Raw genomic sequence first — 72,089 nt, forward strand, 5'->3', positions numbered from 1 at the left:
AACACAGGCAGTAACTTTTTTGATATCCTATAGCACCTTCTTACTAGATATATCTCCTGAGGTAAGGGAAACAAAAGCAAAAATTTAAACTATTGGAACTGTATCAGTATAAAAAGCTTCTGGACAGCAAAGGAAACAATCAACAAAATTAAAGGCAGCCTATGGAATGGGAGAAGATATTTGCAATGACATATCTGATAAAAGGTTAGTATCCAAAATCTATAAAGAACTTATCAAACTCAACACCCAAAATACAAATAACCCAGTTAAAAAATGGGCAGAAGAAGTGAATAGACATTTTTCCAAAGAAAGCATCCAGAGACTAACAGAGACATGAAAAGATGCTCAACTTCACTCATCATCAGGGAAATACAAGTCAAACCTACAATGAGATATCACCTCATGCCTGTCAGAATGGCTAAAATTAACAACAGGAAACAACAGGTGTTGGTGAGGATGCATAGAGGAATCCTCTTACACTATTGGTGGGAATGTAAACTGGTGCAGCCACTCTGGAGAACAGTATGGAGGTGTCTCACAAAATTAAAACTAGAACTACCCTATGATCCAGCAATTGCCCTACTAGGTATTTACCCAAAGGATACAAGAATACTGATCAAAGGGATACATGCACCCCGATGTTTATAGCAGCATTACCAACAATAGCCAAAATATGGAAAAAGCCCAAATGTCCATCAACTGATGAATGGATAAAGAAGTTTTGATAAAACCTTGGTTTGTGAGCATAATTTGTTCTGGAAACATGCTTGTAATCCAAAACACTTGTATGTCAAGGCAAATTTCCCCATAAAAAAAGAAACTCAGATGATTTATTCCACAACCCAAAAATATTCATATAAAAATGATACCAAAATTGTAATATAATACAAAATAATAAACAAAATACAAAATATAAAGAAAAATAAACAAATTAACCTGCACTTAACTTTGAAAACCTTCATGGCTGGTGTAAGGGAGACAAGAGAGAGGAGGGTTATTGCGTAGGACAATTTTCACTATCACTAACAGATGTTGACTGTAGTACAGTATGAAGAAACTCTTGTCATAGACTGTATTTAATGTAACTGACAGTAAGGCTCCAGAGTAAAGGGTCTGTATCTGCAAGCAGCCTGACCTAGAATGAAGCTAAGCATTCCTAAGTTTACTCTTGTATGGAAAAGCGAAGGACTGTCCATAGGTGCTTTGAACGGACAAAAAATACACTATTGCCAACTGTGTGAACCTTCCAATGTTCTGAAAAATCACTGATTTCTACCAACTCCATGGTCTCAGACTGAGCATCCAAGCATGATGTGCCATTAGCACTGCCATTAGCAATGATGTGGATGGAGGTAGAGAGTATTATGCTAAGTCAAGTAAGTCAGAAAAAAACAAATACCATATGACATATGTGGAATTTAAGAAATAAAACAGATGAACATAGGAGGGGAAAAAAGAGAGGCAAACCAGGAAACAGACTCTTAACTAGAGAAAATTCATGGGTACAGAGGTAGGTAGGAGGGATGGGCTAAACGGGTGATGGGAATTTAGGAGGAAATGTGTTGTGATGAGCACTGGGTGTTATATGTATATGACAAATCTCTAAATTCTGTACCTAAAACTAATATTACACTGTATGTTAGCTAACTGGAATTTAAATAAAAATATGGAGAAAAAAAAATAAACCTTTCAAGTAAAAAAAAAAAGAGAAACTTGTGAAAACTGTGGAAAATGATACAGTAAGACATGCAGAAAGTACCATGGAAATGGAATAGGGCATGATTAATTCTTCCTGGAAAAGCTTCATAGGAGAGATAAATATGAGCTGGGTTTTGAAGAATGATTAGGAGTTTTCCAAGCAGATAAAATGCATTTTTTGGTTATATAAATGAGAACCTTTGAATCTAAAAATTTAGATATTTATTCCATTCATCTATTAGTGGAATATTTATTTATTTTTGGAATCAACCTTTAAAAATTGCTTTCATGCAAAACAAAAACAATAACAACAAACATCAAAATATCAGTTTTATAAAGTTTTGTAAGGTTGCCTTGGAGAACACAGCTTTGACATATAGCTCCAATTATACTTCCTAGCATTTTTATCTTGAATTGAATTGGTTTATGCAAAATAAGGTGGAGGAACTAAGACAACTCAGGGCTTCCCCTCTGCCAACCACAGGGCCATCCTTTATTCTTTTCCAGGGGGCTATTTATTTGTACCAGCACCATTTTTTTAAAAGGCTATTCTTTCCCCATTGAATGATCTTGGCAGTCTTGTTGAAAATCAGTTTATCATAGATGTATGAATTTATATCTGAACTCTAAATGCTATTACATTGATGTATATATCTATTCTTATGCTGGTACCACACTGTCTTGATTACTGTTCCTTTGTAATAAGTTTGGAAATCAGGATGTATAAGTCCTTCAATTTTTCCTTCTTTTTAAAGATTGCATTGTCTATTCCAGGCCCCTTGCATTTGCATATGAACTTTAGGATCAACTTTTCCATTTCTGAAAAGTCAGCTGGGATTTTGATAGGAATTTAATTGAATATGAAGACCTTTTTGGAGTGTCCTACTCTGCTCAGGCTGCCATAACAAAATACCATAGACTGGGTGGCTTAAACTTAAATTTATCCTCACAATTATGGAGACTAAAAGTCCAAGGTCAAAGTACTAGCAAGGTTGGTGTCTGGTGAGAGCTCTTTGAGCCATAGATGGCTGACTTCTCACTATTTCTTCACATGGGAGACAGAGAGAGAGAAAGAGAGAGAGAGAGAGAGAGAGAGAGGGAAAGAGATCTTCTCATAAGGTCACAGTCCTTTATCTGATTAGAGTCCCATCATTATGATGGGTCATAATAGATTAGAGTCAGTTAAGCATCAGACTCTTGACTATGGCTCAGGTCATGATCTCATGGTTCATGAGACTGAGTCTGTCCTGCGTCGGGCTCTGTGCTGACAGTGTGTGGAGTCCACTTTGGATTCTCTCTCTCCCTCTCTCTCTGTCCCTCCCCTGCTTCCTCTCTCTCTCTCTCTCTCTCTCTCAAAATAAATGAATAAATATTTTTAAAAATTACCTCCTAAAGACCCTATTTTCAGAAACAGATACAGCCACATTGGGGGCTAGGGTTTCAACATATGAATTTTAGGGGCACACAATCCAGTCTATAGCAGGGAGTATGACATCTTAACAATATAAAGTCTTCCACCCCATGAACATGGGATATCTTTCCATTTATTTAAGTGTTCTCTAATTTCTTTCAACAATGTTTTATATTTTTCAGTGCATAAGTCTTACTTTTTTTTTTGTTAAACTTTTGTTAAACTTACTAAGTATTTGGGGGGTTTTGGTGCTGTTATAAATGGATTGTTTTTGTATTTCATTTCAGATTCTCATTGCTAGTTTCAATTGATATTTTTATATTGATCCTGTATCTTGTAACCTTGCTGTACTTGCTTATTTGTTCTAATAGTTTTTTGGTAGATTTCTTAGTGTTTTATGTACAAGATCATGTCATTTATGAATAGATGTAGTTTCACTTTTTCCTTTCCAAGCTGTTCCAACAATTTAACTCTTCTGTGTTTTGTTTCTGTTATTCTCTTCCCATCACCTCCATTTGGGTTATTTGGTTATTTTTTTAAAGATTTTTATTTGATTTTACTGTTGAATTAATAGTTATTCTTTTTTTTTTAATTGAGGTATAGTTGGCATGTAACATTATGTGAATTCCAGGTGTACAACATAATGATTCGATATTTGTATGTATTGTGAAATGATTACCACAGTAAGTCTAGTTAACATTCAACCTTATACACAGTAGTTATTCTTTATTAAATTTTTTATAGGGTTTCCCTATGGATTTCAACATGCATTCATAACTATCATGGTATAGTTATAGTTGTAATGTACTGCTTCACTTAAAAAAATAAGAAATCTTGCAAACTTATAAACTCATATTTCACCATCCTTTATGTTTTTATCAGTTGTCTCTTCCTTTCAGCTGCAAGAGCTTTACCATTTATTGTATTGAAGTTTTGAATGTGCATAGCTTTTGTTCTGAAAATATCCATATTTCACCTTCATTACTGAATAATACTTTTGTTGGATATAGGTAGAATTATGGGCAGAGATTTTCTTTCAGCTTTTAAAGATGTTCCACTTAACTGAGGGTTGATGGGGGGTGGGAGGGAGGAGAGGGTGAGTGATGGGTATTGAGGAGGGCACCTTTTGGGATGGGCACTGGGTGTTGTATGGAAACCAATTTGACAATAAATTTCATATATTGAAAAAAAAAGATGTTCCACTCACTTATGATTCACAAGTTTTCTGATAAGAAGTTAGCTATTAATCAGATTGTTGTCCTCCTATATATAGTATGATGTTTTTCTATTGCTGCTTTTAAGATGTCATCTTTATCTTTGATCTTCAATAACTTAAATATGATTTGATTCAGCATGGGCTTTTGTGTTTTTCTGCTTATTGCTTACTGAATAATCTGAATCTGTAAACTTCTGCCTTTTATCAATTAATCTATCTTTGAGTTTGCTTATTCTTCCTTCCATCTTTGTTCAGCTGTTATGTCTATCCCATAATTTTTTCTTTCATAAATTGTAATTTTGGTTCTAGAATTTCCATCCTTAAAAAATCATTTCAATATCTCACTATTTCCCATTTCTACACTGTGATTTCATGCATTGAAGATATGTTTTGTTTTATACTTTACTCAGGTTAATTACTGCTGTTGGTTGAATTGTGTCTCCTTCAAAACTTCTATGTTGAACTCTAACCCAAGTACATAACAATATGATCATATTTGGAAATAGGATCATGGAAGATATAATTAGTTAAGATAAGATCATACTGGAGTAGGGTGGGCCTTTAATCCAATATGACTGGTATCCTTATAAAAAGGAGAAATTTGGACACAGATAAAAACACACAGGGTGCAGCCTATGTGAAGAGTCAGGCAGAGATTGGAATGAAGTTTCTACATGCCAAGGAATGCCAAAGATTTCCAGTGAATCACCAGAAACTAGAAAAGAGGCATGTAACAGATTATCCCTCACTGCCCTCAGAGGAACTAACCTTGCTGACACCTTGATCTTAGACTTCCAGCCTCCAGAACTGTGAGGCAATACACTTCTGTTGTTTAAGCCACCATGATACTTGGCATAGCAGCCCTAACAAACTATTACAATTATAATAGCTACTTTAAAATACTTGTCTACTAATTCTAAGGTTGGTTCATTGTAATATTGGATTTGATTGATTTTTATTTCTCTCGAGAATGTGTTTCATTGAATTGATTCTTCCTATGTCAGGTAATTTTGGACATTATGCATATTAAATAGTAGAGATGATGGGTTATATTCTTTTTCTCTTATGAATATTTCATTTTTTTAGCTGGTGATTTCCTTGGCTGGGATTGAACTTCTTGTGTTGTTCAGAACTTTTGTCTGAGCAGAGTTGCTTTGAGTCTCTTCTATAATGTGCTGTTAAGGAGTCATCCAGCGATATGGGTAGACAGAATTGGGGGATTGCCCTCTTTGGCTCTTCCTGTTTTAGGACTCTGGTAGGTTTTTTTCACATGTGTCTTTGTTGCTGCTGTGTGCATTATTCAGACTGCATTTAGCCCAGGCTAAAAGTGTCAAAAAATAGGAACTTATGGCCATAGCTGTCCATGTCCCTCCTCCATGTGAAGGTGATTTCCCCTTGAGCATGTTTGCTGCTGTTCACTCTGTAGTAACTTCAAGCAGATTTCTTTTCTCCCAGGTTTTATCATCACTTTCTGCTGTGTGCGTGTGTGTGTGTGTGTGTGTGTGTGTGTGTGTGTGTGCGTCTGTCTAGAAGAATCTTAGTCTTTCATGTCTGGAAACCAATCTCACTTCCATTTTTGAAGGCTATTTTAATTAGATGTGAAATTCTTGGTTGATAAAAATTCTTTTTCAGGACGTTAATTGTATTATCCCATTTTCTTCTGGCTTGCATAGTATCTGAGAAATCTGTTGTACTTATTACCTTTGTCCCTCTAGGTCTTTTTTTTTTTTCCTGGCTGGTTTAAAGATTTTACTCTTTATCACTGGTTGCCAGCAATTTGATTGCTGTCTGTGAGTTGGAGGTATGTGTTCTTCTTGCTTAGAGTTTATCAAGGTTCTTAGATCTGTAAGATGGGATTCTCATCAAATTTGGAAAGTGTCCCAGGTGTCAGGAAACACCCTTTAAATTGGGCAGATGGGACTGTGTACCTTTCATGGAACAGACAGTAGAACAGGGAAGGAATGGATGGGGGAATACTGACTGGGGCTCCTGAGAAGCAGTGAAGGGTGAAGAATGAAGAGAGAAGGATGAAGAAAGAGCCAAGGAAAGGGGAGTGTGTGTGTATGTGTGGGGGAAGATTGGGGTGGGGGGGAAGACTGGGGTAGAGCCTGACACAGGGACCAGAGGGGAAAATTAATAGGGATAGAGTAATCCCTATTGGGGTGGGACAAGAAAATGGAGGCATGAGGTCAACAGCACTTGGGAGGAGAAGGCCAACCTGGAGGAAGCCAAGTCAAAGAAAGACAGAAGACATTAAAAGGGGGGCACAAAACATAGAAGGAGGGCAGCCAAAGAGGTTCCAGATACTAAATCTGAGCAGGTAGAAGAAATAGATAATGAACGAAGTGGGGTGAAGGATGAGAGGAGGGTGGAAAACAGAAGGGAGAAAGAACCACGTCTGGATGTTCAGAGCACAGTAGCATCTCCAGTGGCACCACCATATGGAGCCTGACTCATCCACTCCAGGAGTGGGGAGAGGGCGTCCCATCGCAGAAGCCCTAGACTTTAACTGGAGTCCGGGCAGACTCCAGGGGTCCCGGAGTGGCGGAGAAGCTAGGGCGGACCAAGTGGATCATTACTCCCGGCCGCAATCCTTGCTTATGCGTCGGTGCTCAGTGGACGTGCGCCTCGTTGACCGAGGGGTGCACCCAGCAAAGCAGAGAGAAACCGCGAAGGAATGAAGGCCCTGGGGGCGTGGTGCGGGCAGAGGGGACTCTGACGCTGAGAGTAGCGAAGGAGCGCCGAGCCCCGGCGCAGAAGGGCTCACGGGCTCGGGAAGTGCCTGGAAATCAGCCCGGGGTCGGAAGATGGGTGCAGGGTTGGGTGGGACGTAGGGAATGTAGGCACGTAGGGAAGTGTAGGCACGTAGGGAAGTGCAGGGGTTCGAGAGATCCTGGGATGGTCTGAGGATGGAGGTGATGCGTGGCTGCGGAACAGAAGTGTGTTGGGACGGGAGCACGACCCCGGCTAAATCCTCCCTGTGGTTTTCTCTTCTGATTTCCTGGTGTTAGGAGCGGCAGCATCAGAGGGTGATGGGTAAGGAACAGGTCTTCGAAGAGCAATCTAAAGGGGAGGCCAGTGGCAGATGGTGGGGAGGGTGGGCGCACGGGCGGAGGCGCGGACGAGGGCTACTCCCAGGCGGTGTCCGGTGGGGGATCCCTTCGTCCTCGCCTGCTCCCCGGCTGCCTCCCCAAGCGCCAGCCGTGCGAAAAGGGCATGGATGCTGAGCCGAGCCAGGGCTGGCCGCGCCAAGAAGAAAGCAGGATGGAGGGGCGGGGGCCAAAGCCGAAGGGGCGGACGCAGGGTGGCGTCTCGCGCCCCATAAAGGGGCGGTGAGACCTCGCTCTCTTCTGCGTGGGCTGAGGCCACCGGCGGGGAACGCGGTGCGATGCGGGTTCCCTGCCAGCAGAGCCCGGTGCTGGCGGGCAGCGCCGCCCTGGCCGCCCTGGGGGCATTTGTCCTGTACCTGGCGGAGCCCTCCAGCTACGGGAAGTACTCGGAGCGCGCAATGCCCGCCGCTGCTCGCCTGCCAGCCCGCGCAGCCTGGTTCCTGCAGGAGTTGCCATCCTTCGCCGTGCCTGCGGGGATCCTCGCCCGGCAGCCGGGTGCTCTCTTCGGCCCTCCGGCCACCGTGCTTCTGGGCCTCTTCTGCGGACATTACTTCTACAGGTAGCGTTTGCTCGCTGCGGGCGCGGCGTCCAGGAGCGAGCGCCGAGGGAGCGCGGAGCCCGGCTCGAGGGGAGCACCCGGCGGGGCGCGGGCCAGGCGAGGAGCCGTCGCGGGACACTGCCCCGGCCCCGCGAGCCCCTCGGGCTGGCTTGGGGCCCTCCGGCTGCCGCGGGGAGGCAGGTCCGGCGGGAGGGAGGTGGGCTGGCAAGCTCAGGCTGGGCAGAGTTGCGGGCACCCACCGTTCCCTCCGCGCGCGCTCGGTCACCTGTGGCGGCTCACCGCACCCCCCCCCCCACTCCGTTTCAGTCCCCCTTCACTTTTCCTTTGCAGGGTGGGGGGCGGGCTGGTCCTGGGATCGTGAGTGAGTCTACGTATTGGCATCTCCCGGAGGAGGCCGTGCTCGGAGGGACCCATAACTTCACCTTTGTGGGTCTGAGGAGGGAGGTGGGCAGAGCCTGACCCGGACTTCCACTATGGGAGAGAGAACGTGTGGGAACCCCCTGGCCCGAGCGGGAACCCCGCTTCTCAGCCATAAGGGGCTGCGCTCGCCACCAACTCATCTACCTGGTCAGTTACCCTGGGACATAAGCGTGAATGAGTCGAAGTTAATTTAGAGCTCAAATGTTCTTCTAAATTAAGAATCCCAAATTCGGGACAACTTTGCCTTCCGGTCTAAGGAAAGATGGGACCGAAACCAGAGGCTTCGGGGATTCGGACACTGACTGCAGACCCTCAAAAAAGACTCCCTGGGGAGGGAAGGAGCACCTGAGTAAGTTGCCTGTCGCGTCCTGTCATTTAGCATCTGGTGTCTCTTCCAGCCCCATTGTAACCTGGCGAGATCTGTAATTAATTATGTCACTATGCAGACAAAGAAGCCGATGCTGAGTAAAGGTTAAGGGACTCCAGGAAGACGATGCAGCTAATGCCTGGCCAGATTCAAATCTAAGTCAATGCAATTCCACCGTTTCAATGAAACTCTTAAGTCAGTGAAACTCCACCGTTCAAGATATTTTCACCACGTTAAGCAGGCACAAAGTCCATGCAAGATGAAAACAGAGTCCATGGCAGAGAAAAGTTGCCAAACCAAATCAAGAAGTTGAACACAAGCACAGACTAATTTTGAGTAGATCATTTCTGGAGTCAAAAGATGAAGGAAGTTTAGATTAGAATTTAGGATAAAGAATGCCTCTGGAAACTGAAAGGCACAATCCTTTTCCATAAGGACGCCTCATTTTTTGGAGCAGGAGTTTGTAGACAGACAAATGTTAACCTATCTTATCCTTTGGATCTTTTATCATTGGTCAAGATTTAATATTTATACAATTGAAAGTGAATTCTCATTCTTTTAAAAAGATGAGGATTGGCAAGCAACAAGAACTAAGATTTAAAATTTCAGAAATGGGTGTCCCTTGTGCAAATATTTACAAAAAGTCTGTTGTGGTCAAGGTGCAGGTTTAATAAACAACCATGTCATTTTGCCCAGATTTAAATGATTTCATGTGTACTGGAAAAAAACAACAACAACAACAAACGGATAAGAGACGATCTTTTGATTTCACTGTTTTTGGAATTGACATTTGACCAAAAAGTATGCTTCTACAACAATGACTTTTATCTTCAAATTAACAACTGTCTGTTAGCACCATAGACAGTATTTTTTTGAGGTCATTTCATCTTAAAGTAATGATTGGTGTTCTCTAACAGTCCTATTGACATAATTTTTAGACTTGTTTTTAAAATTAAAAGTCACTTTGCACAATAAATGATGACCAGTACATTAAAAAAGAAAAAAAAAACAAGGAAGTAATTACCCATAAAATGAGTATCGATGTACTGTCCATCTTTTTCACGGGAAATCTTTTTTATTTTATTTTATTTTATTTTATTTTATTTTATTTTATTTTATTCATTTTTAATATAATTTATTGTCAAATTGATTTCCATACAACACTCAGTGCTCATCCCAACAGGTGCCCTCCTCAATGCCCATCACCCACTTTACCCTCTCTCCCACCCCCATTCAACCCTCAGTTTGTTTCACAGTATTTAAGTGTCTCTTATGGTTTGCCTCCTTCCCTCTCTGTAACTTTTTCTCCCTCCCCCTCCCCCCTGGTCTTCTGTTGAGTTTCTCAGGATCCACATATGAGTGAAAACATATGGTATCTGTCTTTCTCTGACTGACTTATTTAGCATAATACCTCTAGTTCCATCCATGTTGCTGCAAATAGTCAGTTTTCATTCTTTCCCATTGCCAAGTAGTATTCCATTGTGTATATAAACCACATCTTCTTTATCCATTTGTCAGTTGATGGACATTTAGGCTTTCCATAATTTGGCTCTTGTTGAAAGTGCTGCTATAAACATTGGGGTACATGTGGCCCTATGCATCAGCACTCCTGTATCTCAGGGGAAAATTTTAAAATAAAAGTAAAGGATTTGGAGATGGATTCTGATGGAGGGAAAATTGCCCACTGAAAGCACAGCTCTGAGTTAGTTGTTCTTGAGGCATGAAGATGTGATATTTGCTCACCTTCCCCTTGTGTGAGCTCTTTCTTCGAGGCCACTGGAGTACTGGATCTGCTGTCATTTTGAGTGTGTATGAGGTGTTATACTCTGCTGAACACTCTTTGTGGATTATCTACTAATCCTCATCCAACGTATGTAGATCAGCACTATTTTCACCCCCATTTTGCAAGTGAGAAACTGGGGGAAGAAAAGGTTAAATCATTTGCCCAAGGCCACACAGTAACATGGGAAGCCATGGCTCAGACCCAGAGAGTTTGAATTCAGATGTCAGGTTCTTTGCTACCATGATAAACTCTTCTATGCTTGTTCTTGCTGCCTTGTCTTTACCTTTTAAAGACCTACTTAGACTTACAATTAATATTTTTTTATTCTGAAAATAATAAATGTTCACTAAGGAAAAAACAGAAAATACAAAAAGTAGAAAAACACCCATAATTTCCACACCTAAGTATATCAGTGGTTAATATTTTGGAACATTTCTAGCAAGGCTTTTACTTTTATTAGTAGATTTTTACACAGGCTTGCTATATTGAATATAAATAGGTTTTGTTCTGCTTGATAACCTAACATTTTATAATAAGTGTTTTCCCACATTATCATAGAATCTTTGTAAATATAATCTTAATGGCTGCTTGTGATTTCATCTCATGTAAAACAATAATTTACCTATCTGTTAATTTATAGTTGGACATTCAATTTGCCCCCCTCCTTTTTTTGCAGGGGTTAAATCTATGAATCATGTCTTTGCAACCTACCTTCTTTTCAGAACGTAGGAGTGTTTTGTCAGTCAGGATTCCCAGAGGTGGTTCAAAGGCTATGAACATTTTTGTGCTGAGGCTTTAGGAGTTATGTAGCTTGATAATAAGGGTACATTCAGGAGAAAGCATCAGGCTTCCTTGACTTTACTCTGTTCTGTAAATTGCTGTGACATGGAAACTAGGATGAAGGGACAGGGGCTCAGGAGGAATGCTGGCTCAAGTGTGGCTTAGAATCTTTTGCAAACTGTCCCTTCAGGACTATTCAGAACAGCAATATGTCCAATTGAATAGAAGTTAAAACTCTTCACTTTTCTCCTTACAAAGGGGATATGCTAGAATGTAAGTTCCACAGGGGCAAGGATTTTTGTCTTATTTGTTCATGACTGTGTCCCCAGTGTATAGAAAAGTGCCAGTAGATAGTTGGTACTCACTAAATCTGTTGAATGTGTGAATGGATTCTACCTCTGACATTAGTACAGGCAGTCAGGATTGTAGGAGAGCAAGTGAATACTTAGAAATTACTGCTGAGATTGCATGGCTCAGTCAAATGAGACAGCTCTCCTCCCTTTGGAATCTATTGTTGTGGATGTTTAGATGGTCTAGCCACAGGAAAAGATTGCTGTGTAAGCATGTTGCCTAATTCCACTGCCAAAGTTATTTTGAAGTCAGACTTATCTCTGTTGACCTTGCCTACAGCCCTGGAATGATCCTTTGCTCACACTCTGTTTAATCCTCATGTTTCCAGAGAAGACTTTGTGTCCTGTGCAATGATCATTATGCCACCTATGCCTGTGGTAGTTGATGTCTTTTTCAAGACTTGGATGTGACTTTGGTATTTAGCTGAAAAAGGAAAAGAAGGCTCTTTTCACAAAAAAGGTGACTATGTTGTGAAAAGTTGCTTGCAGTGTGACTTTTCCTGACATGTATCCATCCAGAAGCACAGCATAGTGTGCACTTTAGAGTCTGTTTAAATTTAGATCTTTCCTGGGGTTTAGATGTTGAAACAGATGACATTTCCCAATTAGCCAAATAAAATGATGGCTTCCATAAGATGCATTTTTGCTTCAATGGGTCAGTTCATTCTCCAGAAGCATGAATTCTCCCTTATTCTTCAAAACTCAGATCAGGGATCACTTCCTTCAAGAAGCTTTCTCTGAGTCCCTTCTCTGTAAATCCAGGGGTGATACCATTCCTTGGGCTTTCATAGCAGCCAGTGTGGCCTTCTGTGAGACACTTTACACACTGGATCATGATTATCTTCTCTAAGGAAACTTCATCCAGCATCCTCATTTTACAGAAATAAAGCACCAAGAATTAGGGGCAAAGAGGGGGCTGGGACTCGAATCTCCGGATGTGCCTTGCCAGTGCTTCTCCAATCTCACAAGCAGTGCTGATGTCTCAAATATTCAGAAGTAATCCAACCTCATGCAGGAAACACACTGATGGTTGCCAGAGGGGAGGGGATGAGGAGAATGGGCAAAATGGGTGAAGGGGAATGGAAAATAGAGGCTTTCAGTAATGGAATGAATAAGTCACCGGGATGAAAGGTACACCACAGGGAATACAGTCAATGTTAGTATAATCACATTGTATCGTGACAGATGGTGGCTATTCTTGTGGTGAACATAGAATAATATATAAATTTGTCAAATCACTATGTTGTACACCTGAAACTAATGTAACGCTGTGTATAAATCTATTTCAATTAAAAAAAAAGAAAAATGTGTCCTTACATGTAAAATAAAACAATAAAAACTCAAAAAAAAAAACCCTCTAAAATCCTTATGAAGGAAACGACTCATTGGCTAAGAATCAGTGTTGAGTGATGCCTATGTTGGAAACCATCTAGACAAGCTTCTTCTCTTGCAGATTGAGAAGAAAAGCAGGATGAGCTACATTTTTGTTGTCACTTGATCAGAAGTTAAGGACATTCACGAAGCATAATTTGATCAAGTAAGAGTAACTAAAGGGTTCTTTAGAATCAGGGTTAACGCCAGATAGTAACTCTTTTGGGCTTGGCAGGCATATAGTCTCTGCTGCAACTACTCTACTCTGCAGTTATAGCGTGAAAGCAGCCACAGGTAATATGTGCACAAATGAATGTGGTTGTGTTCCTTCTCTGGCCTGTGGACCATTAATTTTTGCCGGCCTCTCCTTAAGAAAACCATGAATGGCATAGCTTTACAATCAGTAAATTGTATTTCAGGTAATACCATAATAAAATTTTGTTAAATCCTGTAGCAAAGCAATGGGCAGATTCTAGAAAATTTCTGGTGCATTTAAACATGAATTTGGTAGTGACATCATTTACTGAGAATTCCTAGGTTCCAAGTCCTTTATCTGAACCCTGTGGGAAATAGGAGGAGTCTTGGAGTTTACATCTAAATGGGATGACATCATAAGCACATCTGAAAAATATAGAGCTCTGTTTGCCAAAAATGTAAACAAGCTTTAAGAGATCTTGACCATTTCATTTTTGCCACATTGAAGAAAGGACGAACTTCTTGCTCATTTTAAATCTCACGTAATGCTGCTTAAAATGAACAAATAAGATAAGGAAACAATGATCCAAACTGGTGAAGTGATGTGTATGACATCACATGGCCAGGAAGGGGCAGCATGGGGCTTAAACTCGGCCTTCTGATTCTTTGTCAGTGTTCCACATGCTCAGAAGCATGCTAGGTCCCATAGGAGACACAGAGAAGCACCTCCCGGTGCTTGCTCTCCAGGAGGAAGGCAAGAAAGAATCATCATTATGTGTCTATCATTCTTTCTGGTGTGAAAGTTGGGTGGTGGCAATGTCAGTCTGAGAGGTCTAGGGCAGGTGGGAAAATGCAAATTGAGGAAGATACAGACCTAATTGGGGAGGACACAGTCCTGTCACTGAATGTCTTGTCTGTGCCTGAGTGTGCATTAAATAGAGGACACTCCCTCCTCCTACCCAAGTTCAGAACCAACTGAGAGATAAACCTAAGACTTAGGCAACAATCACTACTGTTAGTAGAGTTAATTAAAGTTGATTTGGGGGAACGTGGCTTACATTTTAGATCATGTGAGCTTCCTAACACTATACCTCAAAAATACTCAGCAACACCCATAGCTGAACAACCGTAGGTCTTTCTCTGTGGAGCCTATTTTCAAAAGGCAGCAGAGGGAGAGAAGGGCTGAGCTGTGTACACCTCCTGAGAGGTGCTGTAAGTTTGTACGTTTACCAATCAGGCAATTCACTTCTTCGCTGAGGAGGAATGAGTGAGGAACAGTGGAAGGACCAAGAGTGATACTCTGATGATGGGCTCTCAGCAAGCAGGAGGGAGGACATAAGTGTTTTCTTTTCTACATATATAGAAAAGTTGTCTACCTATTGATTTTTTCCAGAGCCTGGCAACTTGGTTCTGGAGCGTGGAGCACCTCCCCCTCTGCTTTTTGACTCCCTGCCACATATGGCAAAGGGGCCATCCAAATCTGGACTCAGGTTGTTTCAAAAGTCACTGTGCTCAACCCAGAATCCTTTAATAAGAGCTCAGCGTAGGAGCTCTAAATTAAAGAACTTTCTGAAGTGGGGCCAGCAATGTGATTTGCCTTCTATTTGGTTGGGGAAGGGGACAAAGGAAAGGAGAACCCAACATTTATTGAGCTCTGGGGATTCCAGGAATGATGTCACAACATTTACTTTGGTTATCTCATTTTGTCCTTGAGGCAATTGCTGTTATTAATACTATTTCACAAATGACAGCGCTCCATCTGAGTGCAGTGATTGGTGGGACTGAGTGGGAGTAATGGGCGGGCACTTGGTCTGGCCCTCAAAGAATGGTCTATTCCCAAATTTGTGGGTGGGCATGTGATGTTCGGTCAGGAAAAGGGGCCTGATGGCTTATGACTTAAAATTGTCCAGTGCTTTATGTACATTGACTTGGAATGCTTCTCCTCTTTTTAATACCAAATATCCTTCAAATGTATGCCATAATATCCAATCCTACTACCCAAACCTTAATCAGGCTCCAAGCTCTTTTCAAAATTCTATGTTGTCAAGGCTGACCCTAGAAGTTACTGTGAAGAAAATAGGCAATATGCTTTTGACATAGCTGACCATGAAACATCCCAAGATCCTTTTCTGTGTGCAGTGTCTGTCTCTCTCCTGCCCCTATTTGCTCTCTTTGAACAGCAGTACGAGTTCTCACTTCAGTCTCTCCATAAATGTTGTTTACTTGTCCAAAGTCATATATCTGGTAAACAAATCTAAATATTAGAGTACTGGGTCCTTTGTTTTCTTATTATTGAGTTTTGCAAGTTCTTTATATATTCTGGGTACAAATACTTTCCCAGATACATGCTTTGCAAATATTTTCTCCCAGTCTGTGTGGCTTGTATTTTTCATTCTCCTGGCCATGTCTTTTGAAAAATCAGAAGCTTAAAATTTTAATGCCACCCAATTTTTCTATTTGTTTTTGTGCTTTTGGTGTCATCTCTAAGAAATCTTTGTGTAAGCTACGGTCACAAGGATTTTCTCTTTTGTTTCCTTAAAAGATTAAGGAAAAATAAATAAATAAATAAATAAATAAATAAATAAATAAAAGATTTAGAGTTTAGGGTATTACATTTATGCATATGATCCATCTTGGGTTAACGTTTATATAGGCTTAGAAGTGTGAATCAAAGTTCTTTTTTTGGTATGGATATCCATTTGTTTTAGTATCATTCCTGAAAATACTTTTCTTTCTCTAATGAATTGCTCTTGCGTCTCATGATATGAACAGATACTTTGCTAAAGAGAAATAAAGGAAAATAAAAACATGAATAGATGCTCAACATCATTAGTCATTAGGGAAATGTAAATTGAAGCACCCCGTGGGATACCACTATGCATCCACTAGAATGGCTAAAATTAAAGACTGACCATACTAATTTGTATACATTGTTTATGGGAATGTAAATGGCAATCACTTTGGGTAACACTTTGACAGTCTCTTAAAAAGTTAAACAGAAACATACCATATGACCTAGCCATTCCTTTTGCTAGCTCTTTTCCTGATAGAAATAAAAGCACATATTCATACATAGATGTGTATGAAGATGCTCATGGCAGTTTTAGTTTTGATAGCCAAAACCTGGAAACAACCCAAACGTCCATAAATAGGTGAGTAAGCACACAAACTGAGGTGTAATCATATAATAGAATCGTACTCATCAATAAAAATGAATTAATTTTGGGGGCGCCTGGGTGGCTCAGTCAGTTGAGCCTCTGACTTCGGCTCAGGTCATGATCTCGCAGTCTGTGAGTTCGGGCCCCACATCAGGCTCTGTGCTGACAGCTCAGAGCCTGGAGCCTGCTTTGGATTCTCTCTCTCTGCCCCTCCCCCACTCATGCGCTCTCTCTCTCTCTCTCTCTCTCTCTCTCTCTCTCTGTCAAAAATAAATAAACATTAAAAGAAAATTTTAAAAAATGAATTAATTTTTGGGGTGCCTGGGGAGTTCAGACAGTTGGGCTCTCGATTTTGCCTCAGGTCATGATTTATGGTTTGTGGGATTGAGCCCCACTCTGGGTTCTGTGCTGAGCCCAGAGCCTGCTTAGGATTCGCTCTCACCCTCTCTCTCTCTCTGCCTCTCCCCTCCTCATGCTCTCTCTCAAAATATATAAACTTAAAAAAAAAAGAATTAACTATTGATACATGGTACAACATGGGATGAAACTAAAAAATAATTATTCTGGATAAAAGAAACCAGGCAAAAAAGAATACATGCGTTATGATTCCATTTATATGAAATTGAAACCAATCTGTGGTATTTAAAGTATCAGTGGTTTCTTAGGGCACCTGGATGACTTAGTCCATTGGGCATCCAACTTTGGTCCAGGTCATGATCTTGTGGTTCGTGAGTTTGGTCAGGCTCTCTGCTGACAGCTCAGAGCCTGGAGCCTGCTTCAGGTTCTGTGTCTCCCTCTGTCTCTCTATTCCTCCCCCACTCATGCTCTGTCTCTCTCTCTTTCTTTCTCTCTCTCTCTCTCGAAAATAAATAAAGATTAAAAAAAAAAGTATCAGTGGTTTCCTAGGGAAAAAGAGGGATAGAAGGTGGGATTATGAAGGGTATGAGCAAAATTTGTTGGTGATGAATATGTTCATTATTTGATATCACGATAGTAATTTATCAAATTACATACTTAATTACATACTTTAAATATGTGCCCTTGATTCTTAATTATACCTCAATAAGGATGAAAAAAACTGCAGGTAGGCCAGTGAGAAAATTATATGTATGTGTGGCCCTGTGTCACTGAGAATTGTTCTAAGTTTCTATGAATCTAATCTGGCAATGTTTACCAATAGCTGAACAATTGTTCACTTTTTTTTTTTTTGGCCCAGAAATTTCATTTAGGGGAACTACTCAAGGGAAATAATCTAAAATAAATCAATTTATACAAAGTTATGTTATTATTTACAACTGTGAAATACTGGAAGTTACTTAGATGCCCTATAATTGAGTTCTGATTATAATCAATATGATTGAATATCATGTTTACTGAAAAATATTAGTTTTTTGGATTATATGATGAAAATAAGCGTATAAAGTCATTTAGTAAAAAAAAGTAGCCCATAAAGAGTACGCTCTGAAAAATTCACATCAACATGTATGAATTAACATTGATAAGGGTGGGAATATAAAGTGATATAAATAGCTGATACTTTAGGCTTCTGTTTTTTTCTTGTAATATGTTATATGTTTCTTGTAATATGGTTTAACTCTTACTAAACCTAATAGAAGAAATAACACTGATATTAACAAGATTTCAAGAAGTACTTTGCAAACTGACCATGCGATTAAATGCCACAGAGATCAAGACACTCCTACAAGTAGGCACTGCTTTGAGGGATTTGCTTTGAAGGAAGAATCACCATTCATGTGTAAGATTTCTTCTACTAAGCTGCTATGATGTCACTAACTCCTGAAATTGTCACTTTCCATATGGATACTTTGAGTTAGGATGTTAAAGATCCCTTAAAATATAATCATGTTACTTGATAAATATCCTTTTAATACCTGTAGAATCTGTGGGAATGTCACCTCTGTCATTCTAAATAATGGTAATTTATGTCTTCTCACTCTGCCCCAATATGTCTAGTTAGAACTTTATCAATTTTATTAATCTTCTCAAGGAATTGTATTTTGGGTTTATTTAGTTTCTCTATTGGTTTTTCTGTTTCCTATTTATTTGTTTTCTGCTTTGATACTTATATCTATCTTCCTCCTGCTTTGGCTTTAATTTGCTCTCCTTTTTCTACTTTCTTAAGGCAGAAGCTAAGGTTATAGATTGAGACCTTCTCCCTTTTGTAGTATAGGCACGTATTGTTATGAATTTCACACAAATAAACTGCTTATGGCACCTCACAAATTCTTATATGTTGTTTTCATGTTAATTCATTTTCAAATGTCTTATATTTTTTATTCCTTCTCTGATTCATAGATTCTTTGGAAGGGCGCTTTTTAGTTTCCAAATGTTTAGGGATTTTTCAGATATTTTATGTTACTAATTTATAATTTAATTCCATTATGGAATATTGCTGTTTGTTTCTATTTTTCCCTCTGTTATGTGTTCCCATTTCCTCCAGCTTCCATCTTTTGGATTGTTAACTTTTTTCACTTTATATCTTTTTTGGTTTATTAGCTATAACTCTTTTGTTAGTTTGCTTAAAGATTTATTGCACGTATCTTAAATTTATCACAGTCTCCCTTCAAGTAATAGTATACCCCTTCATGTACAGTGTAAGAATAAGAATAAATACTTCCATGTCATCTCTTGAAATTTATGCTATTGTCATTATTTGTTTTACATATATACATGCTATAAAAAGCTCCACCATATTGCTATTATCTTTTTAAACAGTCAGTTATCTTTTAAGGAGATTTAAATCATAAAAACTTACATATTTACCCATATAGTTGCCATTTCTGATGTTCTTCACTTTTGGAGATTGATCCCTATTTATATCTGGTATTATTTTTTATTTTGCCTCAAGAACTTTATTTCTCTTAGATTTTGACTATCTGAAAATGTCTTTGTGTCTCCTTTGTTTTTGGAGATATACATTTCCAGGATATGGCTTTCTGGAATGACAGCTGTTCTCTTTGAGTAATTGACACGTGCTGCTCCATTGTCATCTTGCTTGAATTGTTTATAAAAAGAAGTCTGTTGTCCTTCATATCTTTGTTCCTCGGTACATGTGTCTTTTAACCTCTGACTGCTATTAGTGTTTTCTTCTTATCACTGGTTTTGAGTAATCTATCATATTCTTTGGTGTAGTTTTCATCATGACTTTAATGCTGGGGTTTTTTAAAGTCCTTAGGTCTGCGGATTTAAGGTTTTCATTAAATTTGGTTAATTTTTGTACATTATTCTTCATCTCCCTGCTTCATTCTCCTATTGTTCAGAAACTGCAATTACATATTTGTGAGGCCCATGCATGTGTAAAACCATCCCACAGCTCACTGATGCTTCTTTCTTTCTTTCTTTCTTTCTTTCTCTTCTTTCTTTCTTTCTTTCTTTCTTTCTTTCTTTCTTTCTTTCTTTTTCTCTCTTCTTTCTTTCTTTCTTCCTTTCTTTCTTTCTTCTTTTCTTTTTCTTTCCTTCACTCTCTCTCTCTCCCTCTCTCCTTTCTTTCCTTCCTTCCTTCCTTCCTTCCTTCCTTCCTTCCTTCCTTCCTTCCTTTTTGGATTATTTTTTTTGTGTGTACTTCATTTGAAGTAGTTTCTATTGCTGTGTCTTCAATTCATAGTCTTCTGCAGTGTCTTATGTTTTCAATTCCATCTGGGATATTTTCAACTTAGACATTATAGTTTCAATCACTAGAAGTGGGATTTTGGTCTTTTTGCTATCCTCCACATTGCTACTTAACTTTATGAACATGGATTGCAGTTATAATAGGTGGTTTTTTAAAAATTGAGGTATAATTGACACACAATGTTATATTAGTCTTAGGTGTACAACAGCAATTTGAGCAGTATACATTATGCTATGCTTACCACAAGTGAAGCTACTGTCTGTCACCCTATAATGCTTATATAATACCACTGACTATATTCCCTATGATGTATCTTTTATCCCCATGACTTATTCATTCCATAACTGGAACAGTTATAATAACTTCTTTAATGTCATTGTCTGCTAATTCTAACATCTGTGTCATTTCTGTGTCAGTTTTGATTGATTTTTCCTCTCATGAAGGGGGATGTTTCCCATTTCTTTGTATGGCTGGAAATTTTTGATTGGATGGTCATAGGTAGCTATTTGAATGTTAAATATGTTTGTATTTCTATAAATATTCTTGACTTTTTTCTGGGATGCAGTTGAATTACTTGGAAATACTTTGATCCTTTCAGGACTTGATCTGAGTTTTTAAGTGGTTCTAGAAGAGTGCTGGTGACAGGGATAATTAATCCTCTCCTCTGAGGTAAGCACTTTATGAATACTCTACCCAATGTACCATATTTCTCTGTCTAGCTGGTAGGAAGGGGCTCTATGCCTGGCCATGTGTAAGCACTAGGCACTATTGCCTTTAATCCTTTTGAGTGATCCTTTCCTTACATAAGTGCATTAATTAAGATTCCGCTGAATAATTGAGACGCAGGTCTCTTTGTATATCTCTCATCTTCAGTACTCTCTCCTGAGACTTCTAGATATCTTGATCTGGAATCTCAGTTCTCTTTCTTCAATGCAGCCAATCTGCAAACTTCTGTCTGAGAGAAGGGCATCTTTCCTGGGAAGGAAAACTCTCTCTCGAAGTAAACTAGATGAGTTATAAGCTCACATCATTTGTGTGTGTGTGTGTCTCTCAGGGATCTTTGTCTTTCATTGCCTGATGTTCAATGTTTTATAAATCATTGTTTTGTATAATTTGTCTTGTTTGTATTTTTGTTCAGCCTGGATGATAAATCTAGTCCTTGTTGACTCCATGTTGACTGGAAGCTAAAGTCCCTCCAATGGGTTTTAGCATTTATCTTTGAAAATTTGAACATTTTGCAGGACTTGTTTACTTGTTGATTTTGGTGGCCTCTACTTGTACTCAGTTTTACTATGCTAAGCTCATTGGTTTGTGTTTCTAAACTTTCCACCAATTTGTTCTGAGTGTTTTGATCTTAGTGCAGGTTCATATAATACAACACCATAAGCTGAGTGGATTATCAACAACAGAAATTTATTTTTCACAGTTCCGGAGGCTGGAAGTCTAAGATCATGGTGCTAGCAAGGTTCAGTTTGGTTGATGGCCATTTTCTGGCTTCCAGGTGGCTGACTTTCTGTTGTATCCTCACATAGTGGGAATAGGGTGAGTGAGCTCTCTTGCCTCTTTTTATAAGGGCACTAATCCCATTCACGAAGGCTCAACCTTCATGACTTAATTACCTCCAAAGGCACCATCTCCAAATACCATCACATTGTGGATTAGATTTCAATCTATGAATTTTGGGGGGACATAAACATTCTGTCTGTAATAGTTTCCTTTGTTTCATTGTAACTATTACTTTTTCTGTTCTCAGGTTTAATGTGCAATGGACTTTGGGTCCCATGGTACAAGTTTCTAAACCTGTGGAGAGCTAAGCATGATAGGAGAATGGGGGGTTACTTTTCATGAGTCCCGTGGCTCCATGACTATAAGTTGGGGGATAGAGTGTGGGAGATAGCAGCAGATGCTTATGAATGTCAGGACTGAAACTTTCGCATGGTAAATTCTGCCACAGAGACCTCAGAAAAGGCTTTTCCTTTTTTCATCAGCATGAACAATGGAATGGAGATGTAGGAGGGAGATGCACTGAGGCAGATCCATTTTTGAAAGTGGTGTCCTTTCTTTTTTTTTTTTTTAATTTTTTTTTCAACGTTTATTTATTTTTGGGACAGAGAGAGACAGAGCATGAACGGGGGAGGGGCAGAGAGAGAGGGAGACACAGAATCGGAAACAGGCTCCAGGCTCTGAGCCATCAGCCCAGAGCCCGACGCGGGGCTCGAACTCACGGACCGCGAGATCGTGACCTGGCTGAAGTCGGACGCTTAACTGACTGCGCCACCCAGGCGCCCCAAATATAATTTATTGTCAAGTTGGCTAATGTACTGCATGTACAGTGTGCTCTTGGTTTGGGGGGTAAATTCCCATGATTCATTGCTTACATACGACACCCAGTTCTCATCTCAACAAGTGCCCTCCTCAATGTCCATCACCCATTTTGCCCTTGAAAGTGGTTTCCTTTATAAATGGGTGTTGGGATAAGCACTGGGTATTATGTGTAAGTGATGAATCTTTAAATTCCAATCTTGAAATCATTATTACACTGTATATTAACTAACTTGGATTTAAATAAAATTTAAAAAAATGGTACTCATTGATTGGGGCTACTGAGTGCCAGGACAATATTTAAATCAAGGTAGAAATTTCTCAGAAGTTCTCAGAATGATGGCACTATATAGGCCTCATTGCTACATGGCTATATAGAACAGTTTCCGAACAGCATGAGAAGCCCTATAAGGCTGGGCTACATAAGTGAAATAAGTCAGTCAGAGAAAGACAGATATCATACGTTTTCACTCATATGTGGCATTTGAGAAACTTAATAGAAGACCATGGGGGAAGGGAAGGGGAAAAATAGTTTCAAATGGAGGGAGGCAAACCATAAGATACTCTTAAATACAGAGAACGAACTGAGGGTTGGTGGGGGGGTGATGGGGGAGAGAAGAAAATGGGTGATGGGCATTGAGGAGGGCACTTGTTGGGATGAACACTGGGTGTCGTATGTAAGCGATGAATCATGGGAATCTACTCCTGAAGATAAGAACACACTGTATACATTGTATGTTAGCTAACTTGACAATAAATTATATTTAAAAACTGGCAAGACAAACAAAAACAAAAAGAAAAAATAAAGCTGGGCTGCAGTATAAAGCCAAAGAGCTGGAATTAGAAAACCATAAATTTCTTTTTGCAAACAATGAAAAATAAAGGGGACAAAGTTGTAGCCTAGAGAGATGATGTATTTGTGTCCAACAGTCTACATACTTTGCCCTGAGCCTGCAAAGCTTACTGGATTTTGTGCTTCAAGCTGAAAATCACCCCATGTTGCTATCTACAATTTACTTATTTTGTCAAGAGCAGTTGGAGTGAATGGCTGAGCAGGTGTTCCTACACAGTGCCAAAACCCACCTCAAACAGTCAACTTGAAAAGATAAGTTAGGGGCACCTGGGTGACTCTGTTGGTTAAGCTTTTGACTTTGGCTCAAGTCATGATCTCACAGTTCATGGGTTTGGGCCCTGCATTGGACTCTGTGCTAATAGCTCAGAGCCTGGAGCCTGCTTCGGTTTCTCTGTCTCCCTCTCTCTCTGCCCACTCTCTCTTGCCCACTCTCACCTCTCTCTCTCTCTCTCTCAAACATGAATAAACACTTAAAAATTTTTTTTAAAAAAAGTTTAACTAGTTATTCGAATTAATTGATTAGTTACTCAGGCCAAGAGGTTGATCTGATTCTATTTGTATACTCAGATTTTGATCTTTGGGGGTATAAATAGTGATCAATAGTAGTATGTCTCTTGTATGATGATTATCTTTCTATCACTCAGAGGAACCCTCCAAGTTCCTTAAAACTTTGGTAGTTCATTACATGTTCAGATTGAACTTCTCTGTTGAGGTAGAGGCAGGAAGAGGGAGAAGTGAGTGAGTGAGCCCCCAGCACTACCAGGACACAAATATGAAGATATAAAAAAACATAAACAGAAAACTTCAAAATGGCTTCATTTATTTTAAGTCTTCATGAGCTAATCATTTCAATGTTTTTCACAATTAAAATAGATCTACTGGATCATGACCACTAGATGATTCAAACCAGAAGATATCTACTAGGGGTGGATAACGGAACCTAACTATCTTCACTTGTAGGGTGTCAAAGCAAGATGACAAGAAGTCTCAGGATCCTTGCTTTGGGGACACCTCACATTGAATTTTTCCCATGGTCCAGCCCTTAATAGTAAATGGTCAGCTATTCCACTTCAGGAAAAAACAACGTGGTTTTGCTGAATTAGACCTTTTACTAGGTTTGGCAATCTAATTTCTCTGTGTAGGCATAGCCTTTGGAGAAGCCAAACATCTGGTCAAAGCCAACTTGAAAAAATTAGTTAAATGTGCAAATTGGAGGTTATTATGTCAGTGTTTTTTAACCTTGGCTTCACATTAGAATCATCTGATGGAAATCTTAAGCACTACTGATGTTCAAGATTCTATGCTGAAGATTCTGAATAATTTGTCTTCAGTGTGACTCTTCCCCTTTAGGGTTCCTAAAGCCTAAAGGTGATTTGAAAGTACAACCAGAAGTGAGAACCTCTGATGTAGACTAATCCCCATGTGCCTGATTGATTCCTTTTCCACATAGTAACTGCTAGAGAGTGATGTGATCAAGAGCATACACTCTGGAACTAGCTCTACCTGTACCTAAATACCAGTTCTCATTGTGCCTCAGTTTCCTTATCTGTAAAATGGAATAATATAGTAATACCTATCTCCTAGGGTAACTTTCTTCTTTCTTTCTTTCTTTCTTTCTTTCTTTCTTTCTTTCTTTCTTTCTTATTTTTGAGAGAGAGAGAGGGAGGGAGGGGGGAAGACAGGGTGTGAGCAGGCGAAGGTTAAAGGGAGAGGGAGACACAGAATCCGAAGCAGACTCCAGGCTCTGAGCTGGCAGCACAGAGCCTGACATGGGGTTCAAACCCACAAACCATGAGATCATGACTTGAACTGAAGTCAGACGCTTAACCAACTGAACCACCCAGGTGCCCTCTAGGTAACTTTAATAACTAAGTGGGTTAATATGTGCATAGTACCTAGAATATTACTTGGAACTTAGGAAGCACTATACAAACATTAGCTGTCTGGTGTCCTTTGCTGGTGTTTCCTACCAAATGTCTGAGCTGAAATTAATCTCAATGGCCTAATATTACTCTAACAAGACTTATTATTTCCCTGTAGCTGCTATAACAAATCACCACAAACTGAGTGGCTTGAAAGAACAGAAATTTTTTTCTCTCGCCATTCTGGAGGCCACAAGTCTGAAATCAAGGTGTCAGCAGCGCTGTGGTCCCTCTGGAAAACCCATTTCTTACCTCTTCCGTCTTCTGGTGGCTATCAACATTCCTTGGCTTGTGGTCACATCTCTGTTCTCTGTCTTCACATTGCCTTTTGTCTGTGTGTCTTTCTTCTCTTTTTCTGCCCCTTTCTTGTATGAGGCTACATGTGATTGCAGTCAGGGTACACCCAGACTATCCAGGATACTCTCTTCTCAGGATCCTTAATTTAATCACATCTTTTGCCATATAACACAGTCTTCACTCTTTTGCTATAAAGTGATATTCACAAGTTCTGGGGATTAGGGATGGACACATCTTTTCTAGGGGGCCACCATTTGACTCAAGGTCCATAAAAAATGTAAGCTTGGATGGGATGCATCACTGACTCATTCTGTGTCTAGTCACCCTTGCATTTGGCCTACATACCCCGCTCTCTAATATATCCAAAACCATTATTTACAATAACAGGTATCACCTGTGTATATACAGACAAGTGACTATTCATTGTCAGTGTTTATTATTTCATTGGAAGGACTCAGGGAAGTGAACCAAGGGCTCAGAGGATTAGTTGGCCCAATGCCCTTTGGCATACAGAAGAACCTCTTGGTGGGTTCTGGTCCAAAGGGAAAAATTGGGGGGCAACTCTATTTTATGATTAAATACAACTGAAAACCCTCACCATTCCTGGCTTTATCTTTGGAAAAGTTTGATTTATTTCAAAGAAGAACAGTGTGATGGTGCTTTAATAAGGACTCTTTCAGTTCCAAGTAACAGAAAAATCAATTCAAATGGACTTACATAAAACCTGAATTTGTTAACTCTCATGACTGAAAAACTCTGACTTCAGGTCCAGATTGATGCGTGGTTCTAAAGATACCATCAAGACTCAGTTTCTCTCTCCAGCTATTGGCTCTACCTTTTCTGGTTCTGTTCTCTGAAAGGCTGTCCTTTAGTGGTGGCAAGACACCTGTAGGATCTAACAGCTTATATCCTCTCTGATCCAGGACATGTGGAAAAGAACAGTTCTCAAAAAAATGTAAGCAAAACCTTATTGGGATTTGTTGGGTCACATGCCAATTTCTGAAATAACCAGAGTGATAAGGCTATCCCTGTTTTGATTGGCTGAGGAGCCTGAAGAGGATGAACCCTCTTGTGGGCTAGGATGGGAAGGAGAACCAAGGTAGTTACTCTAAGAAGGAAGAATGAATATTGGGTGGCAAATACAACAGATGACTCCAATAGATGTAATAGATCTTTGAACTAAAATGTCTGAAAACCAAACCTGGGTTCTTTTGAAGGGTATGTGGGATTTTTTCCCCCAGTTGTATATGTTGATCACAATTTCTCTTTCCAACTGGAAATGAGTGAGTTATTGTGAAGCAGAGGACCCTAATTTGAATCTCATCTCATGTGGTCCTAGGAAAATTACCACATCTGTGAGCTTCAGATTCTTCCCTGGCTCAGCAGTAACTCTCTCTTCCCTCTCCTCTCTCACTTATCGTTTTAATGTTTAATTTCCTTGATTTCTGCTTTTATCTTTATTATTGCCTTTCTTCTGCCTCTTTTGAATTTATTATGATCTTTTTTTCCCTGGATTCTTAAGGTGGGAGCTTTGAGACCTTTCGTCTTTTCTAATTGTATGCATTTAGTGCAACAAATTTCCGTCTCAGCACTGATTTAGCTGTGTCCCATGAATTCTGATACATTGTAATTTTAATTTTCATTGAGTTCAATATAGTTTTTGATATCCTTTGAAGCTTACTCTTTGAGCCATAAATTATTTGGAAGTATTCTGTTAAGTTTCCAACTTTTGGAGAACTTCTTGATATTTTTCTATTTGATAGAGTTGGTGAGAGGCAGTCAGGTTCTGGAAATATTTTGAATGTAGAGCTGAAATGATTTGTTAATAGATTTAATGTGGTATATGAGAGAGAGAGGCAGAGAGAGAGTGAGAGAGAGAGAGAGAGAGGAGTCAACAGTGGTTCAAGGTCCACAATCAGCAATTGGAAGAATGAACTTGCCATTTACTGAGATGAGGCAGACTTAGGGAAGTGCAGGTTTGGGGAAGGGTGGGGAATCAGGGTTTTGGGTTTGGATGTATTAACTTTGAGATATCCTTTAAACTGGAAGTCTAGTGGAACACTGGCTGTATGAATCTGAGTTCAAGGACTGCAGACATCCTGTCTGGTGACATAAATTTGGGAGTTGTCACTCTGTGTATGATATTTAAAGATATGAGACTAGACATGGTCTCATCTATAGAGGCTATAAATAAAGAAAAGAGTCCTGAGACCTGGAGTACTCCAATATTTACAGGTCAAGGAAATAAAGAGAAAGCAGCAAAAGAAAATGAGGAGAAATCAGTAAAGAAGAAGAACCAAGAGAAAGTGGTGTGCTGGAAGCTGAGTGAAGAAAGTGTTTCCAGAAGGATGGAGAGGTTAACTTGTCAAATAAGAAGAGAGCTGAAAATGGACTCTTGGATCTGGAAATATGAAGGTCTCTGGTGGTCTTGCCAAGATCAGTTTCTGTGGCTGGGGAAGGAAGAAAGAAGAGGAGGAGAGACAGAGAGATGGCAAGTATAGACAACTCTTTGAAGGAGTTTTGCTGTAAAGGAAAGCAAAACAATGGGGTGGCGGTGAAGGGAGACATGAATTGAGGAAGGAATTATTACTACACATAACAAGTAAATATATACATGGAAACCTTGTATTTACATATAGAATTTGAATTTATTTTGATTGACAATGAAATCTAAAATTTCATATAGTGAAAAGTCTTCAATAGGCTTGATAATCTTAGCAATAGCATTTATATTTGAAGAAGACTTAGTTAAATATGAGTTGGTCTATGGAAGATGTGTAATTTTAAAGGTTGTTTCTTTAATTTAATTTGAATTTGGAATTTCAGTTAACCCTTTCCAATAAGAGTCCCCCAAAATGAATATTTACTTAGCAGTGATAGAAAACTTTATATTTACAGAGTACTTATCAGTCTCTGTATCAGAACAAACACAAGAGAATGAAAATGTCATTAGCAGTGTAGGAGGGAATTAAAGCAAAGTGGTCCCAGATCAGGAAAACTGAGTCTCAGAGCATATGTGGGATCTGAATGTGAAACTCACCTGCACCCTCCTTAGCACTAATTGTCAACCTCTTGGGCTACTTGACTCTCTTTTCCTTTATCTTCATTGTTTTTATTGCTTTCTACATTGAAACATTTATTTTGAACTGCTTCCAGCTTTCCAGCAGCAAAATCATTCAGATCAGAAGGATTATTTGCCCTTCTGGGGCTCCTGACTTTCGAGAGCCTGTTCCTTTTGATGGGTTTCACCAACCCTCTTTTCCTTTTTCCTGCTGGGAAATCCAGTGAGGCTACATTTCCCAGTGAGGCCACTTCCAGCCTACGGCCTGGCCCTTGGGAAAACGTATACACCATCCTCTATGCTCTCTCTGTTTGCCCATCAGAGGAGGAAGATGGCCTGGAAGAGTCTGGATCCTGAATGATTGTGGAGCAGAGCACCACCGCTGAACATTATGCTGTGGCATGAGCAAGAAATGAACTTTTGTTATGTGGAAACTCTGATACTTTAGAGTTCTTTATTATAGCCATGAGCCTGTTCTGATTATAACACACTCCTTTGGATGAGATATGATGAGTTTTGGCTTTGCATTCAGATTTAAAAGGTCTAGAGGTTAGGGGTGAGGCAGATATGTGATTTGATCTGGAAGCATGGCTCACATGCGAGCACCAGTTTGGGGGCATTGTTGGCACTGACAGGGCCACTCTGGGAGGCAAGCAACTATTTAAAAAATTTTTCAAATAAGTTTTCTGTAGCCTTCCAGGACCCTTTCCCTTTGAGAACTTAAGCTACCTTTAGGCTCTCAAGGCTTCATGGGGTATGAAGGGGAAGAGAAACAAAATCTTCAGCAACTATCCTGTGTCAGGCATTTTTCCTTGCATAAACATTTAATTTTTACAGGAATCCAATGAGGTAGTAAAGATTAGCCTCAGTTTACAGATATTAACCATCAACTATAGGCATTATTCTTTTTGATATGCAGTTTGTTACAAATTTAGCCAGTGGAACTCCTTTCCGGTTGGCACGAATGTAATTTTGAGAGTCCCCGTCATCTCCCTTTTGATCTTGGATTGTTTCCTTACTTTCCAACACAACCAAAACACTTCTGTCTCACCTTATACTTTTTCTGCCTTTGATCTGGAATGAGCTGTTTCTCCATGGTGGCCTGCTTCTTTTAGAGAATAGCATTCACAAATGAAGACCTGGTGCTTATTGCTACGGGCGTGTCATTACTCCTAGGTCTTTGAGTGGGTCAGAATTACAAGTCATGAATTTATATGATACCTCCAATTCAAATTCAACATTACATTTCCTTTGACTTTATATTCATATCCTTTTCTTTTACACCAAAAATCTTAGTTTCTTTTTTACCTTTATTTTTATTTTAGAGAGAGAGAGAAAGAGCATGTGAGCAGGGGAGAAAGGCAGAGGGGGTGAGAGAGAGAGAGAGAGAGCGCAAGAGAGAAAGAGAGAATCCTAAGCAGGCTCCACGCTCAGTGCTCAGTGTTGAACCCGACCTGGGGCTCAATTCCACAACGCTGGGATGATGACCTGAGCCAAAATCAAGAGTTGGACACCCAACTGACTAGGGCACCCAGGAGCCCCTGAAAATCTTAGTTCTTAATCACAATAGCATGTATACTTGTTGGCTTTCTCTGACAATATTAATAAAATAATTTATATTACAATACCATTATTACTGATAAAAATAAAAAAATCAGTTGTTATTTCTGTGCCATTCTTTCTGTCCCACTAAGGATATACAGTCATAATACCATGTTCAAAAGTCACTTGAAAGGATTCTTTTTGTGTATGTGCTTGTGTTACCAACTTTATATACAACTGGATTTATGTTTCTCTTTGTTTTCACTTTTACAGTTTGCTCTTTTTGCAACTTTTTAAACATAAAGGCATTCACATGGGCCATATTTCAAAGCTATATAAAAAGGTAAATGGGGTGCCTAGGTGGCCCAGTTGGTTAAGCATTCAACTTCAGCTCAGGTCATGATCTTGTGGTCTGTGAGTTCAAGCCCTGCGTCGGGCTCTGTGCTAACAGCTCAGAGCCTGGTGCCTGCATTGGATTCTGCGTCCCTCCCTCTCTCTGCCCCTCCCCCACCCATGCTCTGTCTCACTCTATCTCTCAAAAATAAATAAATGTTAAAAAAAATTTTTTTTAAAAAAAAGGTAAATTCAGTGACGTTTCATTTCCACCTCAATCCCTTATACTCTTTATCCTTTCCCTTCCTTCTGCCCTCTATAGCTAAGTATCTTTTAAAATTAGTTTCTCATTTACCCTTTAGGGTTTGTTTTGTTTTGCAAAAGTAAGCAAATGTGACCACTTTGATAAACAGTTTGTCAGTTCCTTAAAATGTTAATATAACCATAAGGCCCACAAATTCCACTTCTAGGTATCTACCCAAGAGAATGGAAAATATACATTCACATAAAATTTAGACATGAATGCTCATGGCAGCATTACTCCTAGTAGCTAAAAAGTGGAAAAAAAACCCCCATATTTCTATCAGTTGACAAATGGGTAAACAAATTGTGGTATATCCATATAATTGAATATTATTCAGCTTTAACAGGGAAGGGGGTTCTTTTTTTAAAATTTTTTAATGTTTTTATTTATTTTTGAGACAGAGAGAGACAGAGCATGAACGGGGGAGGGTCAGAGAGAGGGAGACACAGAATCTGAAACAGGCTCCAGGTTCTGAGCTGTCAGCACAGAGCCCGACGCGGGGCTCAAACTCACCGACCGCGAGATCATGACCTGAGCCGAAGTCGGTGCTTAACCGACTGAGACACCCAGGCGCCCCAAGAGGGAGGGAGGTTCTGATACACAGTACAACGTGGATGAACCTGGAAAGCATTATGCTAAGTGAAAGGACTCAGTCACAGAAGACCACATCGTGTGTGATTACATTGGTAAGAAATGTTCAGAAGAAGCAAATCCTTACAGACAGAGTAGATTGGTTGTTGACAGAAGCTGGTGGTGTTGGGGGTGTGGAAAATTGGAATTGACTGCCACCAGTTACGGGATTTCTTTTTGGGGTGATGAAAATATCCTGGAATTAGATAATGGTGATGACTGCACAACTTTGTGACTATACTAAAAACCACTGAATTGTGCACTTCAAAGGGTGAATTTTGTATATGTGAATTTTATCTCAATAATGCTTTTATAAAAAATAAATGTATATATTATTTCCTTAAAATATTTTTTTAAACATTTTATTTTATTTTTTGAGACACAGAGCGAGACAGAGCATAAGCAGGGGAGGGGCAGAGAGAGAGACACACAGAATCCAAAGCAGGTTCCAGGCTCTGAGCTGTTAGCGCAGAACCAGACGGGGGGCTCGTGAAGTCAGATGTTTAACCAACCAAGACACCCGGGCGCCCCTCCTTTTCTTGATTACAAAACGATGGCAAGCTTTTTGTAATATACTCTTTATCAGCTTCCTTTTTTTCACTTACAAATAAATCTCGGAACTTGGATGAATCTTGAAGGAATCATGCTGAGTGACAAAAAACACTTTAAAAACTACATATGTTCGATCCACTTAACATAATCTTGAAATGACAAAACTGTGGAAAATGAAAACAGGTTAGTGGTTACCAGGAATGGGGAGAGGATGTGGCTATAAAAGGATAGTAAGAAAGACCCTTGTGGTGAAGGAGTAATAAGAAAATGTACTGAGAGTTTAAAAGTATCATAAAGTATGATCTTCTCAGCCTTATGCAAATACATTTAAAAACTTGAGTGATAAGCATGATTTTGTATAAAAAACATGTGTTTTTCAGGACTTACTAGAGTGCCCCAGAAGGCATAGATAAGACAAAGAAACCAATTATTCTGAGAGAAATAGAGATATTATCAATAGTAACAACAAACCCTCCTCCCAGCAGTGTAGTCCTAGACAGATTTCACAAAAAGCTTCTGCCAAATTTTTAAAGACTGTGTAATTCTAGTGCTATATGTCATTCCAGAGCACGGTCAAAGAATGAAGCCTTCCAGAATCTTCTAAGACTAAGTATAACATTATTTACAGGAAATCCTGGAAAATATACTGGAAAGCTATTATAAATAATAAGGAATTCAGGATGTGGTTGGGAACAAAATTAATATATTAATAATAGAAAAATCAAAGGCCTTCTATATGTAAAACAATCAGTTAATAGAGGTCAATGGAAAATCCCATGGACAGTCACACAAAATAAGATTTTAAAAAGCGTGGGATTAAACATAACAAAAAATGTGCAAAATCTATGTGAAGAAACTTAAAAATGTACTGGGGAACACACAAAAAAGACCTGAGTTAGTGCAAAGGAACCACCTGTACCTGAATAAAAGGGTAATGTCAACAACAACCTAATAAACACATTACCAAAAACAACACGTTTACTGATCTCTTCTTTGTTCCGGTCTAAGCACCTTGCATATACTGACTCACTTAATCCCCAACCCTATGAAATGGGGGGTGGATGAAGAGACAGACACAACAAATGAAGTTAGGTGACAGGGTCATAGAGCTAGTAAATGGAAGAAGCCCTACAATTAAAAAAAATATATTCATTTACTGAGAGAGAGAGAGAGAGAGAGAGAGAGAGAGAGTGCAGGGGAGTGGCAGAGAGAGAGGGAGAGAGAATCCCAGTCAGGGTCTGCACCATCAGCATGGAGCCTGACATAGGGCTCGAACCCACAGACTGTGAGATCATGACCTGAGCCAAAACCCAGAGTCGGGCGTTCAACAGACTGAGACACCAAGGCACCCCAAGAAGCCTTGCAATTTAACCCCTGTGCACCACTGCTTGAATTTTCTCTTGGTTAACTTAAAAATTGAGATATAATTCACATACCATAAAATTCATCATACTAAAGTGTACAATTAAATGGTTTTTAGTATGTCGAAAAAATTGTGCAACCTTCACCGTGGTCTAATTCTGGAATATTTTCATCATCCCCAAAAGAAATCTTGTACCTGGTAGCAGTCAGTCCCCATTCCTTCATCCCCCAGCCCCTGGCAACCGCCTGTCTCTAAGGATTTGTCTGTTGTGGACATTTCATATGGATGGAGTCATAGAATATGTGGCCTTTTGTGACTGGCCTCTTTCATGTAGGATATTGTTTTTAAGGTCCATTCATGTAGCATATGTACCACTACTTTATTCCTTCTTATGGTTTAATAACATGTCATTGTATGGATGTACAACATTTTGTTTATCCATTCATCATCCATTCCCGTTTGGGTTGTTTCATTTTGGTTACTATAAATAATGCTGCTATAAATATTTGTGGACAAGTTCTTGTATTAATGTATGTTTTCATATATTTAAAATAGTTAATTTATAGTTTTTGTCTGGTAAGCTCAGTGATAGGGCTTCTCAGGGACAGCATCACCGTCTTTTGGTTGCTTTTCTCCCCTGTGTATGGGTCATACCTTTCTGTTTCTTTGTATGTCCCACGGTTGATTGTTGAAAATGAAGCATTTCTGATGATACTTTGTGGCAGCTCTGGGAATCAGATTCTCCCTGCCTTCCAGGGGCTTGTTGTTGTTGCTGTCTATTGTCATAGTCATTTGTTTGCTTAGTGACTTTTCTGAACTCATTCTCTGAAGTCTTCATCTTTATTGTTGTGGCCATTGAAGTCACTGCTTGTTAGCTCAATGATCAGTTAATGATGGCACAGAGCTTTCCCTATACACCTGAAACCAATTAAGTCTCCCTTGTCTTTGCCAAGGACCTCTGGGTGTCTTTTAAGGGACTTGTTCAGTAATCACCCATGTAGTTTACAGCTCTGCTTTTAGCCTTGTTAGCTACTTGTGCAAACCTTAAGGTCAATCAGAGGTGAGAGTGTAGGACATTTTCAGGTCTGTTTTTGAACATGTGCATGGTCCTATGCATGTTCATGGCTGTGTAGATTCCCAGAAACATACCTGAGATTTTCAAAACCCCTTATGGACATCTCATTCCTCCATCTTTCCTTTAAAGCTTTTGGATGAGTTTTTCATCTGCCCCACCTGTTATCCGTTGCCTCAGGCCACTGTCCTAGTAAAACATTCAAAAACATCCCCCTTCCCCAGAAACATTTAGCCCTGGGTAAGGTTGATTGAGGTGGTCAAAAGACAAGCCTTTTGAGGGGAACCACCAGACAGATAACATGATGACTTCTCTTTGGGACTAAGGCTCCAGCCCTGTTTTCCTCCCTCCAATCCTGGGAATGCGGGCTGTTACTTTTGAGGCTGTGCTGAGCTGGAACGTGGGAAATGGGACTAAGATGAGTAAGTTAAAATGCACGGTGTTTGTGGCCCTTCCTGAGATTCAGCTATTTTCTTGCCTAAATGCTCCCCATGTTACTGCAAGTCTGGGCTAATACCCAAAGTTTTGACAAAGTTGATTTTGACTTTTATTTTTTTGCCAGTTTTTTCTTTGCTTTTATGCTTTTTTACAAACTCTTAGAGGTCCCCCTTCTGCGATTTCCCTCCCTTAATTAATTTTTACATCTAGGAGTATTTCTAAAATTAGCGGGGTGAGTGTTCCATGAGTTGGTTTTAAAGTTCAGATGAAGAAATACATAATATAGAATAAGTTGAAAAGCCTCAAAAAGAGTAATGATTTAAGAATAGTCCCACCTACAACTGGCTGACTCAGTCACTAGAGCTTACAACTCTTGATCTTAGGGTTGTGAGTTTGAGCCCCACAATAGGAGTAGAGTTTACTTAAAAAATAGCCCCACCTAGTATTGAGATATATATTAAAAGTACAATTATTAAAACAGTGTAATACTGGCAATCAGTAGATCAATGGAAAAGAATCGAGAGTCTAGAAGAAGAATCAATTTTTATGGCAATTTAATAATACCAATGGTAGTGCATGTCAGTGAAAAAAAGAATTAAGTAAATTTACTACCATTAGGAAAAAGATTTAAGTCGGATTCTTATCTAACTTCTTACAACAAAAGAAATTCCAAATGTATCAAAGGTTTAAAAGTAAAATGTAAAATCATTAAATAATGAGTGGTTATAAGACTTTGGAAGCAACCCAAATATCCATCAAAGTAAAATAGATAAACACATGTGACATATTCATACATAACAGTAATATACAGCCATGAAAGTATATGAACTATATAGCTTATATACAACAACATGCTTGAACTATATAGCTTATATGCAACAACATGCTTATATTAACAATATGAGTTAAAGACATGACATTAATGATACTCTAATAATCATAGAATATGAGTCCATTCGTATGGAATTAAAAATGAACAGAAATAAACCATATTTTTATAGATGCATCCAAATGTGGTAAAATTGTAAAGAAGCAAAAAGAAATTATCACAGAAATCAGGATGGTGGTTATGTCTGGGGTGATGGTGGTACCATGAATAGGGAGGGACCCATGGGAGGCTTCTGGGAGTGATGGGCATGTTCTATTTCTTGACTTGCTTAGTGATTATATGGGTGTTTATTTAATAGTTATGCATTAAACTGTTCATGCACGGGGCGCCTGGGTGGCTCAGTTGGTTGGGCTTTGGCTCAGGTCATGACCTCACGGTCTGTGAGTTTGTGCCCCATGTCGGGCTGTGTGCTGACAGCTCAGAGCCTGTAGCCTGCTGTGGATTCTGTGTCTCCTTCTCTCTCTGCTCCTCCCCTGCTCACACTCTGTCTCTCTTTCATTCTCTCAAAAATAAATAAAAATATTTTTAAAAATCTTAAAGACCTGTTCACATAGGTTTATGAACTTACCTGTATGATTGTTATATTGAACGATAAAAGAAGGAAAGTTACAAAGAAGATATAGTTGATGTCTAGCATTCAATTATACCTTGGCAAATTTTTATTTTGAGGCTATTTCTATTTTTTTTAGTTCGATCTTCCTAGATTACTCTAGATTCCATAACATTTAGAGGACTCTCTTTCTTTTCTCATGAGATTTTTCAGTCCACTTTCTAGAAATGCTACAGTATCAGTAATTAAGTCTATCAGAGAGACATAGAAAAATGCATCGTTGAGTGGCTGCTATAAAAATGTCATTGCACTGCTGCATGGGGCAGGCCAGGCTTTCCCTTTCTTCAGGATGGTATGGATTTTACTTGTAGATTGATATAAAGCTGATCTCCAATTCTGGGCTCATAGGATTGAATTTATTAACTACTGGATGGAGAGGAAATGTAACTTTCAAGGCTGGTCTGAGAATAAAATGAGGTAATAAATGGTGACTACTATGGATTTTAATGAAGTGAGATAAATAATAGCATAAATGATTGCTGTAGAATTGAATAATAATATTCTTCTTTGCATAAGTTCACCGGAAAATGATTTTATAAAATGGGTTTGATGTGGGGCACCTGGGTGTCTCAATTTAGCATCTGACTTTGGCTCGGGTCATGACCTCATAGTTTGTGCATTTGAGTCCTGCTCCAGGTGTACTTGAGCCCCGCTCTGGGCTCCACACTCTCTTACCTTCCCTCCCTCTCTCTCTCTTTGCCCTCCTCTCACTCTCTCTCTCTCTCTCTCTCTCTCTCAAAATAATTAATTAATTAATTAAAGAATGGGCTTGATATAATTGTTTATTGTTTCATCTTATTTGATTTTTTTTTAAACAGTGTATTCTGTCCTTTCTTTCCCATATACCCCAGGACATTTGTTTACTCATTGCGTACTAGAGGGAGGCCTTTTCCAGTTGTGCTCCTCGTCAAAGGCTTTGTTTTCTGCATGGGAAATGGACTTCTCCAAGGCTATTATCTGATTTACTGTGCTGAATACCCTGCTGATTGGTACACAGACATACGGTTTAGCCTGGGTGAGTACACCTGACGATCTCCCATCCACACCCCAGTGAATATCCCTTCCAACAGCCTGAATCACCATCACCTCTCCCCACCCTACTGCAATAACCCTTAGTGACTCCCTTCTCCTCTTCTCTCCCTGCTACCAGTCTTTCCTCTATAAAGCAGTAGGAGAGCACTTTGAAAAACATCATTCCAGCCCCCCGCCCCGAGAATCCTCCAGAATTCTATTACTCTCAGGATGAAATACAAATTCCTTACCACTGCCTCTGCTTCTGACACCCAAATATTGTTTGTCCTGCACAATTTCCCAACCCTATTTCCTGCCTCCATCCATTTACTGTGCTGTAGCCTCAGGGAACTTCCTGCTGGGCCTGAAATGGCCAAGCTGGTCTGGCCCCAAAACTTTCAAACAGACCATTCCCTCTGTCTAGAATGTTCTGTCCACATATATTCATGGAGATTGGTCCCTCACTTTACTTAGGTCTCTATCAAGTTGTGCCTCCTCAAAGAGACTTTTCCTGACCATTTATCTAAAATAGTAGAAGACACTAACTGTTGAATTTTTTTTTTCATTATCTGCAAGAGGAACTCAAGTTGGGAAGGTTCAATTGTGCATTACTTTGACTCAAACCAAAATGCAGGGATTATCCTTAATTTTTCTCTTTACATCACACATCCAGTTCTATCCATCAGCCTAGTACAGCTGCATTTAGTTCCATAACTGTGCCAACGGGGCTCACTTCTCCCTCACTGCTCCAACTTTGTCCTAATCTGAGCAGCGATGACCTCTTGCCAGGACCACGACAGTGAACTTCAAACTAAGCTTCCTACCACTGGTACTAGCCTTCAATAGCCCCTTTAGCACACAGCAGTCAGAGTCAACATTTGAAACCACAAATGACCGGGAGCACCTGGGTGCCTCAGTTGGTTGAGTGTCTGACTCTTGATTTAGGGTCAGGTCATGATCCCAGGGTCACGGGATTGAGCCTTGCATCAGGCTCTGCACTGAGCATGGAGCCTACTTTAAGCGTCTCTGTCTCTGTCTCCCTTTGCCCTTTTCCTCTGCTCTGTGCACTCTCTCTCTCTCTCTCTCTCTTAAAAAAAAAAAAAAGAAAGAGAAGTAAAAAGAAAACACAAATGACTGGAGGATTAGTTATATGAATGCCGATACACACACACAATGGAGTGTTCTGGAGCCACAGACACAAACAAACAAAATAAAACAAAAACAAGGAAGGTCTTTGTGTGCTCCTGTAAGATGTCTCCAGAACATGTGGTTATATAAAAATCAAGTGTGAACAGTATATATAGTATGCTACTTGTCATGTAAAAATGGTGGGAGGGAAGTGTGTGTGTGTGTGTGTGTATAAAACTGGAAAAGGGAGTATCAGATTGATAAAAACTAAAAAGGTGACACATAGATTTTCAGGGAAAGAGAATGCGATGGTGGGCAGAGCTTCTCTTTTGATATGGTTGTGTCCTTTGAATCACAAAACTTCATAACTTAGGTAAAAAAAAAAAATCTAAGTGGGGGCACCTGACTGGTTCGGTCCAGGGAGCAAGTAACTCTTGATCTCGGGGTTGTGGGTTTGAGCCCCATGTGGGGTGTAGAGATTACTTAAATAAAACTTAAAAAAAATCTATGATACGTATCAAGGAGGTCACTTGTTGGGATGAGCATTGGGTGTTACATGGAAGTAATGAATCATTGGGTTCTACTCCTGAAACCAATACCACACTGTATATTAACTAACTTGAATTTTAAAAAATAAATTTAAAGAAAACTTAAAAAAATCTAAATGGAAAAAGTTCCCTAAAATTGGGAACAAACAAATAAATGTACCTAACTATACATCAAGCTGGTAACATAACCACACAGGAAAATGACTTACGCCAGTTTACAGGAAATAAGGCAAATGAAGAAGTAAGCTGAATGGCACCATGAGAAAATGAGCCAGTCTTATCTAGAAAGGGGAGCATTCTGAGGTACAAGAGTCCAGTCTTTTCAAGAAGTCAGTGCCCTGAAAAAATGTTTTAAAAAGGTAGAGGTCAAAATGGTCTTAAAAGAGATAATGACCAACTACAAGATATGGTCCTATGTTGGACTTTGGTTTGCTCAACCCAGCTATAAGGAGCATTTTGCTTCTTCCTGGGGAAATTGAAATCTGGCCTAGATACTACACAAGATGAAAATCTGGAAGGATACGCACTAAAGTGTTTAACGGTGGTAATTTCTGGGTGGTGGGAATAAGGTGTCTTGATTTTCTTATTTTTACAAATTCACATGTAGTATTCCACATATTTATTTCTTTTGTAATATTAATAAACAGAAATACGTTCCTATTTTTCCCTCTTAAAACCTGACACTGGCTTTCTCTTGCACTTAAAAATCCAAACTCCTCACCAACGTATATAATGCTTACTGTGTTTTTTTTAATTATCATCCAGTCCACATTTTCTCACTTTTCCCTCTATCTTAAAATTTCAACTGCAAAGTTTCTACTTCTTAGTCACGGTAAACCTATTCTAGCCTCAGGGCCTTTGCACCTAATCCCTATACTAGATTGCTGTCCCTCAGTTCTGTGTGTTCTCATTATTCAAATCACAGGACAAATACCAAATCTTCAGAAAAGATTTTCCGCCTCATCTAAAGTAGAGACACCACTTCCCCTCCCCAGCTCATTCTCTATCTCATGATCCTATGATCTTCTGCTTTGGTGTGACATTATATAATTAAAACAATTTTAATTATTTGAATTCATTTGTTTCCTTCCACTAAAATGTAAGCTCCATGAGAACAGACACCTCGACTGTTTTCTCACTACTGTATCCCTGATGTTTAGGACAGTGCTTGGTACATAGTAACAGTAAATAGTAGTTGAATGAATAAGTGAATGAATAGATGAATGAATGAACACATAAGTGAGTCTTGTACCATCCTTGTGAAATAGGTACTGTTAGAATCTCCATTTTACAGATGACAAAATGGAGGCTGAGAGAAGGTCAGTGACTTGCCCAAGGACACACAGCACAGACTCTGAGTCCAAGGTTCCTGCTTTGTCCACTGCTGTGCATGCTATCTCCCCTCCTTCTCTCAACGTCTTGCCATTGGTGTCTCTCCCCAGTTTCCTTTTCTTCCAGGCCAATAACTAAAAAAAAAATTATTATCGGAGTATAGTTGACATACAATGTTATATTAGTTTCAGATGCACAACATGGTGCTTCAGCAATTCTATACATTATTCAGAGATCACCAAGATAAGTGTAGTTACCATTTGATGCCATACCACGGCCAATGATCTTTCGACTAGACAAGACTGAAAATCATATCATATCGTATTTCATATCACACTAAATGAGGTGAGAGTAGATCTGACTGTTTTGAATTCAAGTGTTCTTGCTTTTTGCCTCATGTGTTTTGATCGGTACAAATACGCATTGTTGAGAGGTGAGGTTGGGCATCTGGGTGGAAAAATAGAGTGTTTCTGGGTTGTAATGGTGCCCATTGGGGTGTAAGACCTAGCATCCCTGATCCTGGCTCTCCTCACCTCAGACCAGGGCTCTTTCTGAACCAATGTATGGGGAACAAGTGTGTGTGTGTGTGTGTGTGTGTGTGTGTGACTGACAGTGGTGGAAACCAGTTTACTAGGTGCCAGTCTCCCCAGTCCAGCTCATGTTACTTTCATGCGAATGGATGTATCAATGAGGAATGCTCTGAGCATTGAGTCACAGAAAACCAGTTCATAATGACTTAAATAATTAAGAATTTATATTTCTTACATAGCAAGAATGTTCAAAGGCAGGTGACTTCTGCATCCCTTCAATTGCTTACAGATGTCATTAAGATCCCAGGAACTTTCTATACTTTCTTTTCCACTGTTCTTAACATGTTTGTATGTGGTCCTCATGATATTCACTCCATGACTGCAAGACAGTTGTTATAACTCGAGGCATCACATCTGGCAATGAATGAGGAGGGTGACAGAAGAGGTGCTGTTCCATCTGCACTTTTATCAGAAAAGCAAAACATTTCCAAGGAAACACCCAGAACATTCACTTCCCTTTACATCCTTGTGGCAGAAATAGGTCACATGACCACTTTTCAGACTTCCAGCCTCTATAGTGTGGGAAGGCAAAGGAAGGGGATTTGGAATTACTTGTTGAGTTTGCCAATCACAATTTAATTATTTGTGAATGAGTCAAAAGCTTGCTATTCATTCATTCATTCATTCATTCAAGTATTGGCCGATGGTGTTGCCTCCCTTTTTCTTCTCTGCCACCTGCCTCTATCATATGACACAGTTCTATGAAACAATGTGGCCTCTCCACTAAATTTGGGACCATGACTAATTGGCCACCCTTTGACATTCTTTGTAGCATCCTCAGAATTTGAAATTGAATGCCCTTGTCTCCATTTTTAGGAAGAAAAAAAACTTAGCTTGTGAGAAAAACACCAAAATCAGGATACATTTTTAACTTCTTCCTTCTGTCTTCTTTGCTAAGGTATCTTCTTATTTATTTTGGGAATGGGGATCAACATTCATAGCGACTGTATACTGCACCAGCTCAGGAAGCCTGGAGAAGTCATCTATAGGATTCCACAAGGTAATGTCTTTCCTGCCCTCCAGATTTCTACTCTTCCTTGGGAGCCTTTCCCAGGGATTATGCTATGAACGGCAAATGGAGTGGGGGGGGGGGAAGTGACGGCACAAATGACACACTATATCTCCATTTGCCTCTGACATCCCCTCCCACCCCACAACACATTTGTGTTTTTTATCTAAACCTGGAAGTTCAAGAAAGGCAGAGGCATCCTCAGGAAGGTGTGAGATCATAACACCCTAAAGGTGGGGTAGTGCAAGGCTGGGGGCAAGGTGGAAATAGGCTACCACCTAGTTACAATAGGTACGATTACATGTGCTGGGTTAGGCTTCTCTAGAGACACAGAACCACTAGGATACAGATACGGATACAGATATATATCTATATCTATCTATCTATCTATCTATCTATCTATATATATATATATATAGAAAGAGAGAGAGAGAGAGAGAGAGAAATTTATTCTGAGGAATTGATTATGGAATTGATTATGGAAGCTGAGAAGTCCTATGATCTGTTACGTGCATGTTGGAGACCCAGGAAAGCTGGTGGTGTAAATTCCAATCTAAGTGCAGGAAAAGACTAACATCCCAGCTTAAAGACAGTCAGGCAGAGAGAGTGAATTTTCCCTTACTCGGCCTTTTTGTTCCATTCAGGCCTTCAGTGGATTTGGTGAGGCCCACCCTCATCAGGGAGGGAAATCTGCTTCAGTCAGTGTATAGATCCAAACATTAATCTCTTCCAGGAACGCTCTCATGGACATACCCAGAAATAGTGTTTAACCAAATATCTAGGCACCTTATGGCCCAGTCAGGTTAACGCAAAAAGTTAAGCATCATGTGTACACAGAGTGTTGGTCCTTCCTGAGTCAGCAGATAAAGATGAATACTGTATGACTTGTCTTTTCCAGTTGACCTAGATTTGTCTAGTGAGTAGTCAGGGGTATATTTCCTACCACTTGTATTTTCTTAAAGGTGTGGAGAGCCATAATTAATCACAAATTAGGATGGGAGGTCTTGCAACTACAAATGCATTCTCAGATATAAAGTCACAGGATATTTGAAACCCTAACTGTTCCCAAGAAATCAGGGTGTGAGGTTGACAAACATAAGCAGCTGAGAGTGAACCAGTCCAAGTAATCCTTGGATATTTTAGGTGGTACTTATATAGGTTTAACCTCCTTTAACCTAAAAAGGATGGCTCCCATCCTTTTTGATGTAAATGGAACCTAAATTTTCCTAAGTTACAATATGGTATTAATATTCATTTTTAAAAATTTAAATGTTGCTGACATCCTAATGGTATCTACATAAAACAAAAATAATGCCATACATTGATAAATACCATTTGCTGCATTCACAGGCAATTTATAGACCCTTTGCAGTAGGACAGTGGTTCCTCCCAGGGTCTGGAAAATCACAGGTCTGGAACTGCTGAGGCAGTGTCATCTTTAAGGAAGATAAATTTAAGGGGCTGTGGGATTTTAAATATTCACTCACTAACCAAACGAAGAGCAAAGAATGCTCTTAAAAGCTCCATTGTCGAAGTTAGTTTCCAACTTCAAGGTATGTTAGAGAATGATTTGAAAACAAAATATTCTTGGGGTGAGAATGATTTGAAAACAAAATATTCTTGGGGCGTCTGGGTGGCTCAGCTGGTTAAGCATCAGACTCTTAAGTTTGGCTCAGGTCATGATCCTGGGTTGGTGAGTTCCAGCCTGGCATCAGGCTACAGGCTGACAGTGGGGAGCCTGCTTGAGATTCTCTCTCTCCCTATCTCTCTGCCCCTCCCACACAGACATGTGTGCTCTCTCTCCCTCTTTCTCAAAATAAATAAACTTAAAAAAAAAAAAAGAAAACAACAAAATATTCTTTATAGAATTGTGGAAAGAAAACGACTAGTTTTTGGTGAGTTTCCCAGTTTAGTGTGGGGCAGAAAGTGGATATATTTACTGTCATTGGAAATGTGTTGGTTTCTATTTATAGTTTTGATATCAGACATACATGGTTGGATAGAAAAGTAAACCTTGAAAATCAGCAGAAGCACACCTCGCGGCGGCGGGGGGCTGGGGGCGCGGTCCCCAAATCTACTTCTGGCATCAGCTCAGGTTTTTGTTCTTGTCACACTGTGTGTTGTTGCATTTTGTCTGAGTGCCAGCGTGAAATATGCTGGCAGCAGTGTGGGTGTCCGCGGGAGAAGGGAGAAGGTGAGAGGTGGCCTGGAAACATTACTTAATAGAACGAAACAAACCCCACACCTCCTGCCCCTCTTCTGCGTCCTGTCTGGGAGCCAGGGGTGCAGCCGTTGCTAGAGACTGGCTGGAGCCTGTCAAGAAGTTGCTGCCACTCCTCATGATTCTGGGATGTTCCGAGAACAACAGGCTGCGTCACTTTGTTTTCCCTTGTCCCCAAGAAAACTGCCCTAGACTGCAGTGACCATACGGAAGTCCTCAGCCCCTTGTCCATCGTAGCTCCCCTTTTATATTTCTACATAGGAGGAGCGGTTTTAATGTGGCAATGATCCAGTTCCGATGATTCTTTCTTTCTTCTGCATGCAGGTGGCTTGTTTACCTACGTTTCTGGAGCCAATTTCCTTGGTGAGATCATTGAATGGATCGGCTATGCCCTGGCCACGTGGTCACTCCCAGCGCTTGCATTTGCCTTTTTCTCACTTTGTTTCCTTGGGCTGCGAGCTTTTCACCACCATAGGTAAACTTTGCACTCAGGGTGGCAGCATCCAAGTAGCTTACTTCTCTAAACAGGCTTTCAGCCCTGGGAGTCAGATAGATGTAGAAACTAAGACATGTGTTTGTATAAGGTAAAATTGATACAGTTTTCTGGACTGGTAAATTCTGACTTCCTGGGCTTTCACTGAACTTGGAATTTAGCCAGATGACAGTATTGTAAAAAAAAAATTTTTTTTTCTATGAGGAAAACTAAACCCATTGGGGAGTGACTTGGGGAGCCACCTAACGCCTTGATGAAGAAGGCTTCCCAGGGAGAAGCACCTTGTGTCCTCATATGTTAGGCGGCTCTGTGCCCTCCTAGCAGGCTCACCTGCTGGTGGTTGGATACTGGGTGGCAGTGGGCTATAGGGAAGGGTCAAGAGGCACAAGGAGTGCTTCAGTTCAACTCACTTCCGTTTCTCTGCTTCAGTTCACTTCACTTCTGCCACATTTCTAAGTGTGTTCTGTGGGCGGAACTTTCCGCAGCCTCACAGGTAATTCTGAGGGACAGCCAGGATACAGTCCCACCAAGGGACAGCCTGGCCCCAGGTCTTGTGGGGCTACTTTCTTTAATTCTAGGCTTGGTGCTAACAGTCCAGGTAATCAAAGAGCCTTGGAAACTCCAGGATTATTTTCTTGGAATCTGTGCAATATTTGGGCTTACTTGGGTATGGGTACTTCCCTTTCCCTCTACCTCCTCCCTCCATAAGTCATAGCCAAGGTCATTGCTGGCTTCCTGGGAAGGCAGGGTAAGTTAGTGCTTATGTGGTATGATTTCAGGACTGTCCCCTCACCTGGGGAATTGTATGGGTTTGGAAACTTTTCTCTGTAGGGCTAGCCTTAAGCTTTACTAACTTCCACCTCCCTCCCAAACCCTGCACCTCGGATGGGGCGGGGACCAAAGCATTGACTAAATGACTCACTGCAGGGGGAAGGAAGGCAACATGCTAAGTTGTTACCAGGCTTTGAACTTGAATTTCAGATCCTTTCTCTAAAATGGCATTTGTTAAGAAGGGCATTTGTTGGAATGAGCACTGGGTGTCATATGTAAGTGATGAATCACTAAATTCTGCCGAAATCATTATTATACTATATGTTAACTAACTTGGATTTAAATAAAATTTAAAAATTAAAAAAAATAGGGGCACCTGGGTGGGTCAGTCGGTTGAGCGTCCGACTTCGTCTCAGGTCATGATCTCGTGGTCTGTAAGTTCGTGCCCCATGTCGGGCTCTGTGCTGACAGCTCAGAACCTGGAGCCTGTTTCGGATTCTGTGTCTCCTGCTCTCTCTGCCCCTCCCCCGCACATGCTCTGTCTCTCTCTCTGTCAAAAATAAATTAACATAAAATTTTTTTTTTAATTAAAAAAAATAAAACGACATTTGTGGCTGGAGACAGAGAGAGAGAAAGAGAGAGAGAGAGCGAGCGATAGCCAAGGGGAGAATAGCCTTGGAACCAGGATCTGGGGGACCCTTAGGCTCCTGCATAGGTGTTTTAGTTGGGCTAATGATTAATTTCATAGTTTAGAAGGTTAAACCAAGAATGGGTTCTTTTCCTTGGAGTGGAATTTACGCAGACCTGTCAGAAATGAATAAAACAGTAGCTGTCCTCATGACCCGTGCCAGCCACCTCCTAGACTTGGTGGGGACAGGCTGCAGAGCACCCTTCCTCTCTTGAGGCAGAGTCTGCTCACCACCAGAGGTGGAGAGGGAGAGGGCAGAGAGGGCATCAGCCAGCAGTTCGAGGAGCCCTGAGAAGTGGTCTCAGTGGAGCTGGTCAGGGGAAGGACAGCATTTCCACCAGAGGTTTCCAGCTGGTGCCCCAACAAATTCCTAAGTGTGGCCCTGTCCTGTTAGGTCAGACTGCTCCAGAGGGAGGCCCAGAGGGCATAGTCATAGCACCGGAAACCTGCCACCTCTCGTCGGATATTATTACTGGGTGTCCCCCAGTTCAAATTAAGGCACTTTAACAGAGTGCATCATCTTGACTATAACCTGAGAACTACCAGCTTCAGTTAGCTAGGAGGACAGACTGGTCACTGAAGGAGAAAGCCATTTCACAACTTCTGTTAATCTTTCAGGGTTGCCGAAACAGATGGCCGCAAACTGAGTGTCTTAAAACAATAGATATTTATTTCCTTGTGGTTCTGGAGGCAGAAGTCTGAAATCAAAGTGGATGTAGGGTCATATTCTCTCTGAAGGCTCTAAGAGAGAATCCCTCCCTGCCTCTTTCCGGCTTCTGGTTGCACCTGCCGTCCGAGGTGTCCCATGGTTTACACAGCTCCATTCCTAACCTCTGCCTCTGTCCCCACATGGCCTCCTTCCCTGCCTGTCTCTGTCGTGGTGTCTCTTCTCCCCTTCAGTCATACTGGATTAAGGGCCTTCCCTACTCCAGTATGATCTCATCTTACCTTAATAAATTATATCTGCAATGGCCCTATTTCCCGGTAGGGGGTTAAGGCTTCAAGCATCTATTCTGGGGGACACAGTTCAACCCATAACACAAGATAACATTTTCTTGGCATTCCCAGGCCTCATGAGGGGATATTCGCTTGGGAACATTACCAGGTCTCAAGGAGTAACCTTGCCCATTGTCTTTGGGGTCTTTGGTTCCTTATTTCCCGGTTGAATCCATTGAGCAATTCTTTCTGGCTTATACTTTTTTTTTTTATTGTGGCAAAATACACATAACATAAAATTTACCATTTTAGCCATTTTAAATGTACCATTCAGTCGTCTTAAAGTACATCCATAATGTTGTGCAACCATCACCACTGTCCTCTGGCTGTTACTTTTTATTTCCCAACACAAGAAGCTTCAACATGTACAGAAGAGGGTGCAGGAGGGAGAAAGAAGATGGACAAATGGCCGTGTGGAAGAGTCAGGCCCTGAATAACTGTAGGTTGATTAGTCATAAGGATTTCAGACCCAGCGAACCTCCACTGTTGACCACTGCTTATTATAATTATCCTTTCTTGTCTTTTAGGTTCTACCTCAAGATGTTTGAGGACTACCCCAAATCTCGGAAAGCCCTCATTCCATTCATCTTTTAAAGAAACCAAATAAAAAGGAACAGAGCTCCCACATGACTGTCGAGTACCATCAGGCTGCTGAACCTGTAACTTTTAAAGCTGCACTGTGCATATACATAAGAGTAGGCTTCTTGCGTTCCAACAGCTGTCCTGGAGATCCTGTGAGGTGGGTACTTAGTGTGTACTCCACTGTCCCAGAGCGTCTCTTTCCTGATCTCCTTTTGAAGCTTCGACAAGGCTCTTTTCCACACAGAGGCATCTATCTGCTTCTTAGCTATTCCTCCTAGAAAGTATAGAACTTCCCTATATTTTTTTCTTTGGGTGATCTGAGTATGTGTGGCTGAATACCTACTCTACATCAATGTAAGACATCTCTGTAGTCAGAGAGGTTCCCAGTTGAGGGCATTGCTTATAGACTTTATTAAAGGTGCATATTCTATACCCATACAAATTAGCAGATATTGAAAATCTGAAGCTGCATGGATCCTGAGCAAATCTACTCCCAAATGGAAACTCAGTCACACTTTCCTTTTCCTTAGTTAATTATGAAAGATGTGAGATGGACTTTTAATAGAGGAGGCTCTCTTCATCTTGCTAAAGATGCAACGATGCACTGACCCCATTTCAAATTTGTATATTATCTCAGTGCCCCTATCTTCTGAAGGATTCCATGATCCCTGTTGGAGATATCCCCAAAACTGGTGTGGGTTTTATTGAAGGACGGCTTTTCATGACCACAAAGAGAAAGACATGACTCTGGTTGGCTCCTGAGAGAATTAAAAAAAAGTGTTTTATAGTAGACATTGTCAACTCTGGTATTCTCTGAAACCTGTGGAAATATCCAAGTAATGAGAGAATGTTAAAGAAGGGAATTGACTGGATAAGATCATACATGGCTTGCCTGAAGACAATTGCAGTGACACTGAAGCATATCAGAAGCACTCAGCAGCTCTCCTCTTCTGGGATTTCTTCACTGCAATCCTCGGGATCTGATCAGGAAGGCATTTCCTGGGGGCAGACTGAACAGCAGTCCTCAGGACCCCTGAGGGCAGATGCTGAACCTCTGCCTCTGAACCAGAGGGACGCAACTGGGCAGAAAGCCTGTTTTGTTTGGCTCAGACAGGGCTTCACACATAGTTTGACTTCCTTTTTTTCAACATTTGAAGTTTCCAAAATTTCAAAGTTAGGTCTGTACATTTCAATTGCCTTTAAAAAGTTGGAGGATCTGAGATCATGAAGCCCACTAAGAATGGGGACTGATCAGCTAGTAGGCATTAGAATTTGCAACCTCGGTGGAGGGGTCACCTAGCATGGGAACTTGACATCGGGCTCTCTAGGGAGGGGCTGAACATTCATAATCAGAATGTACAAAAATATTTGTCCCCTCAGGTCCAGGTTTGTGGCAAGTGTTGGTAATATTTAGCAAGCCCTTTTGAAAAATGAACACTAGGTTTATCACACGAGGTACTAAGTACAGAAATTCGCTATATAAGAAACATAGGATGCTCAGAAGATCTAAGAATGATATATATTACTGAAGAATATAAATTGTAATCATATAAGTGTTTTTCTGTTTATTAAATGCCTCTCAAATCACGGATGCTAAGTAATTTTGTTTGAATTGAAAGATCCCTGGGCTCATAAAGATTTTTATAAGGTGTTGACCTGTGGGGTTTTTTGTTGTTGTTGTTGTTTGCTTTTGTTTTCTTCCTTTTTTTTTTTTTTTTTAAAGTATTGCTTCCTTTTTGCTCTTCTGTCTTCATTTTGTCAACTTGAAATAAGGGTCTCTGAGTTGAAAACAAAAGAGAAATATAACTTAACAGTGTGTCTCAGGCACAGCTCAGTACTCCAAGAAGGTGCAGAAAAGGTGCTGGAGAATGTGCTAAGGCTAGATGATACCCCTCATGTTCAAGAATATACAGGTGGGGGAGACATTCTCAGTGAAGTAAACCTTAAGGTGTAGCTTGGGCTCCGTGAAACAAAAGACTTCCAGTTCTCTCCATGACATTGAAAACTGCCTTTATTAAAACTTTTATTTTATTGCCATATAAAATATCTGGGCTGGTCCTTGAACTGCAATAAGTGCTTGATGAATGGCAGCTGCTCTTTGCCTGGTAGGTCCATCTCTGGATAAAACTGTCATTCAGCAATTGCATTTTTTGCCACAAGAGGGTGCTCTCTAGAATTTTTAGGCCAACCCTGATTTAATAAGGTAACTTACATATTTGGAAATTTTAAATACCCTATTGTCATTTCAAGTTAACGTGATCGTCGACTTTTCTTTTTTTAGTTTATTTGTTAGTAATCTTTACACCCAACGTGGGGCTTAAACCTAAGACCACGAGATCAAGAGTCCTACAATCTATCATATCAGCCCCAGCCAGGTGTCCCTAATGTGGACTTTCTTAATTTAAATATAATGTGGATTAAACTTCACGTAATCTTAACTCTAGTTTTAAAACTGAAGTGCTCTCAGTGTTCTAGGGCCATTGTTTTCAACTCGTTTTCTCTGTGTAGGGCTAGAATATGTATGCAGATGGAGTACAATAAAAGTCTGAAGGGAGGGTATGTTCATCCTTAAATGTATTCCCTTTTCTCCTAAAACTAGAGTGCAACAAAAATATGGTTAGTGTAGGATTCTATGGAGTGGTTTTTGAAACAAGAGGTTAAAATATGCCTGTGGCTTAGCTAACGAAATATTCTGTCTTGCTCTTGCTGAAACTTTCATGGAGGGAACGTTTTCCTCCTGACCTTGTGGGAGATGTTGTAGTGTTCTGTTTGTTTTCAGAATGAAAGAGCCAAAGCACATTTAAGACATCAGCTAGTTCTGCCCCATTCACATAATAGATGGAGACACTGAGACCTGCAGTGTTAAAATGCCTTCCAAGGTCACGTAGCTGGTCAGAGCAGCCATCCTGTCTTGCCCCTTTAAGAATCAGAAGTTTGTCTTTCTTTGGGCACGTGGGTGGCTCAGTTGGTTAAACGTCTGGACTCTTGGTTTTGGCTCAGGTCTCGATCTCACGGTTTTGAGTTCGAGCCCTGGGTCGGGCTCTGGGCTGGCATCTCAGAGCCTACTTGGGGTTCTCTCTCCCTCTCTCTCTGTCCTTCCCCCACTCGTGCTACCTCTGTCTCTCTCAAAATAAATAAACTTAAAAACAAAAGTTTGTCTTTCTTCTTAGGGCATAGCAGGCTTTTGTAAGAGAGACCCAGGAGAGCCCACATAGATAGGCTCTACATAGAATTTAAGGCCTGAACATAATCTGCAATCATTTATTAAGTATTTAAAATACAAAAAAATGGTAAGGGGTGGGAGGATATTGTTGAGTTAGACATGATTCTTGTCCTTTAGGGGCTACCATTTAGATTTCTGAGGAACTCATGCAGGAGAAAAACAGCCAGAGCTTCAGTGTGGTGCTACAGTTCAGAATCTACCAATTGTCACATCTATTTTGTGGAATCTGTTACCCGCACTCTGTGGAGAGGATCAGGCTATGCATTATCATGAACCTGTTTCATAAAATGAAGGTGTGGTAGAGATCATGGTGAGTAGAGATGGCATTTGTGTTCTGGGAAGGGTTTCCAGTCCCAAATTGCCCTTACCCCCAATGCTTACCTCCAGAAGGAGCAGCACTGGCTTTACTGTATTCAAAAGGGGGAGAAAAAAAGAACTCTAATGAGAAATTTGCAATTAAATAGTGATTTAGGTGGTCTAACCCTTTCAGGAACAAATAAATAAGCCTATGATTTTACTGCCTTGCAGTTTTTTAATAGCTGTCTTGACTTTTTGTGGTAACCTTATGGTAATCTCACCATGAATCAAGAGATAAAGCTCTTGGCACATGAAGGAATGAACTCATGAAGAGTCATTTCCTTTCTTGCCTGGCCTTTTGATTCTCTAATAGGCTGTGGGCCGAGGTCCAGGCATGGCAAATAAGCTAGGGTAACAATAAATGCTAAGCAAAACCTTCTAGAAAAGGCTGCTGATTGTTTTATAGCATCTCCACTATCCCATGATAAAAGAAAGAGGAATGGTACCAGATGGTGATGTGGGTGCTTGGATGATTTAATAGCCACTGAGTGGATTTATTTTTAAGTAAGAGATTTACTCATTTTCTCTGTACGTCCATTAAGCTGTGATCTTAAAAGGTTCTATGTTATTTGTATCATGTCCCATTTCTTCCCACCAGCCATAGCTTGGGATGTGGGTGAATGAAATGCACTGTTGAGGAAGGTTAAATATGTACTAACCTGTGTTTAGTTCCTTTTGTCTTAATCTTTGTTAAGTTCAGGGTTTGGCTTTGCTCAGTGAAGTCAGAGGCTAGGTAAGGGATGTCCAGTACCCTCTCCCACATGGCAGGCTGGCTGAGAGCAGGAGGAGAACACAGAAAGTGGAGGAGGTGGGCAGTTATGTAGGAGGAGCAGGGGTAGGGGCAGGGGAAGGTGGGCGATGAAGTCAGGGAAAGGGCCTTGGGAGAGGGAGCCTCTTCCGACAGGGTGGGATTCTTTCCTTTCTCTTGTCTTCAGTTCGCATAAGTCTGATCCCTTCCTTATCCTCCCAGGGAAAGAATCCTTCTGGGAGAGAGAATAAGCTCTTCTTAGAGCTCCTTTTTCATAAGGGAAGATGTTTAATTTCTTTAAACACAAGCCATATGGTTGTACCTCACAATCATTTAATTATGTTTCTGTTCACTCACCTCATAAAGATGGTTTTAAGTCTGTACAGCAGTGACACTTGTGAGAAAGAGATAGAGTTGTGCTGAGAAGTGCACGGTAGCATCCAAGTTTGGTGAGGCCAGTGGGGGGATGGGAGCCTCCAGAGGAGTAAGCATCCACAGGGTGTGCCTTTTTCATGGTCTTTCTTTTCCTTTACTCCAGAGGCCCCAAAGGAAAGGATCCTTCCCTACAGGGATGCATTTTTTTCAGCATTGATTAGAAAGCAAATGCCATAAAATCAATTACATTTCTTTAATTAATTCATTAATTAGTTGCATTTAATGCATTTAATTAGTTAATTCATTAATGTAAGATTCTTATGCTAAATCTATAGAGAGAGGTATAAATCTGAATGTGAGCTGTGTTAAGTTAAAGATGAATACTGCATAAACTCTAGAGTGACAACTAAAAAAAAAGAGATATAGGTAATAAATTAATAGTGGAAACGAAAAGGAATAATAAAAAACAACTCAATCCCAAAATAATGTAGGGAAAGCAGAAGAATTGAATAAAAAACTGATGGGGAAAATAGAAAATAGTGAGATGGTAAATTAAAAAAAATTTTTTTTTAACGTTTATTTATTTTTGAGACAGAGAGAGACAGAGCATGAACGGGGGGAGGGGCAGAGAGGGAGGGAGACACAGAATCAGAAACAGGCTCCAGGCTCTGAGCCATCAGCCCAGAGCCTGACACGGGGCTCGAACTCACGGACCGCGAGATCGTGACCTGGCTGAAGTCGGACACTTAACCAACTGCGCCACCCAGGCGCCCCATGAGATGGCAAATTTAAATCCAACCATATCAGTAATTAGATGAAATGGAAGTGGTATAAGCATTCCAATTAAAAGGCAGAATTTCCAGACTAAATAAAAAAGCAAGATCCAACTATATGCTATATTCAAGAAACCTGCTAAAATTACAAAGTTAGTGGATGGAAAATATATACTATGAAAACATTAGTTAAAATAAATCTGGAGAGGTTATGTTAATATCAGACCAAGTAGATTTTATTTTTTTTTTAATTAATTTTTTTTTTCAACGTTTATTTATTTTTGGGACAGAGAGAGACAGAGCATGAACGGGGGAGGGGCAGAGAGAGAGGGAGACACAGAATCGGAAACAGGCTCCGGGCTCTGAGCCATCAGCCCAGAGCCTGACGTGGGGCTCGAACTCACGGACCGCGAGATCGTGACCTGGCTGAAGTCGGACGCTTAACCGACTGCGCCACCCAGGCGCCCCCAGACCAAGTAGATTTTAGAGCAAGGAATATATTTTAAAAAAATTTTAGTTCTAGTATAGTTAACATACAATGTTATATTAGTTTCAGGTGTTCAATACAGTGATTCAACAGTTCTATCCATAACTTAGTGTTCATCGTGATATTAATACCCTTAACCCATTTCACCCATCCCCCACACCTACCTCCCCTCTAGTAACCATCAGTTTGTTCCCTATAGTTAAGGGTCTGTTTTTTGCTTTGTCTCTTTTTTTATTTGTTTGTTTTGCTTCTTAAATTCCACATATGAGTGAAATCACATGAAATCACATGAGTCAATTCTCTGACTGACTTATTTCACTTAGCATTATACCCTCTAGATCCATCTATGTTATTGCAAATGGAGAGATTTCTTCTTTTTCGTGGCTGAGTAAAATTCCATATATGCACCACCACATGTTCTTTATCCATTCATCTGTTGATGAACATTTGGACTGTAGAGCAGAAAATATTATAAGTGATAAAGAAAGACATTACATCATGATAAGCCAATTTATCAAGAAAGCAAACCTAAATTTGTACACATCAAATAACAGAGCTTCAAAATCTATAGGCAAAACTTCTATAACTGGAGGGAGAAATGAATCCATAATTGTAGTCAAATTTCAATGCTCCTCTCTGTGCACATTATCTGTGCACTTTCAAATAACCTGTATGTCAAAGGAGAATCAAACGATAAATTAGAATATTTTGAATCAAGGGTGCCTAGCTGGCTCAGTTGGTACAGCATGTGACTCTTGATTTTAGGGTTGTGAGCCCCATGTTAGGTGTAGAATTATTTAAAAAATATAATCTTAGGGGCGCCTGGGTGGCTCAGTCGGTTAAGAACCTAACTCTTGATCTCAGCTCAGGTCATGATCACAGGGTTGTGGGATCAAGCCCTGCATCAGGCTCTGTGCTGAGCATGGAGCCAGCTTGGGGTCTCTGTCTCTGCCTCTTGGGGTCTCTGTCTGTCTCTGCCTCTTCCTCTGCCCCTCTTCAAATGCACTCATGCTCATGCACTCTCTCCCTCAAATAAATTTTAGAAAATGGAAAATAAATAAATAGATAAACAAAATCTTTAAAAAATTTTTGAATCAAAATGAAAATGAAAAACATGACATAGCAAAATTTGTGTCATGGGACATCCACAAATGGTTATTATGTAAAAATCGGGACTGTATTTATAACTAAAATAGTAGAAAAATATATGAAACAACGTCCAAGTGTTGAACTACAATTCATGAGTGTTTCCTGAGCAAAAGGAAATGATCAAAAGGAGATGAGCCCATGATTTCCTCAGCTAATTGATTAAAGAAAGTTTCCAAGCCACAGCACAGGGAAGGGAAGCCCAAACAGGCTGGTGATCTCCCCGAGCTGATAAGACAGAGTTGAGGATTTGGGAAAGCCAGGGTAGCTGGAATTCTGAGGGCAGAGGTAGCTAGGGCAGGTTGGGAAGGGTTCACGGAGGCAGCACATAAAGTAGGCTCTCTTTATGGCCAGTATGGAACCAGAGATGAATTTTAAAGTGGGCAAAACTTCCAATATACTTAATTGAAAATTTGGGATAGAACATTTTAAAGATGAAAATAAGGCCTGTTGTCTTATGTACACTATTCGTTTGGACTCTAGGGGCTCTGTGTAATCTTTATCTGGTCTTCTAAATTCAGCTGAGGTCTACTCTTCTTTTAAAAATGAGGCATTCTTCTTCCCAAATTTAGAGGTGCTATGAATACTCTAACCCTTCACAGCATACCCCCTTGGCTACTAGCAGAATTATTTGCAGAGACTAATGTGGCTGAAATGCCATCACACTTTGTCAACAGTTCTAATGCATTCTCTTCTTCATTCTAAAGCCTTGGAAATATGTGAGGTAGATTTTTTTCTGTCTGGTACCAGTTTAATAGGTTCATCATTTTCCTTTAGCCTGTAAGAACCATAGGAAAAATCTAGATGCTTGGTGATCTCTGAAGACAAATCATGTCAAACTTTTCATTATCCGTTTAGCAAATCTATATTGAAACAACTGGATATCCACATGCAGGAGAATGGATTTGAACCCATATCTCACACAATAAGCAAAAATTAACTCAAAATGAATTATAAAGGTAAAGGAATGTAAGAGCTAAAATATAAAAATGTGTAGAAGCAAACATAGGAATAAATCTTTGTGATGTTGGGTTAGGCAATGATCTCTTAGATATGACACCAAAAGCACAAGCAATAAAAGAGAAGATTGGCAAGATGGATTTTATCCAAATTAAAAACTTTCATACTTCGAAGGATACCACCAATAAAGTAAAATAGCAACCAACAGACTGAGAAGAAATATTTGCAAATCATATATCTCATAAGGGATTTATATCCAGAATATAAAGAACTTCTACAACTCAATAATAGTAAAATAACCCAATTAAAAATGGACAAAAATTCAAATAGACCTTTCTTCACAGAAGATATAGAAATGTCCAATAAGGACATAAAATATGCTCAACATCATTAATCACTAGGGAAATGCAAATCAAAACCACAATGAGGTACGATTTCATGCTTACCAGAATACCTATAACTAAAAAAGACAGACAATAATAAGGGTTGAGGGGAATGTGAAGAAATCAGAAAGAACCCTCATACATTGCTAGTGCGAATATAAAATGGTGCAATCTTTGGAAAACAGTTTGGCGGTTCCTGAAAATGTTATGTAGGATAAAAAACTGAGAACAAACTGAGGGTTGATGGGGGGTGAGAGGGAGGGGAGGGTGGGTGATGGGTATTGAGGAGGGCACCTTTTGGGATGAGCACCGGGTGTTGTATGGAAACCAATTTGACAATAAACTTCATATATTGAAAAAAAAAAAAAAGAAAGAAAATGTTATGTAGGGTTACTATATAATCCAGCAATTCTACTCCTAGGTATCTATCTACCTTTATTTGGGTTTAAAGCACTAAGTGATCTGAAATGACAGTGAAGTATCTCTTGGCAGTTTGGTTGACACCTTGTCACAAGGCAGAGAGCAAGATGAAGAAATCGAAGCAGAGGACATATCTGCAGAAGAGAGACTGAGCAGTGCTTGGAGTGCCCTCTGGTGGGAACTGCCTAGATGTTCAGAAAGGGCCATGGGCAATTGGAAGTTGAGATAACCCTGGGCACCCCAGACAGTGGAGAGAGAGTCCAGAAAGGAAACAAGGAGTCAACTTCAAGGGAGAGATTTGATTAATCATAAGGAAGACAACAAACCTGGCTGTGAGCTCCTCATCACTGGAGTGTTCAAGAAGAGGCTGGAAGATATCTTGGTGGTGAGGGATCAGGTTGAATGGAAGCCAGTGACTAGACTAGTGTTGTCTAAGCCCCACTCTGAGTTTGAGACTCTGAGTGCTAGGCAATGAAGACAATATTCCTGGTTGACAAGTTTTCCTGGGGCACTCTGGCCTATAGTTCCAGGCAGTTAATGGGAATCTGAATACAATCTCCCCAAGCATCAATAGTTCAGTTGCATTGATCTCTGAGATGGAGCCAGTAACTCCTGGATATGAGTGGATGAAAAAATGCAGAATTCAAGAGGTTTAGTTCAAGTCAATCTGGGCAACGGAAGTTAGCTTCTATCTAAAGAAGTAGAGTTAGTGTTCCAGAATGCTTATGCTACTTGCACTCAAAGGAGCTGGTGAAGGAAAAAAGATGGAGAAACTGTGATAGATGAGAAGAGACTCTAGAAAGATGCTACATTGTGAGTTTATTAGGCAGATCACTTTATTAGACAGAAAATTTTATGTTTTATTCATTTTTAGGAGAAAGAAAAATGTTATTAGAAAGCAAAATGATTAGAGATGCCTTTTTCATATCAACTTGATTAAGATATTATTTATTTATATTTATTTACAATAAACTGTATCTGTTTCAAGTGTAAATACCATGGGTTTGACAAGTATATACACCTGTAAACTACCCCTCCGATCAGGATACAGAGTATTTCCTCATTCTCAAAAGATTCCTTATACTTCTTTGCAGTGCATTCTTCCCTCCACTCCTGGTCACAGACGATCACTGATAGGTTTTTGTTTGTTTGTTTACTGTAGGTTAGTTTGAAATTTTATCTGAATGGAATCATACCGTATGTACTGTCCTGTATTTGGTTTCCATCACTCAGCATGACAGTGCTGGGATTCATCTATGTGATCAGTCCATTCCTTACAATTGCCAAATAATTGCATTAAATTTGCCAAAGGATACCACGTTTTATTTTCTATTTCACATATTGAAGGATATTTAGGATGTTTCTAGTTTTGAGCAATTCTAAATAAAACAGTTATGAACATTTGTGTACAGATTTGTGTGTGAACATAAGTTTCATTTCTCTTGGGTAAATACTTAAGAATGGGATCCTGGAATATACTACACAAATGTTTATAAGAAACTGCCAAACTGGTTTTCCAAAGCGGCCCCGTCATTATGCATCCCTGACAACAACATATTAGAGTTCCAGTTCTGCATCTTTACCAGCACTTGATACTGTCAATTAAAAAAAAAAGATAATTCTAAGTAGGTATAGAGTAATGATTTTTAAAACGTTTTATATCTGCATTTTCTTAATGCCTAATAATGGTGAGTATCTTCTCATGTGCTTGTTTGTCATCTATTTTCTTTATTGGTAAACTGTTTGAATGTTTTGCATTAAAAAAATTGTGTTCTCATTGTTGTATTTTGAGAGTTACATATTTAGAATACAAATGCTTTGCCAAATGTATGTATTGAAAATACCTTCTCGCATTTTCTGCCTTGGCTTTTTATTCTTTTATTAATTTTATTTTAAAGAGAGAGAGAGTGTGTGTGAATGAGGCAAGGGGCTGAGGGAGAGAGAGGCTCCATTCTCAGGTCAGAGCCCAACACAGGTGCAATCCCATGACCCTGGGATCATGACCTGAGCCAAAATTAAGAGTTGGACACTTAACTGACTGAGCCACCCAGGGGCCCCTTTTTTATTCTTTTTAAAGTGCCTTTAACAGAAAGAAATTTAGCGTTGATGGAGTCTAATTTATTTTTTCTTTTCTGGATCATATTTCTGGTATCGTATCTAAGAACTCTTTGCTTAAACCAAGTTTACAAAGATTTTTTTTCCCTTCTGTCTTCTTCTAGATATTTTATAGCTTTATGTTTTTTTCATTTAGGTCTATAATCCACTTTGAGTTAATTTTTTTTGGGGGGGCAAGATGTGAGGAATGAGTTGAAGTTAACTTTTTGTATATGAATATCCAATTGTTCCAGCACCATTTGTTAAAAAGACACTCTCTCCTTCATTGATTTGCCTTTGCACATTTGCCAAAAATTTGCTAACCATATTGGTGTGGTCTGTTTCTGCCTTGTCTATTCTGATTCACTAATCTGTGTGTCTTTTTACCAATACCACACTGCCTTGATAACTTTAGATTTATAAGTTTTGATATCAAGTATGTGTATACTCCTTATTTTCCTTTTTCAAAATTGTTTTGGCTATTGTAATTTCTTTGCCTTTCCATATCAATTTTAGAATGAGCTTATTAGCATCTACAAAATTAATTTTTGAGATTTTGATTTGCATTGCATTATAACTATGGCTTCTTCTGGAGAGAATTGACATCTTAACAAGTTTTAATCTTCCAATCCATGAATATTGTATGTCTCTCCATTTTTTTAGGTCTTACTGGCTTTCTTTATCAGTGTATTATAGCTTTCTGCGTACAGATTCTGGTACATATTTTGTAGTATTTATTCTTAAGTATTCCATTTTGGGATGTTATTATAAATGGTACTGTTTTTATACATTTTGAACTATTTGAACTCTATTTTACTTAAAATTTTTTTTAAAAGTAAAGCCTTTGATTACTTATGGGATTACTTACTTTCTGCTTTTATAAGTACTAAATTTGATTACTTACTTTCTGCTTTTATAAGTACTAAATTTCCCTCTAAGCATTGCTTTACCTGTATCCTATAAACTTTGATATGTCGTACATTCTGTATCTTTCAGTTCAAACATTTTATTTCCTTTACGTTTTCTTCTTTGGCCTTGGATTGCTTAGAAATGTTTTATTTATTTCCCAAATGTTTAGAAAATTTCCAGATATCTTTCTGTTATTGATTTCTAAATTGATTCCATTGTGGTAAAAGAACATACTTTGTATGAATTGAACCCTTTTAAATTGATTGAAACTGTTGTTACAACCTAACATGTGGTCTTTTCTTGTAAATGATTCATGCGCACTTGAAAAGAACACATATTCTGCCATTGTCGGCTATAGTGACTTACAAACAGTAATTAAATGAGGCAGATTGTCTATTTCCCACCTTTTTTTGATCTAGTTGTTCCATCAATTTCTGAGAAGGTGTTAAATTATCCTACTATGATTATGTAATAGGATTATGCATTATGTCAATTTCTGTTTTTAATTCTATCAATTTCCACTTCTATTTTGAGGCTCCTAGGTATATATATATAATTAATTTATCTAAAAAGCCAATAGATAACATTAATATTTTGAAATACCTCTTTTACCTTTTCACAAAATTCTACTCTTTATCTGAAATCTGTTTTATCTGATATTAACATATCCATCCCAGCCTTTTTATGCTGGCTACTTACATGATGTATATTTTTCCATGTATTTAATTTCAATCTTTCTGCATCTTTATAGTTAAAATGTCTCTATGATAAATAAAGCTACATTTTATTCCAAAAAATATCTCTTGTAGACAATATGAGTTTAATCTTGGCTTTTTAAAAAATCTATTCTGATAATTTTGGCCTATTTAGTCCATTAGAATTCAATATCGTTAAAATGATTAGATTTAGGCCTAGTAATTTATTATTTGCTTTGTTCCCTCTGTTCACTATTCCTTTATTGTCTTTTATTCTACCTTCTCATTATTTATATACATTTTAGAATTCCATTTTAATGTTATCTATTAGGTTTTAAGTGATACTTCTTTCTGTTATATTTTTAGTTTTAAGGATTATAATATGCATCCTTAGTTTTTCAGAGTCTTACAGTTAAACTTAGAGTTAATAACTTAGAGTCAATCTTATACTCCTTCACATATATATAATCCTTGTAACTGTATAGGTCCATCCATATATGCCCCCACCATGCTTTATATTGCAGTTATCATATGTATTACATCTACATACTAATCAACGCTATAAGACAATGTTAAAAGTTTGTCTTTAAATAGCATTAGAAGAAATTAAGAGAAGAAAGGGTCTTATTAAAGAGTACACTTTTGACAAAGCAGGAAAGAACATCCAATGGAAAAAAGACAGTCTCTTTAACAAATGGTGCTGGGAGAACTGGACAGCAACATGCAGAAGGTTGAAACTAAACCACTTTCTCACACCATTCACAAAAATAAACTCAAAATGGATAAAGGACCTGAATGTGAGACAGGAAACCATCAAAACCCTAGAGGAGAAAGCAGGAAAAGACCTCTCTGACCTCAGCCGTAGCAATCTCTTACTCGACACATCCCAAAGGCAAGGGAATTAAAAGCAAAAATGAATTACTGGGACCTTATGAAGATAAAAAGCTTCTGCACAGCAAAGGAAACAACCAACAAAGCTAAAAGGCAACCAACGGAATGGGAAAAGATATTTGCAAATGACATATCGGACAAAGGGCTAGTATCCAAAATCTTAAAGAGCTCACCAAACTCCACACCCGAAAACCAAATAACCCAGTGAAGAAATGGGCAGAAAACATGAATAGACACTTCTCTAAAGAAGACATCTGGATGGCCAACAGGCACATGAAAAGATGCTCAACGTCGCTCCTCATCAGGGAAATACAAATCAAAACCACACTCAGATATCACCTCACGCCAGTCAGAGTGGCCAAAATGAACAAATCAGGAGACTATAGATGCTGGAGAGGATGTGGAGAAATGGGAACCCTCTTGCATTTGTGGTGGGAATGCAAATTGGTGCAGCCACTCTGGAAAACAGTGTGGAGGTTCCTCAGAAAATTAAAAATAGACCTACCCTATGACCCAGCAATAGCACTGCCAGGAATTTACCCAAGGGATACAGGAGTGCTGATGCATAGGGGCACTTGTACCCCAATGTTTATAGCGGCACTCTCAACAATAGCCAAATTATGGAAAGAGCCTAAATGTCCATCAACTGATGAATGGATAAAGAAATTGTGGTTTATATACACAATGGAGTACTACAGGGCAACAAGAAAGAACAAAATATGGCCCTTTGTAGCAACGTGGATGGAACTGGAGAGTGTGATGCTAAGTGAAATAAGCCATACAGAGAAAGACAGATACCATATGGTTTCACTCTTATGTGGATCCTGAGAAACTTAACAGAAACCCATGGGGAAGGGGAAGGAAAAAAAAAAAAGAGGTTGGAGTGGGAGAGAGCCAAAGCATAAGAGACTCTTGAAAACTGAGAACAAACTGAAGGTTGATGGGGGGGGTGGGAGGAAGGGGAGGGTGGGTGATGGGTATTGAGGAGGGCACCTTTTGGGATGAGCACTGGGTGTTGTATGGAAACCAATTTGACAATAAATTTCATATATTGAAAAAAAAAAGAAAAATGTTAAAATGATTAAAAAATATAATATTTGGATCTTATTGTATTTCTGCACCTTTAATGAATCTTTTCATCCCTCAAAATTTTAATCATAGCATGTGGTAATCATAAAGTAAAATTTTAAATACTGCATGTATAAATACTTTGAAAATAATTTTAAAATTATGATTATATACTTATATAGCATATATAATTATGTATATATAATTTTAACCACAGATATACACCATATATATATATTTATATACACACGCACAGACACACTATTTAGTATATGTATTTTTTTTTAATAAAAGGAAGAGAAAAAATCAATGAACACTTTGTTTGCCTTAAATGATAGGCTTAGGTGTTTGCTATGTTCATTCATTCCCTGAGTAGGAATCTAGTACTTATGCACAATTCTCTTTCCTTTAAGGGCATACAGTCTAGTTGGGAAAGGGCAAGCAAAGAAAAAACTGTGAACCAATAATTTAATTGCTCCATTGGGGGTCACATTTCATATGCAGTATGAGCATATGAAGGACACTTAGTTTCGCTGACTGCATTACAGAAGGCGTTATTAATGATATACATTTTGATATAAAATTGAAAGGTTGTAGAGAAGTTTTCTAGATGGATAGACTGGGCACGAGTATTCCAGGCAGAAAGAACAACATGTGCAAATCCATGGAAATATGATAGAACATCATAACTTCCTAGAATATTTGCCATTTAAAAGAATAGCACAAAATAAATATACTGGCTCAAAAAAAAAAAACAAAGAATAGTCTTGTATATAAATCTCTGTACTTACTCTTTTCTGAATTTCCCTGTGGTACTATTTCCCTTCAGCCTAAAGAACTTGTGGTAACATTTCTTGCAGTGCAAGTGTGGTGGCAATGAATACCCTTAGTTTTCCACTGTTTGAAAATATCTTTCTTTTACTTTCATTCATGGAAGATATTTTGGGGGATACAAAATTCTTAGTTAATGGTTTTTATTCCCCTGTCAGTGCTTTAAAGATATTTCACTGTAAGCTGGCTTCCTTGGTTTCTGATGAGAAGTTGTAATCATTCAAACAGTTGTCGACAAGAAACATAACAAGCTTTAAAAACACGTGAAAGACAGAAACTTAGCCAAAATGACAAGATGGAGGAATTCTCCTCACAAGAAATGTCCAAGAAGAAATCACAGCCAGAGACTTGCTCAAAACAGATACAAACAATATATCTGAACAAGCATTTAGAAAAACAATCATAAGACTATTAGCTGGGCTTGAAAAAAGCATAGAAGACACAAGAGAAATTCTTGCTACAGTGATCAAAGACCTAAGAACTGTCAGGATGAATTAAAAAATCCTGTAACTGAGATGCAAGTGACAATGGATACAGTGACAGTGAGGACAGAAGAAGCAGAAGAGGGAACAGAAGAAACAGAAGAAACAATTATGGAAAATAATGACTCTGAAAAAAAGAGGGAAAGGAAATTACTAGAGCATGAGGGGAGACTTAGAGAACAAAGCGATTCCATGAAATGAAACAATATCCATATCATAGGAGTCCCAGAAGAAGAACAGTGAGAAAAAAGGGTAGAAGGTTTATTCAAACAAATTATACCTGAGAACTGGTATAATATATATAATATAATATAATATAATATAATATAATATAATGTAATGTAATATAATAATAATATAATCTGGGAAAGGAAACAGGCATCCAAATTCAAGAGGCACAGAGAAATCCCCTTAAAAATCATCAAAAACAGGTCAACACCATGACTTATAGTGAAACTGGCAAAATCCAAAGATAAAGAGAGAATTCCAAAAGCAGCTGGGGATAAAAGGTCTTTAACCTACAAGGGTAGACACATAAGGTTAGTAGCAGACCTGTGTGCTGAAACTTGGCAGGCCAGAAGGGAGTGGCAGGAAATATTCAATGTTGAATAAGAAAAATATGCAGTCAAGAATCCTTTATCCAGCAAGGCTGTGATTCAGAATAGGAGAGATAAAGACTTTTCCAGACTAACAAAAACTAAATGAATTCGTGACCACTAAAGCAGCCCTCCAAGAAATTTTAACGGGGACTCTCTGAGTGGAGGAAAAAAACCCAAAAAAACCCAAAGCAACAAAGACTTCAAAGGACCAGAGAACATCACCGGAAACACCAACTCTACAGGTAACCCAAGGGCACTGAGTTCATATCTTTCAATAATCACTCTGAATGTAAATGGACTAAATGTTCCAATAAAAAGACATAGGATGGCAGAATGGATAAAAAAAGATCCACCTATATGCTACCTACACGAGACTCATTTTAGACCTAAGGACACCTACAGATTGAAAGTGAGGGGATGGAGAACCATCTATCATGCTGCTGGATGTCAAGAGAAAGCGGGAGTAGCCATACTTATATCAGACAAACTTGATTTTAAAATAAACAGTTGTTAAATACAATGTGCCATTTTCGTAGAAATAATGATTCCGTGATTTTCCATTTATCTTTGATTTTTGAGTATTTCAGCATGACGGCCTAAGTATGATTTTCTCCAAATTTATTCTGTTTGAGGTTCATGAAACTATGGAATCTTTAAATTAACACTTTTAACCAATTGGAAGTTTCTGGCCATTATTTCTTGAGATACTTTTTCCCTGTCCTTTTCTCTTTCTCTCCCCTTTAACTATATTTACACATGTTAGACTCTTTGAAATTGTTCCATATATCTGTGAGGCTCTGTTTTTCTTCCTGTTCAGATCATAGACTTTCTGTTGATCCATCTTCAAGTTACTGCCTTCAGAGAAAAGCCACAAAAAGTGGAAACTTACCATGTTCCCTTATGTTCCTTGTGCAGATTTCAACTTTCCTCCAAGTATTGCCTGCTTTTGTTTGGTCTCCAGAGTGTAGGGTAGTTGCTTTACATTTTGTCCAGATTTTCTAATTTTCTAACTCTCTCTTTTTTTTTATTTTAGAGAGAGAGGGGTGGAGGAGCAAAGGAAGTGGGGGAACTTAAGCAGGCTCCATGCCCAGCACAGAGCCAGATGTGGGGTTTGAACCCATGACCCTGGAATCATGACCTGAGCCTAAATCAAGAGTCAGTCGCTCAACTGCCTGAGCCACTCAGGTGCCCCCAGATTTTCTAACTCTTATTTTCAGCAAGATCAGGTTCTTCGGCTTCATTTCCTCATGCAGTAAGCAGAAATGAAGGGTATCATTTTACTCTGCATCAGCACAGATTTAACTCAATCCCTTACAATTTATACAATTATATTCACAGTCCTCAATGAATTAATAATAATCATAACGACCTAAAGTCTGCAAAAATAGAGATTAAAAACTGCTCATTATACTACACTTATTAATGAAGAAAAGAACTCATACATTTACAATATTTTTATTGATTTACTCCTAGTTAACTAGAGAGATCTTTCTGAATTTCCAATGCCTTGGTTTCTTTATCAGTCAAAAAAAAAAAAGGTTAAAAAAAGCTAACCTATATTAAATTTGTCCTGAAAAATACTCTATTGTTATATATGGTGTTGCTTACAAAAAGGTTGTATGGTTAAATATATTTGGGATTGTAGGATTAAACAAAGTTGAATAGGGTTCTTTTCTGCAATATTCGTCAAAGCTTTTGATGTGCTAATATGGTAGAAGTTTCTGAAAAGAGGACAAGATCATTATTACTTTTTTTTTTTTTAATTTTTTTTCAACGTTTATTTATTTTTGGGACAGAGAGAGACAGAGCATGAACGGGGGAGGGGCAGAGAGAGAGGGAGACACAGAATCGGAAACAGGCTCCAGGCTCTGAGCCATCAGCCCAGAGCCTGACGCGGGGCTCGAACTCCCGGACCGCGAGATCGTGACCTGGCTGAAGTCGGACGCTTAACCGACTGCGCCACCCAGGCGCCCAATTTTTTTTTTTTTAATTTTTTTTTACTTTTTTTTTTTTTAAGAGAGAGAGAGTGAATTTGAGTGGGGAAGAGGAGATGTAGGAGAGAGAGAAAGAGAAAGAATCTTAAGCAGGCTCCATGCTCAGTGTGGAGCCCGATGTAGGGCTCCATCCCACAACCCTGGGGTCAGGACCTGAGCCAACATCAAGAGGCAGATGCTCAACAAACTGAGTCACCCAGGCGCCCCAATATTATTTATTTTAGCTTTTGTCTAAGGCTTTAAGATGCCTCAGCGGGCAACTGTTATTCATCCTTGATATTTTGTTCTTCATGGAGTTTTTCCCCATTAATTTGTCTTTTAAATGTTGCAATAAAATATTATTTATCTTGATTACTGAGTTTTTAAAAAAATTTTTAATTAAAAAAATTTTTTTAAGTTTACATCCAAATTAGTTAGCATATAGTGCAACAATGATGTCAGGAGTAGATTCCTTAGTGCCACTTACCCATTTAGCCCATCCCACCTCCCACAAACCCTCCAGTAACCCTCTGTTTCATCTCCATATTTATGAGTCTCTTTTGTCCCCCTTCCTATTGGTATATTATTTTTGTTTCCCTTCCCTTATGTTCATCTGTTTTGTCTCTTAAAGTCCTCATAGGAGTGAAGTCATATGATTTTTGTCTTTCTCTGACTAATTTCGCTTAGCATAATACCTTCCAGTTCCATCCACGTAGTTGCAAAGGGCAAAATTTCATTCTTTTTGATTGTCAAATAATACTCCATTGTACATATATAACACATCTTCTTTATCCATTCATCCATAGATGGACATTTGGGCTCTTTCCATACTTTAGCTATTGTTGATAGTGCTGCTATAAACATTGGAGTGCATGTTCCCTTTGAAACTGCACACCTGGGGCGCCTGGGTGGCGCAGTTGGTTAAGCGTCCAACTTCAGCCAGGTCACGATCTCGCGGTCCGTGAGTTCGAGCCCCGCGTCAGGCTCTGGGCTGATGGCTCAGAGCCTGGAGCCTGTTTCCGATTCTGTGTCTCCCTCTCTCTCTGCCCCTCCCCCGTTCATGCTCTGTCTCTCTCTGTCCCAAAAATAAATAAACGTTGAAAAAAAAAATTAAAAAAAAAAAAAGAAACTGCACACCTGTATCCCGTGGTTAAATACCTAGTAGTTCAATTGCTGGGTCATAGGGTAGTTCTATTTTTAGTTTTTTGAGGAACCTCCATACTGTTTTCCAGAGTGGCTGCACCAGCTTACATTGCCACCAACAATGCAAAAGAGATCCTCTTTCTCCACATCCTCGCCAACATCTGTTGTTGCCTGAGTTGTTAATGTTAGCCATCTGACAGGTGTCAGGTGACATCTCATTGTGGTTTTGATTTGTATTTCCCTTATGATGAGTGAAGTTGAGCATTTTTTCATGTGTTGGTTGGCCATCTGGATGTCTTATTTGGAGACGTGTCTATTCATGTCTTTTGCCCATTTCTTCACTGGATTATTTGTGTTTTGGGTGTTGAGTTTGATAAGTTCTTTATAGATTTTTGGATACTAACCCTTTATCTGATATGTCATTTGCAAATATCTTCTCCCATTCTGTCAGTTGCCTTTTAGTTTTGCTGATTGTTTCCTTCACTGTGCAGAAGCTTTTTATTTTGAGGTCCCAGTAGTTCATTTTTGCTTTTGTTTCCCTTGCCTCTGGAGACATGTTGAGTAAGAAGTTGCTGCGGCCAAGATCAAAGAGGTTTTTTCCTGCTTTCTCCTCGAGGATTTTGATGGCTTCCTGTCTTACATTGAGGTCTTTCATCCATTTTGGGTTTATTTTTGTGTATGGTGTAAGAAAGTGGTCCAGGTTCATTCTTCTGCATGTCACTGTCCAGTTTTCCCAGTACCACTTACTAAAGAGACTGTTTTTATTCCATTGGATATTCTTTCCTGCTTTGTCAAAGATTAGTTGGCCATACGTTTGTGGGTCTATTTCTGGGTTCTCTATTCTGCTCCATTGATCGGAATGTCTGTTCTTGTGCCAGTACCATACTGTCTTGATGATTATAGCTTTGTAGTGTAGCTTGAAGTCTGGGATTGTGATGCCTCCTGCTTTGGTTTTCTTTTTCAAGATTGCTTTGGCTATTCGGGGTCTTTACTGGTTCCATACAAATTTTGGGATTATTTGTTCTAGCTCTGTGAAGAATGCTGGTGTTATTTTGATAGGGATTGCATTGAATGTGTAGATTGCTTTGGGTGGTATTGACATTTTAACAGTATTTGTTCTTCCTATTAAGGAACATGGAATCTTTTCCCATTTTTTTGTGTCTTCTTCAATTTCTTTCATAAGCTTTCTATAGTTTTCAGTCTATAGATTTTTCACCTCTTTCATTAGATTTATTCTTGGGTATTTTATAGTTTTTGATGCAATTGTAAATGGGATCGATTCCTTGATTTCTCTTTCTGTCACTTCATTGTTGGTGTATAGGAATGCAACCGATTTCTGTGGGTTGATTTTATATCCTGCAACTTTGCTGAATTCATGAATTAGTTCTAACAAATTTTTGGTGGAATCTTTTGGGTTTTCCATGTAGAGTATTATGTCGTCTGAGAAGAGTGAAAGTTTGACCTCCTCCTGGCCAATTTGGATGTCTTTTATCTTTGTGTTGTCTAATCACAGAGGCTAAGACTTCCAATACTATGTTGAATAACAGTGGTGAGAATGGACATCCCTGTCTTGTTCCTGACCTTAGGGGCAAAGCTCTCAGTTTTTCCCCATTGAGGATGATATTAGCATTGGGTCATTAATATATGGCTTTTATGATCTTGAAGTATGATCCTTCTATCCCTATTTTCTTGAGGGTTTTTATCAAGAAAGATGCTGTATTTTGTCAAATGCTTTCTCTACATCTATTAAGAGGATCATATGGTTCTTGTCCTTTCTTTTATTGATGTGATGAATCACATTGATTGTTTTGCAGATATTGAACCAGCCCTGAATCCCAGGTATAAATACCACTTGGTCATTGTGAATAATTTTTTAAATGTATTGTTGGTTGGCTAATATCTTGTTGATTTTTGCATCCATGTTCATCAGGGAAATAGATCTATGGTTCTTATTTTTAGTGGGGTCTCTGTCTGGTTTTGGAATCAAAGTATTGCTGGCTTTATAGAAAGAGTTTGGAAGTTTTCCTTCCATTTCTATTTTTTGGAACAGTTTCAAGAGAATAGGTGTTAACTCTTCCTTCAAAGTTTGGTAGAATTCCCCGGGAAAGCCATCTGGCCCTGGACTCTTGTTTTTTGGCAGATTTTTGATGACTAATTCGATTTCCTTACTGGATATGGGTCTGTTCAAAGTTTCTATTTCTTCCTGTTTCCGTTTTGGTAGTGTTTCTAGGAATGTTTCTGGGAATTTGTCTATTTTTTCCATATTGCCCATTTTATTGGCATATAATTGCTCATAATATTCTCTTATTATTGTTTGTATTTCTGTTGTGTTGGTTGTGATCTCCCCTCTTTCATTCTTGATTTTATTTATTTGGGTCCTTTCCTTTTTCTTCTTGATCAAACTGGCTAGTGGTTTATCAATTTTGTTAATTCTTTCAAAGAACCAGCTTCTGGTTTCATTGATCTGTTCTACTGTTATGTTTTGGTTTTTGGGTTTTTTCTTGGTTCGATAGCATTAATTTCTGCTCTCATTTTTATTAGTCCCTGTCTTCGCTGGTTTTGGGTTTTATTTGCTGTTCTTTTTCCAGTTCTTTAAGGTGTAAGGTTAGATTGTGTGTCTGATATCTTTCTTCCTTCTTTAGGAAGGCCCGGATTGCTATATACTTTCCTCTTATGACCGCCTTTGCTGCGTCCCAGAGGTTTTGGGTTGTGGTGTTATCATTTTCATTGGCTTCCATATACTTTTTAATTTCCTCTTTCACTTCTTGGTTAGCCCATTCATTCTTTAGTAGGATGTTCTTCAGTCTCCAAGTACTTGTTACCTCTCCAAATTTTTTCTTGTGGTTGATTTCGAGTTTCATAGCATTGTGGTCTGAAAATATGCACGGTATGATCTCGATCTTTTTGTACTTGCTGAGGGCTAATTTGTGTCCCCGTATGTGGTCTATTCTGGAGAACATTCCATGTGCACTGGAGAAGAATATATATTGTGCTGCTTTAAGATGCAATGTTCTGAATATATCTGTTAAGTCTATCTGGTCCAGTGTGTCATTCAAAGCCATTGTTTCCTTGTTGATTTTTTGATTAGATGATCTGTCCATTGCTGTGAGTGGGGTGTTGAAGTTTGCTACTATTATGGTATTACTATTGATGAGTTTCTTGATGTTTGTGATTAATTGATTTATATATTTGGTTGCTTTTGCCTTTGGACCATAAATGTTTACAATTGCTAGTTCTTCTTGGTTGATAGACCCCTTGATTATTATATAATGCCCTTCTGCATCTCTTGATGCAGTCTTTGTTTTAGAGTCTAGATTGTCTGATATGAGTATGGCTACTCTGGCTTTCTTTTGTTGACCATTAGCATGATAGATGGTTTTCTATCCCCTTATCTTCAATCTGAAGGTGTCATTAGGTCTAAAGTGGGTCTCTTGTAAACAGCTTATAGATGGATCTTGTTTTCTTATCCATTTTGTTACCCTATGTCTTTTGATTGGAGCATTGAGTCCGTTGACGTTTAGAGTAAGTACTGAAAGATATGAATTTATTGCCATCATGTTGCTTGTATAGTTGGAGTTGCTGGTGGTGTTCTCTGGTCCTTTCTAATCTTTGTTGCTTTGGTCTTTATTTATTTATTTACTTATTTTTTATTTATATTTTCATCTTTTCTCTCCTCAGAGAGTCCCCCTTAAAATTCCTTGCAGGGCTGGTCTAGTGGTCACAAACTCCTTTAATTTTTGTTTGTCTGGGAAACTGTTTATCTCTCCTTCTATTTTGAATGACAGCCTTGCCGGATAAAGAATTCTTGGCTGCATATTTTTCTGATTCAGCACATTGAATATATCCCGCCACTCCTTTCTGGCCTGCCAAGTTTCTGTGGATAGGTCTGCTGCAAACCTGATCTGTCTTCCCTTGTAGGTTAGGGACTTTTTTTACCCTTGCTGCTTTCATGATTCTCTCCTAGCCTGAGTATTTTGTGTATTTCACTATGATATGCCTTGTTGATGGTCGGTTTTTGTTGAATCTAATGGGGGACCTCTGTGCTTCCTGGATTTTGATGTCTGTGTCTTTCCCCAGGTTAGGAAAGTTTTTCTGTTATGATTTGCTCACATAATCCTTCAACCCCTATTTCTCTCTCTTCCTCTTCTGGGACCCCTATGATTCTGATGTTGTTCGTTTTTAATGATTTCTCTAATTCTTAAATCATGCTCTTTTGCCTTAATCTCCCTCTTTTTTTCTACTTCATTATTCTCCATAAGTTTGTCCTCTATATCACTGATTCTGTATTCTGCCTCATTCATCCTTGCTGCCTTGGCAGCCATCCGTGACTATAGCTCAGTTATAGCATTTTTTATTTCATCCTGACTAGTTTTTACTTATTTTATCTCCACAGAAAGGGATTCTAATCTATTTTTGACTCCAGCTAGTATTCTTATTATTGTGATTCTAAATTCTGGCTCAGACATCTCACTTGTGTCTGTGTTGGTTAAATCCCTGGCTGTCATTTCTTCATGCTCTTTCTTTTGGCATGAATTCCTTTGTTTCATCATTTTGAAGGGAGAAAAAGAATTAATGAGGTAGAAAAAAATTAAAATAAAAAAATTAAAATAAAAAATATTAAAATTAAAAAATTAAACACACACACAAAAATCAAATAGATGATGCTAGATCATATGTGTGTTTTGGTCTGGGTGTTGAAAGTGACTTGACAGATTGGAGAACAAAGGGGGTGGGGTGGAAAAGGAAATCGTTTGAAAATTTGAAGAAATGAGTACACTGAAGTAGACTAAAATGAAATGATGGAAGTAAAGTAGAATTTGAAAAAATTTAGACAAAAGTAGAGAATATAGTAGAAAATATTAAAGAAAAATAGTTTTGATAAAAATTAAAAATAAAAATGAATTTTTTTCTCTTTCTGTATTCAAG

General features: G+C 39.1%; 1 protein-coding gene across 1 annotated transcript; it reads left to right on the forward strand.

The window, feature by feature from the left end:
* The first annotated feature begins 7,713 nt into the window (after positions 1–7,713).
* SRD5A2 (steroid 5 alpha-reductase 2) lies at positions 7,714–49,190 on the forward strand. The gene is made up of 5 exons (XM_047069075.1): positions 7,714–7,994; positions 37,089–37,252; positions 41,745–41,846; positions 44,401–44,551; positions 47,552–49,190. The coding sequence occupies exons 1-5, from the start codon at positions 7,714–7,716 to the stop codon at positions 47,616–47,618; spliced, it is 765 nt and encodes a 254-aa protein (XP_046925031.1). The 3' UTR covers positions 47,619–49,190.
* Positions 49,191–72,089: the final 22,899 nt, after the last annotated feature.

The sequence above is a fragment of the Lynx rufus genome, unplaced genomic scaffold, assembly GCF_022079265.1.
Source record: "Lynx rufus isolate CCGP_SWC_20201006 ecotype Redwood Valley unplaced genomic scaffold, mLynRuf1.p SCAF_8, whole genome shotgun sequence".
Classification (NCBI taxonomy): domain Eukaryota; kingdom Metazoa; phylum Chordata; class Mammalia; order Carnivora; family Felidae; genus Lynx; species Lynx rufus.

Excerpts from the sequence above, each read along its gene's own strand:
- SRD5A2 (XM_047069075.1), top strand. The coding sequence starts at position 7,714 with ATGCGGGTTCCCTGCCAGCAGAGCCCGGTGCTGGCGGGCAGCGCCGCC. Across the intron at positions 7,995-37,088 it reads TGCGGACATTACTTCTACAG|GACATTTGTTTACTCATTGC; the intron begins GTAGCGTTTGCT and ends CATATACCCCAG. Across the intron at positions 41,847-44,400 it reads CATCTATAGGATTCCACAAG|GTGGCTTGTTTACCTACGTT; the intron begins GTAATGTCTTTC and ends TTCTGCATGCAG.